The sequence below is a fragment of the Pleurodeles waltl genome, chromosome 4_1, assembly GCF_031143425.1.
Source record: "Pleurodeles waltl isolate 20211129_DDA chromosome 4_1, aPleWal1.hap1.20221129, whole genome shotgun sequence".
Taxonomy (NCBI): domain Eukaryota; kingdom Metazoa; phylum Chordata; class Amphibia; order Caudata; family Salamandridae; genus Pleurodeles; species Pleurodeles waltl.
In genome coordinates this window covers 959,691,387-959,763,475 of record NC_090442.1, presented here as the reverse complement: position 1 = coordinate 959,763,475, position 72,089 = coordinate 959,691,387, and positions in this window count along the sequence as shown.

The following is a 72,089-nucleotide window of genomic DNA, read 5'->3' as shown; positions in this document are numbered from 1 at the left end:
CTAGCCACATGGTCAAACAACAACAAGGAGGAAGGAAAACTAAAAAACAGGTGCAAGCCTATGGCTAAGGGACATTGGCTGAATGAACAAAATGGCCACCAGACACCTGGTCAAACAACTGTGAACAAGGAGACATGGGGAACAAGGAACACATGCAAACCTACGGCAAAGGGACACTGGCTGGATGGACAAAATGGCCACCAGCCATATGGTCATGCAATAACTGAGAACAAGGAGACATGGAGAACAAAGAACACATGGAACCCTATGGATAGAAAATGGTCCCTGGCTACACTGCATGGAGAACAAAGAGAAATAGTGGCCAATGACGGACACACACACACACACACACACACTAATCATGAGGAGGCATGTTGATGACTGACATTAATTTAGCAATACAAAACATGGAAATTGACTGAACCATAAAAAAAAAAAATCACAACATACATCCTCCTCTATCATGAAATATTACCCCAGAACAAATACATTTTTTTGCATTAAGAAAACATGAAATGCAAACAACAGCCAACATTGTTAAATTAATCTAATGCCATTCCTGCCCTAAATAAAGCTTTAAAATCATATACTACTGAAACATTTATTTCATACACTGATGACTACTAGTGCTGGCTACTACTGGCTAGATGGTCCATTGAAAATCTAGGCCCCATACTAAAATAATATTGAAAATGTTACAAACATGTAGAAAAGGTACTGACCAGTACAACAATTTTCCTTTACAAAAGGTGAACAATCAATGAAATGCAAAATAAATAATAACTAGGCCTAAACTAAAACTTAAGACCACCCACCACTATAAAATTAAAAAATCTATTAAAGTACAAATAAATACTGGTAAATGCCCAAGCAAACAAACAACACTCTTATACAATGTTGTTTTTTAACAAAAACAAAGGGCCTCATTATGAGTTTGGCAGTCCTTAAACTGCCATAGAGGCAGTACTTCGACCGCCGTGACGGCAGTCTGACCGCCATAAGGATGGCGGTCGGAATGCTGTGTTATGATAATGATGGCCCATGGAACACAAACCGCTGCAGTTTCATTGTCACTGCCAGGCAGCACAGACCGCTACAGTCACAAGGCTGCACAAACACGCCGGTGAAAACAGTGTTTCCGTCAGACACATTATGACTGCTACCAATGTGACTGTGACAGTCCAACCCCCATGTCTCAGCAGGCGCAAATGGACAGTATAAAGGTAGACACTCACCTGCAGGCAGCCTCACATGTCCGGAACCACCATGGAACCCATTATGCACGTCCTGCTGCTGTTGTTGATCCTCGATGGAGCACAAAATCCACACCGCCATTGGTGCACCCGACTGTAAGTAGACATACCTACCTGTGTAATTAACCTTAACAACAGATTGTTGTGCCGTCGTCCATATCATAAAAAGGCATGCCAATTACATGTGAGGCAATCAGCTGAGGAATTCAGCAGTTTATTAGCACTTGAAAGGATAACCTGAGAATTACATCTAGCTATCAGTGCAGGCAAATCAGTGGCTGGGCAGGATGTGGCTTTGGCTACTTTAAGGCCTGGTTGATTGTGATTTAGGCAGACTCAGGAGTTTGTTGTATATGTGAATTGAGTCATCATGTGAAGAGCGATTTGTAAATGTGTGTGCTGCCAATACAAGTCTGGTGATGCATCTTGAGGCCTTGGTGATTATTGTTGTTGCTCACTGGGTAAACTGTCCTTCCTGTCCTCGATGGTTTCATCTTGGCTTAGCAGTTCAAAATGGTGGCCAATCACATCTCAGAGCTGAGCATGATCTGTATCTTGGTCCATATCAGGTGAGTAAAGATCATTTGGAAGTTAGCAGGCAAAGGATTTTCGACAAGTGACCACTGTTTTGCTATCTAGAGTCACTTTAAGGGTGTGTCTTGGGAGTTGTATTCTGATCATTCACTCTAGTTCCCCAAACTTGGTAAATGTTATCCTCCTAGGAGAGTACACTTCAATTGAGAGTTTGTAAATAGATGGCTTTGGGCAATTGAACATTGTTTTTGTGGTTGGAGTGAGTGACACAAGGCCTATTGGGATTTGCATTCACGGTTACTCTCCCTACTTCTCAACACTTGACACATGTTATCCTCCCAGGTGAGTACACTACAATTTGGTGCTGACATATAAGTGTATTTTGGATAAGTGACCACTGGTCTGGTGTTTGGAGGTATAGTACAGAGCCATGGGAGTTGCAGTCATGTCACTCTCTTACACTCTATACAAATGTTATCCTCCCAGGTGAGTACACATCTTGTGTGATTTAACAAACAAGGGTATTTGGAGGAGGAAACACTGTGCTGGTAGTTGAATTAACTGTAACAGTGCCTTCTGGGAGTTGCAGTCATGTCATGCTCACTACTCCCCAATACTTGACCAATGAAATCCCCCCAGGTGAGTAAACTACATTTGGGAATTAACAAACAGTGGTCTTTGGATAAGTAACAACTGAACTGGTATGTGGAGTTACTGAAACAGGGCCTCCTGGAAGTTGCAGTCTTGTAACTCCCTGTACTACATACACTATACAAATTTTATCCTCCCATGTGAGTCCACTTCACTTGAGAGTTCACAAACAATGGTATTTAGAAAAGAGAACACTGGGCTGACGTTTAACAAACATAGGGCCATCCTTGCCTTGGTAGTCATGTCATTCCCTCTACTTCCCACATTTGACAAATGGTATCCTCCCACCTGAGTAAACTTAAATTGTGATTTGGCAGACATTGGTTTTTAGACAAGTGAACACTGTTCGGATGTTTGGAGGTGCTAAAATAGTGCCTGCTGGGAGTGGTAGTCATGACAGTCCCTGTACTACACAAACTATGAAAATGATATCCTCCATGGTGATTAAACTTCAATTGGGAGTTAACAAACAAGGGTATTTGGTGAAGGACACACTAGGCTGGTGGTTTGGGTAACACTAACAGTGCCTCCTGGGCGGTGTAGTCATGTGACTCCATGTCCTAAACACACTACACACATGTCTCCTCCCTGCCAGATGATTACACTTCAATTGTGAGTTGGCAAACAGGGGTATTTGGACAGGTGAACACTGGGTTGGTGAGTGAAGTGACAGTAAAAGTGGCAAAAGGTCAACTGTGGGCATACATGACATTACATTTTGGTGACAGTTTTAACGTTGTGACTTATCAAACTCCACTCCCCCTGTCATTCCTGTCAAGCCCTCAGGATGCCTAATGTCCAATACCTTTTCCTCCCAGGGAAAGAGATGTATTATGGCACTATGAGGGGCACCATCATTCTTCTTGTTTTGCAGCTGCTGCCTGGAGACCAGGGAATGGGCCTTGCCCCTGAGGTCATTCCGCCTCTTCCTAATGTCCTCCTTTGTGCACAGGCTGGTGCCTACAGCATTGACTCTGTTGACTATCCTGTCCTACATTTCCATCTTCCTACTGAGAGGAGTGTGCCGGACTTGTGCTCAAAACAATTGTGGCACTACCGTAATGATTTCATCCACCATGACTCTCAACTCATCCCCAGAAAAAACATAGATTTTTAGAATGTGACATGTTAAATTTGAGTAAAATAACAAAAGGGTGACAGTGAATTACTGAAGAGGGGAAGGGCAAAAGGGTGTGACTGGAGATAAGGGTGTGAAAAGAGGTGGTGAGGAAAAAGTGGTATCTAGTATAAGTGCTGGATGGTGAAGAATTCTCTCTGACTTCTGTGTTTGGCGTTATTAATGCAAAGGTTTGTGGTGTGTGAAGTGGTGTGTTTCATAGTGTTCTTTGCAGATGTGTCCATTGTGGCTTCCTGTATCAGCTGTGTTGTTTGCAAATCCATCCAATGTGATGTTGTATATTACTTTGGTATCCACAAACTGCCATGGTACGGGCATCATGGTTGTCTACCACTGCGACTTTGGCCTTGTAATACGGTCAGTGGTTGGTCACTGTGTTCTCTGGGATGGTGGTTGGAATGCCGGTTTCTGGGCCTCTGCGATCCTGCCTGTATAACTGGTAATCCAGTGGTCTGCGAGACCGTCATTGTGGTGGTCATTTTGGGGCTACCAACATTGCAGTCTGCCCGTCTGACTGCCAAACTCGTATTGAGGCCCATAGTCCTTACATCTAAAGGTATATCCAGGAGATAAAGAGAAAGATCCTTCCACCTTGAAATTGAAGTGGAAACTGACCAGGAGATGGACAAAGCACAAAGCACTGGGAGGAGCCTGCTGGACAGTGAGAGGAAGTTGTAATTTCTGGTGCACTTCCTGTTTTAGATAAAAAAAGGCTTCTCAATCTGAAAAACACATTGCAGGGTTCAATGCAGAAGAAAATATAGTCAAAAATCTCTTTTTGACTAGATTTATAGTAAAAAAATCTCTTCTTGAATACATTTAGTAGCATCTGGAGTAGAAAATATACTCGAGGAATGAGTTTCTGCTCGCAAGCAGCAGCTTTGGCTGCTGGTACAGCTGGAAGCAGTGCGAGTCAACACAAAGTTTTTTGCATGCAAATGGCCAGGGAGCATCATAGTGCTCTCAAGAGAGCACCAAAACAAAATCTCCGAACAAATTCTGCTCCTCCCTGGAGCGCAGAATTAGGGAACCCCGCGGTATCTGCGCAGCATGAAGCACCCAAATTCCACAAAATCCACAGGTGGAGCGGAGTTCTACACCTGGGCTAGTGTCATCTAGGAGTTGGCAGACAAATTCACTCCACTTGCGGAGTTTGCGAAAGTTGGGTACTCTGCGCTACTCGAAGTGACTTAGAGTTCCCTAAATTCCATCAAATGGTCCATCGACGAGTTTTTATTCTGTTAGCACATGTGAGACCTGTTTTTGCCACCACTGGCAAGCAGCATGATACTCTTAGGCCGCTAGCAAGCACACACTAATTTCCGTGCCCTTTAGCTCAGCTTCAAGCCATGAGAGTCCTGATATAGTGCCACTTGCAACCATGGGTGACCGGCCCTGCACCTTGACAGGATTCTCTAATCGAGAAGCAGCTAAATCTTCTCAAAATTATGCTTTCTATTGAATTTTTTACTCCACTTAAGTGCAAGAAGCCTCTTTTTTTAACAGGAAGGAAATGCCTCAAGACTCCAACTTTCTGTTCTTGTCCAGCAAGCTCCTTTCAGTGCTTTGACCATCTCCTAGTCACTTTTTACTTGGATGTTGAGGTAGAAGGATCACTCTCTTGGTCTGAAGCACACATACCATTGGATTTAATGACTTTGCTTTTGTGAAATCATAAGTAAGTTCAAAAACTATTGTATAAGGGTGTGGCATGCACCAGCATTTCTTTGTACTTTTATTAGATTTTTATATTTCATTGTGGTGGGTGGCTTGGGGTTTCAATATAGGCCTAGTGTTTTTGAATTTCATTTTTCACATTTTGTAAAGAAAAATGTTTCACAGGCTCAGAGGCTGTCCTTATCCAGGGCCAATAGAAGTAGGAGACAGGCCTGGCAAAGGTATTTTCCTGCCCCAGTTGCCCCACCAGGGGTATCTCATGAACCAGCCACAGTAGGAAGGCCCTTCAACACAGGGGAACTACCAATATACAAGTTGCCCCATGTTAAGGAACCTTGGGCTCACTATACAGGAGATCATTCTTCCAGTATATTAGGTGATCTCCAGAGGTGTCATCCGGCTACCTGGGCTTCAGCTTGCTGCCTCAGGCCCTCTAGGGGTGGGAACTCCTTCTGTGCCTTACAGAACACCTCCCTGGTGGGCCCTCATCAACTTGCCATCCAGAAAGGTCAGTCAGGGTACCAAGGGAGGCAATATCCTCCCCTGTAGGCCTTGGGTATCCTCCTCCAGTGCCCCATCCACCTGGGCTGGGGGACAATAAGGAGCTGACTTCCCATGCCCATTGCCCTTCCCCCTCCAGGCAGCTGGCTGGGCCATTCTTCTAGACTACAACCTTTCTTGACTCCCCTCTAGGGCACCCATGGACCTGATGGTCACACAGACCCACTCAGGCAGCCCTTACCTTCCCATGTGTGACCTTAGCTCAACTTATGCCCATACAGTTTCCTCCACATCATTCCCTAACAGACTGTCCATGGGCATAGCAAGGCTCACAACAACCATCAGAAGACCTGAGGACTCCCCCACACACACACAAAGGGAACAAGGTCCACAGGGTAATGGTTCTCCCAGATGTCCACCACCACAACCTGGTAAAATGTATTGGGTATCACCTGTTTTGAGGACACCAGATGATACCTGACAGTGTTTGTACTGGCTCCTGTATCCTTTAAAACCTCCACCTTCTACCTGTTAATGGTGACCCACTGCTTATACTTTAAAGTATTGGAAGACATGTGGGTTTTGAGCACCATTTCTGCATCTCTGAGGAACACTAGGTTTACCTCACTAGTCTCCCCCACACTAATTGGGGCCATCTCGTCCCCAAGCACTATGCTGACTATTCTCTGTGACTGCCTACCACTGGCCGGCAGTGCCCTATTGGAGCACTTGGAATCGCCCTTGATATGCACATTCTCATAGCATTCATAACACTTGGGGACAAACTTTCCAATTATCTTATCTGTGAAGCCTTTCTTCTGGTGACCAGATTGGGTTTGGGAGCTATGTGGAGAAGGTACCGAAGCACACAGAGGATCTATTAGTAGAATGAAGAGACCATGATAAGCGAGACATTCACCAGAAAACAGATGTGTTTACTTCTTAACTTTTATTATTTCAAAGTCTTCAAAACATAATTAACAGGACATTCTTCAAGAGGCAGCCAACACCTGTTTCATCCACCAAACTTTTTCAAGGCTGCGAAGATGTACACATGCAGGATGAATAATATAATGCATGATAAACGGGGAAAGAATCAACCCTGAGAATGTCTGTAACAACACTCCACCTAGAGCAAAGTAAATCCAGAAAATGCTTTGATGAATTCTTCAGATGCACAGCCAGAATTGTTCCAGTGGCGTAGCACCAAAACAAAAGAATTCCCACAAAAAGTACAAAGAACGCCTTGAGCCCCCCACACTCTACAAAAAGTGAAAAAATAAGAAGAATAAGGTGGTGTAATCACCAAGCAAAAGGCAGTAAAAATCACACCACAGATTAAGAAACAGTGGCCAGGTGACTCACTTACATCCTAGACACCATAATTTTAACAAAAGTATAAACAATACCTGTAACAAGGAAAGTGAGCCCAAACATCACACCCAGTAAAAACAAAAATAGCCCCCTAATCGAAGTGGGTATCATGGCCAGACTCCAAATACAATATCCACCACATTTAAGGTATACCAAGCAAACAATGCCTGGTCAAAAGTATAAAAAGCTTACCGCCATTGCAATATTCTCAAGGCATTGGTAATGCAAGCACTACAAAGTGTTAAGGCTCATTAAGGGACAGTGATAAGCCTATGAGGCAAATAAGGGCAACGTTCTAGATGTGAACTACATCCAAATCTCTGTAGGACAAGTGGGAAAGGGAACGTAATAGTGTTCAACTCACCCTGCTCTGGTTGTCACCAAAAAGCCAAGTTGAAACCGCCCCATGCGGGATGCTGGTATTTAAAGCTTCCGGCACCTGATAGAGCTGACAGAGGAAAGAGTACTAAACTAAGTCTCAAATTAAAGACGGGTACAATGAATAAAAGTGTAACAAATAACCGCAAACGCATAGTAATAAATGTGAAGAGTGTCCAAGTAGCAATTATGGTGACATTAACAAAAGAATGTAGACAAAACATAAAAAGCTAATCAGTATAAAAAAGTGTTGCCCACATGCCAACCCACAGAGTACAAGGTATGTGAAACATGGATCAGAAGAGCCAGTAAGTATAAGTGTAAGCAGCATCAAGATATAACCCCAGCACCAAGGATATATTGTGTCAAAAAAAGGTTCAGTATCAATGCTGAGGGCACCCCCATACAAATTAAGGGCTTGGGTGTGTTAGGTATAAACCCAGATAAACAGTCATTATGGCTAAAGTGCCACCCTGCTAACAGCTTCATGATCCTTCATACAGTAAGCAAAAAAAAACACAGTCTGATGAAAATATTACACAGAGAACTGAACAAATGTAAGATGATACAAATAAAAAGCACAATGATTGGTGGTATAGCTGTAAAAAAAATAAAAAATACATACAATCAATAATGTGTATGTTTAAGGCTTAGAGAAGTAAAATAGCCACTGTTGTATGAAAAATCACAACACAACATATGTTTTAAGAAACCACAATGTAAACCACAATTGCTGTAGTAGCGTACATATAGAAATGGGCATGTAAGTGGTAGTTAGAAACCAGAACAAAATGAAATGACAGTAGATACAAAGGCATGGAATGGAGAGATGATCAAGAAATGAAAATCAGTTTGAAGACCAGTCCGCAAACAAAAATGCATGTAAAGGGTACACACTATCGAACAACACAACAAAACACATGTTAGCATACATGGATGTTTAAGATGAAGGTATACATAGTGGGATACTCAAAGTTTAAAAACACATTGCTCAAACCTGTATTAAAGAAATATTTGCATCTCCTTATCAATAGTCTAGCCCATTTCAACAGCCCTATGTTTGATAATTCATCTGCTATCCAGTCAACTAAAAGCCAGAGTCCTATCACCTCCTCTGGGTATATTAATAAGCGTATCAATACCATGAAATGTGGCATCAATAGTCTAATTATCCTTATGTACAATGTTAAAATGTACCACCAGAGGACAACTTAAATTGCTATTTCTTATGGCTATAAGATGCTCCTGTACTCTTTCCTTTAACAGTCTAATGGTACTCTCAATATAGACTACAAACCTAGTGTTACAGTTGATGAACATTCTAATGACATGAACCTGTTTGGTGTTGTACTCAAAGGTTGTGATCTCATCCATGGCAAATCCACACATGTTGCATGTGGAACCCACAAGGTGTGAGAGACAACCGGGTTCTACAAGTACAACGTTCTAAGAAGCTGGGACAGACTGAATGTCTTAGTTTTATGCCCCTTTCATGTGTGAATACAGGTCTGGAATTAATCAAGACCCTCAGTGTGTGGTCTTTTGTCAATAAATGGAAATGTCAGGCCAAAATACTGTAAACTTCAGAGCAGAGTGATATGTACAGTGTAATCAATGCAAACTGCTTATGTGTTTCCTGTGAACTGTTTTGGGGGCCTTGACAGAACCTTCTTATATTGGGAACCCTGACCACCCATTTGGAAGCCCGCCAGACCCCTTTCTTAGACACTCTGGTGCTGACCCAGAGGTCTACCTCCTCAGCAAGCTCACTAGGATCAATAAGCTTACTATCCACCAGGTGTTGGCACAGCTCTAGAAAACAAGTATTGAACATGTGCACCCTCAGCATTAGATTAGACATCTCCCTAAAATGTTCCACTTTGCTGCCCCTCGCCCAGCCCTTCAGTGCCTTCCTGGCTTAGATTTGGGAGCTTGTTGCTGTCCCTGGACCTCTAACGGTACTTCTCAGGGATACGTCCAAACTTAGCAACAAGGATTGCCTTCACAGGGGTGTACCTGGTCTGGTCCTTTGCCTCTAGTTTTTAGAGTGTGTCCCTCCCCATTGTGGGCATGTGTTTCCATAGGCTAACCCCCATTACTCCACTGGGACCTTATGTACCTCGAATGCAATGTTATAAGCAGCTAACCACTAACTTCTTTTATCTCCCACTACAGGATTAAGACCAGCTCCTGGTACTCTTGGTATGCTGCCACAGTCATTGTTTCTAAGCCAAGACCCTGTCAGCCTCAGATTCTTTTGCCTCTTTTTCTATCTTTAGTTTGACCAGCACCAGCCTGAGCTTCCTTTCTTCACTCCTGTCTTACAACTCCTCTGGGGATAGGCCTCTGAAAGACACACTGCTCCCTTCATGGGAGGGAACTTTCAATACTGATAGTAGGTTGCCCTCAACAAGCTGCATTCCTAGATTCTCCTGCTGGTCCTGCTCTGATCTTTCCTCCTCATCCAACTCTTCCTCAACATCATATGTGGGGTCTGGTTGGCGTCTGCCCATTCCTTCAAGGCCTTTTGGAGCTCAGTCTTTTTAGAGATCTTCCAAGGAGGAATCCCCCTCTCCTGAAAAACTACTTGACCTGAGCCATGATGTAACTTTTTAGGTTGGCCAGCTCAAACTACATCTTTGCAGGTCACTGAAACAACAGCCAGGTAGAGAGGGAATAATTTTGGAAAAATCAAAAAAGCCAAGCAGGTAAAATTTACTCAAATTGATTTTAGGTAAGAGATGGTAGAGTACTCTAAAACACTGTAAGGCAATGCACACACATATGTCCTATCCTCTTTGCTTGTCATCAATGTTAGAAATTGGGATGTTGGTTGACTATGGTGTGAGCCCTGATTAAGCAGCAACCAGAATCCTAGTTAGGGTAAGACACAAGCAACCCTAAATTAACTTGTGCTCACTCCTGATAGCTTGGCACAGAGTAGTCAAGCTTAACCTATAAGCAAAGTGTAAAGTATTGTGCAACACTTCAAAAAGTAAAACAGAGAATCACCACACAAAAAGGATCCTACATCAGATTGGAAAAACAGAATTTATTTTAAGACATAAAGCAAGACAATAATGATAAATTTCCAATGAGTAGAACTTGCAGAATATATTTTTAAATATTAAACTGTGAAAAGGTGCTTGTAAGCAAAAGGTGCTGTGGGCGTGGTTAATCGACGAAGATGGCAGACACATTTCTCTGACGCTCCTTTGAATTGCCCTGAAATAACTCTTTCTCTATCACCATCCGTGACCAACAACTTGTAATATCCCCATCACTATGTGAGATGATTCTTTCTACATCCTCCGGAGGCACACCTAATTAAATTGACCTGCTAGAGTAACTGGAAGGTGAGAAAATGATTTCGACCCTGGCACCCTGCTGCAGCGATCAGACTGGCTATATCACTACTTGGTGATCTCCTGACCTTGGTGAGGTGAGGATAGATGATTTGACATGCTGAGGGCCCACTCTCCCCCCTCAGACTAGTTCACACTGGTGTTGACTCATGACGGCCATTAAAGGAGTTGAGTGGATGCAGTCGGTAGTGTACGGGCAGAGAAATAAGCCTTTTGGAAATTGGTCCTGACACCCCGCTGCAGCAGTTAAACTGGTTCCTTGTTAGAGATTGGGTCTCTAGTTTGCAGAGGTATGCACCCTGTAAAGAAGGGACAACAGTCCTAGTCAGGGTAAGTCAGATACACATTTTAAATTAACCTGTGCTCACCGTCTAGTAGCTTGGCACAGAGCAGACAACCTTAACTTAACAGGCAATGTGTAAGACAGAGCAACCCGATGAGAACACCACAACAAAAAGTCTACACAGGATTGGAAAAATAGTGAATATTTATCAAAGCGGAAAAAGACAAAAACAACAAAAATCCAATCAGTAAAATTAAATGTCTTCACTTTTCCCAGATAGCAAATGCAGTGCTTTCACTGGGACTCGTCTTAGAGTCTTTACTCTAATTTAAGTATAGTGTTCGGTATTGCTGTTCAGGAGGAGATTGATGTGCGGAAGTCAATTATAGTCCCACCAGGGGGGGTATTGCAGATATGATTATTCACTGTGGTGAGGAGTGCTGCGTCACAATGTCTGGACCGCTCAGGCCTAATGTTAGAACAAGGAATTGCACTGCTGTGGTCCAGGCCAAATAAAGTACCTGGTTAGATTGGCATTGCCACTGAGAGTGGAGTCAGGCTGGGGTGCGGTAGGCAAAGTGCAGATACATACAGCATGACACAGTTGCCTGGGCAACCAAGTGGGGAATCTCCAGCAGCAGCAGCAGCACCCATGGAATTCAGCGATGACACACCCAGCGAGTTGTAGTAGTTCACTGAGACCTAAAGGTCTTGTCTGCTGCAGGTTGAGGTGAAGCACTGACTCTCCAGAAGAATCCCAGAAGAAGGAATGATCTGCTTCTCACAAAGAATTGTAGAAAAGCTAGCTATGTGCCCCTCTCTGGCTCCAGCCAATCAGTAAGGAAAGCTTTTCCGAAGCAGAGAGTGGGTACCTGATGAACAGTGGGGCAAGTTTGGTTTAGGCCACTCATGACACCTTTGATGTCCCTGAGACCTCAGGAAAGAATAGGTGGCAACCCAGTGAGCCCTTGGAGTCACTCTGAGGTAGCCCCTGGTTCCTTTTGACAGGATAGATGTCAGCAGGCCTGAGGGCAGCCCAGCAAAGCAGGAGAGCAGTTCCTAGGAACAACCAGGCACATCAAGGTGGCACTTCTTTCAGCACAGCAGCCTTTAATCTAACAAAGTTTCCTTCAGGTCCAGAATGTGTATTGATTTCAGGGGGTCAGAGCCCCAGTACTTACACTAAAAAGTGGCTTTAGAGTGGAATTTCTAAAAAAGTGATATTAGGTCTGACCTTCCCAGTACTGAGGATTTATCATTACCATTCCAAATGATATGAAACATGATGCAGCTACTCCATTCTGATCAGAAATTACAACTTAAAAAGTATGTTAAGGAATTCCCAATGCTGGCCTTTGAAAGGAGCAGATCTCACATGAAACACGACTTTGACATTCCATTTACTGGCCCTGGGTATATAGTATACCCATTTACAGGGGACTTCCAAGTAAATTTAATATGCCAATTGGGTATACACCATTGTTATCATGTGAGAGGCACATGCACTTTAGCACTGGAAAGTTCTCAAAGTCCTAAGGCCAACAAAAAGATAGAGCAAAAAACAGAATTTGAAACGCAAAACATCTGAGGTAAGACCACCCTAAGCATGCCAGGTCTAACACTCCACTTCTCCCTCCCGATCTACTGGCCTTGAGCAGACACAAATGAAAGTTGCAGCATACTTAGGGCTCGCACTCCCCATGGACTAGACTAGATCAGTGTTGGCCCATGACAGGAACCAGGGACAGTGAGTGACTGTGGTCTATTGCAGACGAGGCCAACGTTTGAGGACACATTGTATAAAGAGCACATAGGTGGTGTGGACTGCCGGATCTAGCTCACCGACTTGGCTAATGCAGAGCACAACATGAAGCAAGCTGGCCAAGAACCCCCCTTGGTGTGGCAGTTTGGTCCTGGTGTGCACTTCTGGTCCGCTCAAGTAGCAATACGGCCTGGGTGACCAATATGAGAAAACAATACTGGGTATGATCTGGCTGGGCAGGCCTTCACAAATCTTGCCCAGGGTGGTTCCCTGCATTTTCTATGCAACCGCTTACAAATGGACTGTGGTAGTACATGTGCAGTGCAATGTGTCCGCCTCTACTGCAATATTACTGCTACTTAACGTAGGGAATCTCCCCACCTCCAGCTGAGGATTAGTAGACACACTTGGCAATGTTTTGAATGAAGAGCCCTGGTTCAATGCCATGGGAAATCCATGCACTTGACTCTTTGCCAGTAGAGTGCTGCCTGCCTCTATTGCCAGCAACACTGGCTGATTACTAATAGATTTCAATGAACTCTGAGTTCTGCCTTGAGGGTACTGCTACATAAAATGGGCTGCACTAAAACCACCAGACTAAAGCCACTGCCAAGCAGCAACATATTTCAGAACACACAAGTGCAGATCAATGACGCCTTCCACAAGTACTACACTGAGTTGTATGCTGCTTGTCCCTCTCATTCACCTGGCAGCATTGATGCCTTTCTTAATGATTTACCTTTATCTCAGGTATCTGTTATAAATAGGGATAGATTAGAGGCCCTTCTGTTATCTGGAGAAATTGGCCATGCTTTCAGCGAACTGGTGATTCCACAATCAGAGCAACTCTATAACACACCTCTAGAAGTGGGATTCCCTACCAACCACCATAAGGCAATCTTTGGTTACATCCCTACTAAAACCGGCCCACAAAATGAACACCACACCAGTTTAGAAAATTAGGCAACATTTATCTAACTCAAGCAAGACCAAAATGCAAAACACAACACACACAAGTCAAGTTATGAATTTTAAGAGTAAAAAGAGTTTCACTCCATAGAAAACAATGGAAACGTTGTTACACAAAGTACCTGGTTTGCATCAAAAATAAAGCCGCACGGGTGAGCGTGCATTGAAAAGGTCAGTGATGCATTGATTCCTTACTCACAAGTAAGGCCATGCGTTGTGTGTTCTCCGGTGGGGTAGGCGATGTGTCCTTTTTTCTCTAGCAAGAGACCAATGCGTAGATTTCCAGATGGGGCACCTCGGATCCACGCAGCTTCACAATGACTTAACGCCCAGCGACGATGCATGAGAAATCCAGCTGCAAGGTGATGAAAAGCCCTGCTATGTGGGGTTTGCATCCTTTTCAGCAGCCGCAAGCGGGTGTTGCATCGTTTCTCCAGCCACGATGCAGGTGATGTGTTGATTTCCCCACTGCGATGCAGGTGGTGCATCAAAATATTCCCCGCACTGCTCCCTGTGCATGGATTTCAGTCCTTGTTCTACCAGCTTCACCTTTCAAGTGCCCAGGACTGGATACGGTACCACTTGGCAGGGCAGGAGTCTCAGCAGAGAGTCAAGGTGCTGTCCGAGGAAATATTTGATGGCCCTGAGACTTCAAAACAGGAGGCAAGCTCAGTCCAAGCCCTTGGACATTCTTCACAAGCAACAATATACCACAAATTCCAGTCTTTGTCCTCTTTCAGGCAGAAGCAGCAATTTCAGGCCAACCCAGCAAAGCACAGTCACAGGCTAAGGGGCAGTACTCCTCTACCAGCTCTTGAACTCTTTTACTTGACAGAGATTCCTCTTGGTTCCAGATGTAATCTAAAAATTCTGGGTTTTGGGTCCACTACTCATACCCCTTTCTGTCTTTGAAGTAGGCAAACTTCAAAGGAAATTCTCTGCTGTTCACAAGATCCTGCCTTGCGGAGGCTTGGCCCCACACACACCAGGGTGTTGGAGACTGCATTGGGTGAGGGCAGGCACAGCGCATTCAGGAGTAAGTGACCACTCATTCCTCCACTCTAGCCCAGATGACTCATCAGGCTATACAGGCTACACCCCAGCTCCCTTTATATCACTGTCTAGTGGAGATTCACAAACAGCCCAACTGTCAGTGTGACCCAGACAGGGAATAACCAAGCAGGCAGAGGCACAGAATGGTTTAAGCAATAAAGTGCCCACTTTCTAAAAGTGGCATTTTCAAACTGACAATTTAAAAAACAACTTTAACAAAAATATGTATTTTAAAATTGTGAGTTCAGAAACACCAAACTCCAAATTTCTATCTGCTCCCAAAAGGTAACTGCACTTAAAAAATATTTAAAGGCAGCTCCCATGTTAACCTATAAGAGAGATAGGCCTTGCAAAAGTGAGAACTGAATTTGGTAGTATTTCATTGTTAGGACATGTAAAACACATCAGTACATGTCCCTCCTTTAACATACACTGCACCCTGCCCATGGATCTTCCTAGGGCCTACCTTAGGGGTGCCTTACATGTTTAAAAAGGGATGGTTTGGGCCTGGCAAGTTGGGACACTTGCCAGATCGAAATGGCAGGTTAAAACTGCTCACAGAGATACTGCAGTGCCAGGTCTAAGCCACGTTTACAGGGCTACTCATATGGGGTGGCCAATCAGTGCTGCAGGCCCACTAGTAGCATTTGATTTACAGGCCCTGGGCACCTCTAGTGCACTTCACTATGGACTTACCAGTAAATCAAATATGCCAATCATGGAAAAGCCAATAAGACATACAATTTACACAGGAGCAATTGCACTTTAGCACTGGTCAGCAGTTGTAAAGTGCCCAGAGTTTTAAAACCAGCAAAAACAGAGTCCAGCACACAGTCAAAACATGGGAAGCAGAGGCAAAAAAGATGGGGAGACATGGCAGGGATTCCAGGTCTAACAAGGTGGCCATTTCAATTGCAAATCCTCTGAAGGTCCTTACTTCATCGGGCCACTGAAGGAGTATGTCAGTGATGCCCATCAGTAAGTAAGGGGGACAGACCTCCAGTTTCAGTTTGGGGGTGAGGATGCCCTGTTGAAAGGGTAACAGAGTGCCTTCTCCCCCAAACTTTAAATCAGCCCCAGAGTCTGAATTGTTGACATTGTCACTGTAAATCATGGTGCATATTCATATTCCAATTTTAATATACATTTCCAATGTTAATATTTAAATATAGCTCAAAATCATATCAAGTTCCATCATATATTAACAACTAAAAATAAAACATAAAAAATGTTATTTTATAAACAATGTACAGCAACAGTTTTGAGAAAAAGAACAAGCTGGAGTATGTCTAGCATAGGTAAGTGCACAAGCGAGAGACCAACAGGGCAAAGCAGACTTGCATGGGGAGAAGCAAGTGACAGAGAGAGCAAACTGGATCACAGGTGGGCCAAGCAAAAGAGAGGGAAAGGAACATGCCATGCAGGAGAGTGTTTTTGAAGTGGGAAACACAGAGGGAGAAAGCTACATATCATAGAGTACACAAGAGAGAGAACAAGACAGAGGACCGGGGAGTGTTTTGCAAGGAGAACACAGAAGGGTGAGAGCAAGGCAGAGCAAGGCAGGCGTTTTGCAGGGAAGAAGCATAACATGGAGAGACTCACGGCAGGGCTGAGTTTGCAGGGAGGAGAGGCACTCAAGTGATACAGCTGGAAAAACAAATACTCTAATGGAGTGCTTAGGAGACAAAGAGTAGTTCACTGAAAAGGAGCAGAGGAAGAATACAAGCCAGTCCATCAAAGTGATGCCCTTCTGCTCTCGGGTAGGCGAGACCTCAAAACTAAGTCATTAGTTGTTTAGACAGTTTTTAAATAGAGATTTGTTTAACCACCATTTGGTAGAACACCTTTGCCATGTTAGTGAGTGCTTCAAGATCTAGAAGTGTATGGTTAACTTTACTTTATGCAGCATACCTGTTCAGAGATGGGTTGTTATGAGAATCACTCGGCAGAAACTCTATCATTTACACATCTAATTAAGAACCTCTATTTGCTTTGTGTTAGGAAAACCACATTTATTAAAGCTCCGTTTTGCTGCAGCAAATAATTGAAAATCTATGGGGAGAGGAGTAGAAAGTTGTGATACAATGCGCTGTCTGAGTAAGAAAATGAATCTACCAACTGTTCCACAAATGAGAAACAAATGGCCAAGTTAGCACGGCCTGCCTAATTAAGAAATAATAAGCTTCCTCTGTAAGCTATCAATAATATAAACGACCTAGTTAAACATGTACTCCGGATGCTCTTGCGAAATTTATGTAAACTGTATTTAGTGTAGTGCAGATTTGACATTGACAGTCAGCTTTGGCCTTTAAACATTTTTTTAAATAATGTTTGAGATTTTTCGTTCAAGCATATTTTTGGGCACTTTGTTATGATGAATCATTCTGCATTATAATCAAGCGACTAATGCAACAATTGGTATACAATGTTCCATGGCAGACTGGACAGAAAATTATATGCGAATGAGGGACATTTGATTTACCTGTCTACTCTGTAATTAAATATATTTTAATTTGTCTGCATGCAATTATCATATCAGAGTAGGACAGTTGATTTTTCTTGGTATTCAATATCTTAATGTTAAACGCTTCTCGTCTCATGACTTCATGTTAATGATGAATATTCAGTTTCGTTATAAATTTGAATGTTTGGATTCCATTTTAATGTAAATAGTGATGGAATAATGATTTACTTGTTAATATCATGCGTTTCTATTATCTGCCATTTCAGTGTTTGTTTCTTTGCATGGACATAAATATTTTCACATTTTTACTTTTATTTTTTTCACAGAAAAGATACCGTCCTCCGGATAACCCACAGAGGAGGTAGTAGTTTCCATTCTCATTTACCGTCCAGGTAGGACTTGTTTTATCTCCTGATAGACAGATGTAGGACATCCCTTATCTAACTTGTCATTGTATTTCATTTTTCGTTTTTCCGAAATCGAATCTACTTAGATCAGATCAAAGGTGCAGATATTGGTGTTTGCAGTATTCGACATTTTTCTGAAAAATATTTCTTTGATATCTCATATATTATTTACATCCTTGGCAATTTAGAATGCCTGCCCCTTCTCTGAAGAGTAAAGTTATTCTCCCCTACTCCTCCACTCCCATGGGATCACTAGATTTCTCATCACTTTGCATCCATGTTTTATTAACGTAGACTTAGAAAATATCCCACAAAACGGAGCACAGTTAAAACATAAAGAAAATGAGAACCATGACCCCTCTCTCCACTCCCAACTCCCCTTAATTTCCACTGACTAACATAGTCTTTGTGCACTCACGTGGCAGGGACGACCTCCAATCAATATTTGTGCAAACCCTATAGCAGTCCAAACGTTGAGAGAGGGTGGGTTCTGTTAACATACATGACTCTTACACTTCACATGCATCATATAAATATGCATATAAGTATGTATATAACTAATAACTGTGGCGCCCTTTGATGAATCTTCACCAAATGTTCAAAACTTGTTTGCTACTCACTCAGCTGCTGTCTGAAACATTTTGAGGTGATTCCTCAAGAGAAAGTTGATAAAAAGGTGAGGCCCAAAATGCATTTTCCTCATGCAGTTTCCCTTGGGGATTTCAGAAATGACTACAGCCCAAACAGGATTACACCAGATTTGACGGAAAGCTAGATTTGGTTTAAATCTGTTGAGTAGCTTTTGGATTATTAAAGAAAAAAGGTTTATGTACATAGAGAGAAGCAAATCCGTGTGCATACAGCAACGCTGTGATTGGCTGCCTCCACTACAACAAGAAAGTAGTGGGAGCCATCTTGGGACTCGGCGAGTCCGTAGAAAAAACATGAAAAAAACAAGGGGGTGGGGCAGGAATACCCTGACCCCATAGGCCTGGTGGTGGAGTCCCACAGGAACCGAACCTGGTTCCCGAAAAGTTTTTTTTAAAGTTTGTAGCAAATTTGCAGAGGCTCCACAGCCTTTTTTTTAAACGTGGCCTCCTGTGCCTTGCCCCTTCCCCCTAGTCAACTTAGGCCTTGGGATCCCATCCTCAGGGCTTGGCCTATTGTGAAAAGGAGGAGGGGTGCCATGCCGCCATCGTCCCTGGGCAGTTTATACCCCAGGGACCCTATCTCCGGGGCACAGCCACACTTTCCAAAGGGAGAGGGTCCATGATCTCCCCTACTGGAGCCATTAATGGTCCTGGAGTCCCCACCCTCAAGGCTGACTCCCTCTGTGCCCCAGAGTACCCACCCCCAGAACATACCAGTTTCTCTGCCCATATAGGAGCAGGCAGGAAAACCTGTGTTTGTGCTCATTTAGTGGGAGCAATTTCAAAACTGCTGCCAAGTGGAAGCAAACACTAAGGCCCATATTTTGGGGCTTTTTGGCACTGGGCAGTGCAGCAAGTGACCTTTCTGTGCTGCCTTGTGTCAAAGGGAAAGGGCAGAAATGCACCATATTTATCCAAAACCATGCATTTCTGTCCTTTCCCGCTGTGCTGGTGCCCTTTTGGCAGCCTAGTGTCAATGCAGGCAGCCATGCACCATGGTGCAAGGTCGCCTGCATTGTATGGAGGATTGTTTTTGTGCAGGAAGGAGAACCTTCCTGCCAAAAACAATCCTGAGAGGTTTTTCCACATAGAAAGCGGAAAAAACTAGGAGAAATAAATATATCTCCTTGTTGTGCCTCTCCTGGGAAGGAGCATCCTTTTGGCACATTCCCAGATTTTCTGGGAATGTGTCAAAATTCATGGATGTTATATGGGAACACCCAAGCGCAATAGCTATGGAAATGCCTCCCTGGTGCAGAGCATGGAAACACAACAATTTGCGCTGCATTGTATCACTCAAGCTGTATGAATCCACACAGGGTCACACAAGGTGCCCCTGCAAGACTTCATAAATCTCACTTCAGGTTTGCAGCACTCTTCTACCATCTTTCAATGGTGCAAGAGCAATGCAAACCAAGTCATAAATAGGACCCTACGTCTGCTACCAGCAGGTGGGAACATGACTTTTCATTGTTTTCCCTGCCCACACGGAAGAAGTCAGGAAATCAAATGAAAATATTGCTCTTGCCCACTGGGAGCAGAATTTGTAGCTCCTCTCAGGTTGTGTGATATAATGCTAGCTCGCGCTAGAGGCAAGGAGCCGGCTGGGGCCACAGCAACCATGGGGATCTCCCTGTAGCCCCTAACCATAGTGCAGTAAATGCCCTGGATTGGCACCAGGGCACCCATGCTTTGTTGGCCAGGCTTTGGGGGAATATGGTCCCCGGAGCCAAAATCAGCCCAGGAGGATGGCCTCATGACCCCCCCTCCCCTTTTGACATTGGCAGACCCTTGGGGAATGGGGTCCTCATGATTGATATTGGCCTGAGGAGGAGGGCTGCCTTCCCCCTTAGCCATATTGCAATATGGCTGGGCCCTGGGGCATGGGGTCCCCTGGGGCAAATTGGCCCATGGAGGGAGCATGTGAGCACCTACCCCACTAAATGTGTCAGGCCCCAGGAAATGGGGTCCCCAGGACCAAAATCAGACTTAGTAAGGGACGAATTGTGCCCTTATCACCGTGAAATATGTTGCCAGGCCCTAGAAGATGGGTTTCTTAGGGCCAAAAAAAGAGGTCCAGGGAGGGGGGATCATGTGCCAGATGTAGCAAAACGCCAATTTGCGAGGTGCAAAGTGCGAGTCCATGCGACTCGCAATTTGCACCTCGCAAATTGGTATGCAGTACGTTGTCTCAGACACCGACTGCAACTCGCTATGGGGTCGCAATGACCCACCTCATGAATATTCATGAGGTGGGTCGCAAATTGCGGCCCCATAGCGAGTATAGGCACTCGCAAACATGGAGGCCTGCTGTAGTCAGCAGACCTCCATGTTTGTGACTGCTTTTAAATAAAGCAGTTTTTTTTTTCTCTTAGCAGCCCGTTTTCCTTAAAGGAAAACGAGCTGCAAATAGTAAAAAATACCGAAACCTTTTGTTTCGGTTTTTTTCAGAGTAGGCAGTGGTCCATAGGACCACTGCCTGCTCTGAAAAAATAATTTTGTGAGCATTCACAAAGGGGAAGGGGTCCCGTGGGGACCCCTTCCCCTTTGCGAATGAGTTACCATCCACTTCAAGTGGATGGTAACTGCGAGTTGATTTGCGACCGCTTTCGCGGTCACAAATCAACTTAAATCACGGTGCGAGTCGCAAATAGGAAGGGAACACCCCTTCCTATTTGCGAGTCGGAAACACATTTTGCGAGTCGGTTCTGACTCGCAAAATGTGTTTCTGCATCGCTTGAGGGCTTTTGCACCTCGCAAACGGCGTTTTTCGCCATTTGCGAGGTGCAAAAGCCTACCTACATCTGGCCCCATGTCCCTTCCCACTACAAAATGCAACAGAGGTGAGGTTCTTGGGACCAAAATCAGCTTAGGGAGGGTGCCCATGGGTTGGTTGCCTTTTGTGATGTGTGCAGAGGAGTTTAGATGTTCTGTGTGGATTGGTTGGAAATTAAATATTACTTTTCATTAAAAAACATAGAAATTATGGAAAAATAAAGGTGTATAGGGATGTTGTAGTTAGAAACTGAATTTTAAAAAATCAGAAATTCACTAAAAACTAAATGTTACTGGGCTTTAAAGTTAGGTTAAGATATTGCACACACAAAACTGTAGAAATTCAGCAGTTATAGCTATACTTATTTGAAGAAGCTATAACAGATGCCCATGCCCTGCCAATTACCCCACATATTACATCAGTCATGACATCTCCTAGTACATCAATGACAAATATCCCTGCAATATTTGCAATCAAATTATTGAAAAATTATAGAGAAAGCTGAGCATGACAGCTGAGCAAGTTATAGTTACCGTAGAGCAAAAGAGTAAAATCTGAAGCTAACTACGTCTGTTACCTTTGTTTTATTTTATGAATTACTAAGGTTGTTTGTAAAGTAATACATAAATGCCATATGTTAATCCAACCACCACAACAAATAGCCTTTGGCTGCTGGGGGATGGCTGTAGGGTAATAGTGGCGGTTGGAGTTGCAACCCATTGGGTAGTTACAATTTGGCCAGAGTTCACATCCAAAATGCCTTTATTGCTTTGCTGATAACTTGTGTGCAGTTTTAGGAATCTCCAAGAAACCTTTCAACAAGGTTGTCGTTTTTGCCCAGTTAGTGCATGCAGTGTTTGGGGCTGATCCATCAAGCAGGAGCCAAGTAAAATAGGGGCTCCCCATATGCTAAATCCCCATGCATTTTCCATAGACTTTTTTGAACAACACTTCCGCAAAAACCTCTGAACGGAATTACATCAATTTTGGAAGGAAGATGTTGGCTTAGAAACTGTGCGGTAGTTTTTAACATAGTAAGTTAAAAAATACATTTTCATATATGGATGGGTGGGTTAAAAGGACTCTTGCGAGAGTCCTCGAACCCAATGAAAAAAAAAAAAAAAATCCTCTGCAGATTTTTCAATCAATGGAGTATCTATGAATCCAATTAAAAATAAAGGCACAGATTTGGACTAGGGAACTAATTATCCCACATTCGCAAATTCAGCTACAGACCTGTGAATTTGGTGTGGTGAAAAAGTTTCCATTGTCTGACATGGTGCACCGAGCACGTGATGGGAAAAAGAAAAAGTGCCTAAGAGAACCTCCCTAGTACTTTGTGGAGGGACCGAAAGGCACTCCATGAATTAAATAAGCCTTTTTTTTTACAGAATTTGTATTTTCTAAATTAGATTTGTAAATATTAAGCTATCCCTGGTTCCTGAGGACCCTCTGGGGCACACTTTTCACAAATCCAGGATTTGCGAATATTGGGGTGGAGACTGGCTGCAGAACAAGATGGTTGCCTGAGTCTTGGGCTCCCCTGTACCAGGAGGCCTTTAAGCACCATTCACCACTGTGAACTAGCAGAAGAGTCGCAACGGCATCCTGTGTGCCCTGGGAGCTCAAGCCCTAAGACTTGCTGGGGACTGAGACTGAGACATTAGCCTCTGATGGCTCATGGACCTCAACTGTGGTCACAGCTGTGCTGCAGTGTACCGGGTGTGGCGAGCATGCCCCGTTACCAGGCTCTCACTGCCTAGGCAGTGCCCCGATCACCCGCCCTTCTCTGGTCTCCCCTTCCCCGCATGAATTGGAATGGGAGGCAGAGCAAGGCCTTATGGAGGAGGGCATGTGTGGCATGATAGCAGCAGATACATGCCTTGATCCCGTATCGGTCAGGTTGACCCAGAAGTGGGCAATGAGGGCGTGGACAGTAAGTCCCCCCTCCCCAATGTTTCTGATGCCCTGTGAAGGGCCTGGGGGCAGTATTGGGCCACAATGCACCCTAGTGCAAGTTTGAACTCAGCCCTAACTGTGGGCTGTCAGCCCCTTCTTCCTCGTCTTTCCGCTCTCTGGACTTAGTACCTTGGCCCTCGCATCATACTTCACAAGGCCATGAGGGGTGTGGTGCACTCTCTCTGAAGAAACACCAGGGGCTTGGACAGTGGCCTGAGAGAGTTGCCTTGGGCCCGCCTCACCACCACCAACCAGCTGGCCCCTGTCCTGGGTGGTCTGCTGCAGCATAAGACAAAGTCGGTCATTATGAACATGGCGGTAAACTCCGCCGACCGCCGTGGCGTCGGTGCACAGAAGACCGCCGTTGGGGGTGAATACAAACCCGCCAAATAATGAACTAAAATCCCTACCCTGCCAAATATCACCAGACCACCAGTCACCGCCAGGACCTTGTCAGCAGAAATGCTGGACCTTCCACCCCGCCACCGCCGAGCACACCCACATCCCGCCCTCCAAATAATGATGCACAAATCACCTTGGTGGTCAGTGGAAGCCGAACAACCATTGGCGGTGCCGACCGCCATGAGCGGCAAGTGGACTCAACAGCAAGAAGTGCACACATTGGATAAGCCTGAAACCCACACACCTGACACACATCCATAACCCCATAAAACACTCACAGACACACCCCACAATCCTTTGCAACCAAACTAGGCCAAAGAAGACGGAGAACACCAGAAGAAGACACCGAACTCCACTATACACGAGACACACACCGACCCACAGAAGAGCACCTCACTGCATTTCCATCCCCAGCACCATTCTCCACAATCACCATGTCACCCCCCCAAACATCCACACTTCACAGAAACGGAGCTAAGGACCATGGTGGATGAGATCCTGAAGGTGGAGCCACAAATATTTGGGGCTCAGGTGCAGCACACACCCCTCCCAAGGAAGATGGAGCTATGGCAGACCATTGTCAACAGGGTCAATGCAGGGTCAATGCAGTGGGGCACCATCCACGCACCAGGGAGGACATCCGCAAGAGATGGAACGACCTGTGGGGAAAGTCAGGGCCATGGCATCCAGGCACCACATTGCAGTCCAGAAGACTGGGGGAGGACCGCCACCAACACCACCCGAATACACTGACTGTGAGGAAAAAGTACTGGCCATCTTGCACTCTGAGGAACTCACTGGACTCACTGGAGGAATGGATTTGGGTAAGTTGTCTACATTTACCACATATACATCATACCTGTAAAGCATGCACCATCCCACCCCACCCAGACCCACCAGGACCAATACCCCATCCAGGCCACAGCCACTGAACCTACCCCCCCTGCATAACCACAAACCCACTAACAGGTCTACATCCCTCCCCCTGTGCACAGCCGCCTACCCCTGCAAGGATTCACAATGTCACTACACCACCCACAATGCAGCTCCACACCCTAAGCAAAATGCAGTGAAAATCTCACAAAGGCACCCTGGATGGGCCCAAAAAGTTACACGAGCACAAAACAGCCCAACCCTGTGCACCCCATCCATTCATGCATTTGCAACAGACATGTCCATTTCCCCCAACAGGCACCACATCCCATGCCACCCTCACGGATGGAACAAGGAGTGCCAGTGCCCCCCCATGGAGACAGAGGTCCCTCACAGGACACTGGGGAAGGATCCCTGGACAATGATGAGCAGGCAGGCCCCTCACACAGTCCTGGACTGTCACCATGCAGCAGCCCCACCCAGGATACCAATGATACCTCTACTACCCAGGCAAGAACAGCAGCCCAGGGCAACCGTCCAAACACCAGTGTATCCATGCCACAGACTGGTGGAACACAGGTACAGAGGCCACAGCCTCCCTCTATCAACAGGCAAGTAGACGAGGGCACCAGTAAAAGTGGTATCGCCAGACTTGTGCAGAGGAAACAGGTACAGGGGGCTTGGGCAAGTGCTAGGGCCTCAGTGGGCCAGCGGGGAGGCCACAGGATGGATGCAGCAGCCCAGGATGTGATATCTGAGGTAATGGGGGCCTACCAGCATACCCATGACAGGTTGGCACAGATAGTATCCACCCTGGAGCACAGTCAGAGGATGCAGCAGGAACACCACCAAGAGGCCATGGAGCAGTGGAAGCAGCACACCGCCACAATGGCCAGCATAGCAGGAGCACTGCTGCAGCTGGTACAAACCCAGTCTGAGACCCACACAGGACAGGAGGCCCTCACTACAGCACAGGACACAGACTGGACAATGAGACCATCAGCAGCAACATCCTAGGAACTACCCTCAGAGGAAAAACAAGGGCCAACCATGTCATCCCCTCAAGGTCAACAGCAGGTGCCCAAACGGTCCCTCAGGCCAAGATATGAGACTGGAACCACAGCCAAAACCAAGGCCTCCTTCAAGAAGTAACTCTGCAACAATCTGCACAGCAACCATCCCACACAATTAGCCACCACACAGTGCTAACAAGCAATATGAACTAATGTAAGCATTGATGGACCCATCAATACTACCAACAAGGCTGCCACCATGTTGGCATTGAGGACAACCACCCATGACCAACTGTCATCAATGTAAATTGCACTATTTACTCCCTGCCACCAATAAAACACATATCACACCTATAACACTGTCCCCTGTCATAATATGTGAATGAAGTGAAGTATGGATTCAACTGGCTGACAACCACTTCATTGGCAATGCTTTGCATGAAAGGACTCCTGTGTGCCTAAATGTGGCTCCAAAAAATGCACTCAATTGTATTAGCTACCATGCAGACCTGGACTCAGTTGCAAATAGAAGATCCTAACCCCCCCTAATGGACAAACCACACTGACAGTATGTGTCACAAGCCCCAATGTCAGCCCTTAGTCCCACATAATTACTGGAAGTAGAGTTGTATCAGTTGGGTCTTGGAATTGACATATTCCCCTTCCCCATCATCATCACTCTTCTCCCCTCCCTGAGGAAGCTGGTCAGGATATACAGCTCCATCCACCTCCAAGAAGGGGATAGAATTTCTCACTGCCACGTTGTGCAGCATGCAGCAGGCCACCACTATTCTACATACCTTTTCAGGCCCATAGGCCAGGAAACCCCCAGAGATATGTAGACAACGAAATCTAGCCTTCAGGAGACCTATTGTGCACTCTATCACCCTCCTAGTACATCTATGAGCCTCATTGTAATTCCTCTCTGCATCCGTCCCAGGATCCCTCACTGGTGTCAGGAGCCAACGCAAGTTGGGATAGCCAGAATCACCTAGAAAAAGGTGCAATACCGTGTAGTCATTGTCAAGCCTCTGAATCAGACAGTCTGGCTGTCTGCTAGGTGGCAGTTAGTGACAGGAACACTTACCTATGATCCACCCTCTGCCTTCTTGTGGTTGTTCCATCTTCTGTGGCACACTACTGTTCCTCAGCACAAAGGAATCATGGACTGAACTTGGGAACATGGCATTCACATGTGAGATGTACTGGTCTGCAGTACATACCAATTGGATGTTCATAGAATGAAAGTTCTTTCTGTTTCTGTACACCTGTTCACTGACTCTTGGGGATATGATCTGTATGTGGGTGCCATCCATGGCACCAATCACATGGGGAATGTTTGCAAATGCATAAAAGTCCGACTTGATGGCAGGGAGGTCAGTACTTTGGGGAAACCTCACATAGGACTGCAGGGGTCGTACAAATGCATTTAGAAATCTTGTCAGTACCATGCTGTACATTGGCTGTGAAAATCCAGCACCCATGCCCACTGTCACTTGAAAGGAGCCCATGCCCAGGAAATGGAGTGCGGAGAGCACCTGCACTTCAGTAGGAATGGCATGCTAATGACAATTTCCTGGAGTTAGTGCAGGATTCAGTAATGCACAAAGTTCAAGAATAGTTGCACTGGTGAGTCTGTAATTGATTATGATCTGACGCTCCACCATGGTCCGCATATCCACAAGTGGTCTGTACACCGATGGTGCCCTTCCTCGCCACAAGGGTCGGTACCTAGGAGGGATTTCAAACATGTGTGAGGAACACACATACATACTCGACTCGACCTCTCGGCTGCCTTCGACACCGTCTGTCACCGCACCCTAATCACCCGCCTCCGCTCTACCGGGATCCAAGGCCAGGCCCTGGACTGGATCGCCTCCTTCCTCTCAAACCGTTCCCAAAGAGTTTACCTCCCTCCGTTTCGCTCAGACCCCACCGAGATCATCTGCAGCGTACCTCAAGGCTCATCGCTCAGCCCGACACTCTTCAATGTCTACATGAGCCCCCTCGCCAACATCGTACGCAAGCACGACATCATCATCACCTCCTACGCCGTCGACACCCAACTTATACTCTCCCTCACCAAGGACCCCACCAGCGCCAAGACCAACCTACAAGAGGGTATGAAGGACGTCGCAGATTGGATGAGGCTCAGCCACCTAAAGCTGAACTCTGAAAAAACGGAAGTCCTCATCCTCGGCAACACACCGTCCGTCTGGGACGACTCCTGGTGGCCCACGGCCCTCGGCACGCACCGACCCCCATAAACCACACCTGCAACCTCGGCTTCATCTTGGACCCTCTTCTCACCATGACCAAGCAAGTCAATGCCGTGTCCTCCGCCTGCTTCCTCACCCTCCGCATGCTCCGCAAGATCTTCCGCTGGATCCCCGCCGACACTAGAAAAACCGTGACCCACGCCCTCATCACGAGCCGCCTGGACTACGGCAACACCCTCTACGCTGGGACCACAGCCAAACTCCCAAATCGCCTGCAATGCATCCAAAACGCCTTGGCACGCCTCATCCTCGACGTACCCCGCAACAGCCACATCTCCGCACACCTGAGACACATGCATTGGCTCCCAGTCAGCAAAAGGATCACCTTTCGACTTCTCACCCACGCACACAAAGCCCTCCACAACAAGGGACCGGAATACCTCAACCAACGCCTCAGCTTCTACGTCCCCACCCGCCTCCTCCGTTCCTCTGGCCTCGCGCTCGCTGCCGTCCCTCGCATCTGCCGCTCCACGGCGGGTGGGAGATCTTTCTCCTTCCTGGCGGCCAAGACCTGGAACTCCCTCCCCACCAGCCTCAGGACCACCCAGGACCACTCCGCATTCTGGAGACTCCTAAAAACCTGGCTTTTTGAGCAGCAATACCCCCCCCCCCTTTCCCCTAGCGCCTTGAGACCCGCACGGGTGAGTAGCGCGCTTTATAAATGTTAATGATTTGATTTGATTTGATTTGATTTGATTTGATTTAGGCACACATTGTCGTTAAATGTGCACTGCATACTGGATTGTAGGGACTCATAAGTTAGATGTGCTTGACAGAACTTCCTCTACACCTTAATGAAGGAAAAGTGTTTGTCATGTGCGGTTTTTGTAATGGTCACATGAATAGGTGCTTTATGTGAAGAATATGGCCTGCATTGTGCACATTTCTTTTTTATAGATGCGTAGTTAATGCCAAAATGTCTGCCCCCTGTAATCCAGAACTGTTGTTGTGGAAGTGACCTCATACCGCATAACAGTGTAAGGCAGTGCCTACCACCGTTCCCACCATCATTGGTTAACATTGATGCCAATGGGGAATCCTGGCGTATCATGATTGCCGCCGGCGGTAACGGTGCACACCGCCACGGTACGTATGCGAATTCGTCAGCCCAACTTCACTTGACTCCCTGATCTCATGCAAACAGGTACTCCACTGTGTGTACTGCTGTGTCCTGTCTCTGGTCATGGAAGTGGCTCGTGTTGCAGGGGAAAGGGCCCCGGCCTTCACCCAGGGGAAACTGGAGAGACTAGTGGACGGGGTCCTGCCCCTGTACGCCAAGCTCTAGGGACGGCCAAAGGTACAGGTGAGTCGGGGTTTGGGGGGCACTGTTTGGGTGGAATAGATGGTGTTTTAAGGACATATGTGTGCACCTCTGAGCCTGCATGGGCCATGGTTAATGGCAGTCTGCATGCGTATGTTCTGTAAGTGTGACAGTACTGTCAGTCCCATACTGGACGTATAGCCAGCTGTAACAATTTTGCAAGTGCCTGACCTCTGTGTTCCATTTCTGTGTCACCCTTTTATGTCAGGGCCCACCAGAAGAGGGCACTTTGGCATGCCATCGCCAAGGACATGCGGACCCTGGGGGTCTACAACCGGCAGTGCACCCACTTCAGGAAGAGCACCTGCGGCGCTGGGCGTGAAAGATCTGTGAAGCCCAGCTGGAGAAGTCCTCCCAACGTGGAAGGGGTGCCCGTCGGGCACTGACCCCACTCATGCTCATGATACGCATCCTGGCGGTGTCTTACCCAGACCTAGATGGGCGCTTGAAGGCTGCACAGCACTCACAAGGGGGTGAGTACCCATTTCACAATCTTAACCCTTGATGGATGTCTGTGTGTGCATTAGGGTTCATGCTGCTTAGTTGCAGGGACTCTGACTATTGTCCATCTACATGACGGCACCCGTAGGGTGTAGGGGTGTCTTGGTCGGGTCTCCTAGATGTTGGGTCCTTAGTTAGTTTAGGGGATGGGTGTAGAGCAGGGTTCTGATAAGTAGTCAGGGGCATGGCCATGGGCATAGTGAACGGGGCTGCCTACTCAATATTCAGCAGCTTCTCCTTGTGCAGTGATGCCACATGTAGTTCCACAGATGGCAGCTGCCGGGAATTTTATGTCCACTTCTCCAAACATTGTGTGTGGCCACCTCAAACCCACCAGCACCACCGTCAAGGGCAGAGGAGACGACACACACATCAGAGGAAGAAGATGTGGAACAGATCATCTTTATCCATAGGAATACCCGGTAGCACCAGCCCATGCCACATGGAAAGTGATTTCCCTGTCTCCTGTGCTTGACAACATTCCAGTGTTGCTACAGTTGGTGACATGCACTTTTCACCGACACACTGCTAACCTTTCCACTATGGACTGTAATTGTCTCTCACTACTCCATTGGTAATTCATGTTCCCCTGCACTGAACGACACTTCATCTCAGCATATCCAATGACACGTCCCTCAACCTTCTACTTGTTTTGCGTCACAATAGAATGGTTTACACTAATGGGGTCACAGACCTGGACTATGTAAATATTGCACTACAGCACTTTCAAATAAATAGCACCTACACAACCACTTTGTCTCTGTGTAATGTGACACATCTACTTTGCTGGTGATTTCTGATGCATGTAACATGTCTATGGTCACAGAGTGTCAATGCAAGAGTGCAGAAATAATGTGGGCAGATATCTGTGCACAAGGTATCTACATAATGAACGTCTATGCTGGCCACATCCACTACAAGCAAGTCACTGTGTATGTGACATTTGCTTTAAAACATACATGCCTCACCCACTATACAGCAGGAATGGCTGTGTAAGAGTGCTCGGCCAATAACGTTAGCTGGGAGTACAAGTAAAACAAATTGGCGTGAAATTTTTACATTTGGCCTCATCTGAAATTGGCACTACTCAGTTTAGCAGTGTTGACATGAACTTCAGGCTGCAGGCAGACGTCCCACAGTGCCCAACATCACGACACAGGATCCAAACAATTACAGCTTAAAAAACACATCTTCCAGTCCAATACATGGGAACCATAGTCACGCTGAGTGGTGGGTACAATGGATGGCAGATGCATTGAGATTTAGATTTATTGTAGCTGCCAATGTGACAGTTCATTTGGACGTGGGAATTAACATTCAAGAGAGGGATGGAATTCAAAGACCAACAGACAATTGGCACTGTACACTCATGCAAAAACCCTGAGCCTCAAGCATATGACACATGCAGTAAGGGAGTACCTACATTTTATTATCTATGTATGGAACGGAAGTTAAAACTATGTAACACACCTATACTAAACTAATCTATCCTAACTATACATTACCCACAACTGGCCCTAAGTACCCCGTGCTAAGCTTACTTACCACATTTAAGAACACACTAATTTCCCCCCTACGTCCCTTACATGACGAGACACATGCTGTCTCTTTGTGGCCAATGCGGGCTCCACTTGGCTGAAAGTCCACCATTCCCCTGTGGCTCGCTCTCTTTGATAGCGTTGTGCCATCTTGCGGTACCCAGACTCAACATCCAAGATGTAGCGATTTTGCACTGCCCGCTTTTGGAAAGCCCTGATTTCCGCAACATCCATGTTGGCAGCTGTAAAAATGAGACAGGCAACCATCAGTGTCATCATTGTGTGTTGCATGTACAGATGATAATCTAACACTCTGACTCAATTTGCCTATGCAGTCTGAATCACAGTCCAGATAATACAATGTCCCTGATTAATGTAATGGCAACGCTGTCTACCCATCACGTCATTTACACCACAGCAAAACACACCAATAGTTGGACCACATAAAGTGATCTGTACATTGATTTAGTGCAATGTGTCACAATGCAAAGGTAGCAACTACTTCAAATGGGCCAGGCCTACTAATCCTTATCATGTGAGTCAACTTCAAAGCACAAAAGACCAGTGACTGGTAGATGTAATTGTCAGGATGGTATGCAGTTGATAATCATAAGGGGTCATTGTTGTTTGGGACACATGCATGCTTGAATGAGATGACTGTCATCTACACTGTGACCATCACATCTACCTACATATATGTTGTTCCCCTACCCCTGTGCCTCATGGGTGATGGGCATGCAAGACATCAGCACAACTGTCAAGGACAACCATGATGGCATGTTCACTTGTACATGGATTTGGTGAGTGGAACACATGTGAGGAGGGCTGCCACCTAGGAGTAAGGTATCCATAGGTCATTCACATCTACATTCACGTGTCCAGTTGTGGACAACCATCAACACCTTATCTGCCAACACAATTCCCAAAAAACCCACATTGATACCAGCACTCGTCTGGCCTTGTTCTGCATGCATGCTGGGGGACAGTTACCCATACAGTCTTACATGTAGATTACAATACAGGGATGAACAATTTTGTGTGGAAACCTGATGCATCACTGTGTTTTGAGAATGAGGGTATGACCCAGTGCCAATATACTGACACTGGAGCACTTCCAAGGCACATGTGGACCTAAATTTGGCTACTAATTACCTTGTTCACACGCTGCTGCCTATTGTGCAGCAAAAGACTACCAAGATATGGCTCTCTGCTTGTGAATGGGTAGCCTCTGCACGGAACACTATGTCACCATCCAGCCCTGTAAGATATCAGATCACGTGCCAGCTCATCATATCTTGCAATGAGTGCAACACATAAGAGTCACTCACACAACAGCCACAATCACACAAGGGACAGACATTATCACACTAACTGGATACGTCTGGGTCCTGAAATCTTGCCACTTCCCAAATGGTATAGGGGGCATGTCTACCTGTAAGATAAGAAAGGAATGTTTGCTCAATGTCAGATCACTGTACATACGTGTGGACAACATATCACATTGTGTAACATTTTACATGAGTGAGCTAGTGATGCTGCATGTAGACAGTACAACAGGCATACCACTGCAAACTCACATTGACACTGACACTCCAGTGAGTGATAGCCACACATCTGCACACATGCACTGGACCTAACAATCATGTGATGCTGAACCTTACTACCACCATATGTGGCTAATCCATTTCAGATGGTACTCCATGGCATGAATTGTATTTGGGTGAAAATCTCAATGGCACTTCCCTGGTGCACTGCAATACAAATGACTCAGGTATTGTGAGTTGTGCATCAAGGGACACTGAGATACAGGGTGGTGGACATGTGGCTCAATTTTTAGTCTGCAATTATCATGCGTTCAGACATCAATGACAGATGTGGCACAGTTGTATGTAGGCAACAAATGCCCCATTGGCAGTGTCCCCTAAGCCGTTTATGCCCTCTTTGCCAACATAATGGCAGGGATCATGTGGGTGTAATGCCGACAATGTAGCGTTAAACATGGATTGCCCACTTTGTTGTCTGGATACAGTGTGTCTTACTTGATCATCATTGACAGAATGCATGGGCACAGGTGTTTCCCATAGCACCTGAAATGTGTGACTGAGGGCTGCATGTACGAAGATCAGGTTTTGTGAGTCGCACATTGCGAGACTTAGCAACTCGCAATTTGAGAGTAGGATAATCTGATGTACAACACTGTCAATGACACTGTTTGCAATTCATAGATGGGGAAGCAAATGACCGACCTCATGAATATTCAAGAGGTAGGTCTCATTTTGCAAACCCCTTGTGAATGGCAGCACTCAAGGGGATGCTGGCCTGCTGGACTCTGCAGACCACCATGTCTGCGACTGCTTTCAAATAAACCTGTATTTTCTATTTTCCAATGCAGCCTTATTTCATTAAGGGTAAACAGAAAGCATGTAAAAAACTAATATTATAACTTTTATTTGTATTTTTTTAAATCAGACAGTGGTCTGTGGGACCACTGCCTGCTCTGAAACAATGTTTTTGCCTGCATTCACAAAGGGGAAGGGATCCAATGGGGACCCCTTCCCTTTTGCGAAAGGGTTAGCACTGAATGAAACTGCTGGTGACTGCAATTCGCGGTCACCAAACAATCATACATAGGAAGGTGACTTGCAAATAGGAAGGGAAATCCCCTTCCTAAATGCCACTAGCAAACCCTGTTTCGTGATTCGGCAATGGGATTACAGAATGGCAAAATTGGGTATGTGCATTGGAATTCACATTTTTTCTTGACGTAAACACACAAATTCCGAAAACTAGGCTGTTTCTGACAATACAAAATAGCTTCATACATGTGGCCCCAAATGATAGTTGTACATGACTCAACAAACCTCAGGCCTGCATTGTTCACATGTATAGACATGTGGACTCCATCTCAGTACTGGGACACTACCACTTAGTTCTGCTTGCATTCAACTTGGCCACAGACATTGCATGCATCATGTCAACACATCTTCTACTGACACTCAGGAGTATTCTACTGTACACATTTGTCAGTGTGATATTCACCAACAGGGCCACTGATCCCCACACCCAGGTGGTCCAGTAGATCCTGCTCTTTGGCCCCCAGGTCAGCCCAGCGATGTTTTAGCTGGTGCTCATTCCTACTCGTGTGATAGACCCTCTTGAGGTGGTAGAGCACCTTACCCCACCACAACCACCTCGCCAGTGTGTGATACCCCTATATCACCTGCCCACCCACCTCCAGCATCAAAGGTAGAAAGTGGCACACCAGCCACACAAAGCCCCCAAGCTCTTACTCCCCCATGCGTGCCAGCCTCACCCTTCCCGACATAGCTCTAAACAACAAATCCAAACAGTAAATGTAGAAAAAAAGAAAAAAATGGGAATAAAAGAAACTTACAGCCCAAACCTAAGAACCCCCATCTAACCCAACTAATCTAACCCCCATACAGACATTCAACAGTACAAATATAATATGAAAGACACTAAACTACACAAAATCACATACATAGGTATAATAAACAAACAGAATTCACAGAAGACACAACAAGAGAGACACCACAAGATACAATAAACACAATTGAGACACCAGCAACACCGAGACACAACCACACAGTCAAGAAATATCACAGACTTTAAAGTGAAAGTGGAAGTACACCCCCTGTACCATGCTTGTAAACAAGATTTCCTATTACATCACTTCCTGTCCCCTTTGCGGCCTGTTTTCCGTCATACGCGTATTTTTTTGACACATGCAATGTTTGCGTGAATATTTTCGACACATCATCTACATGGGCGGCAACATACCATGCATTACCTGTATACTTTGATTCCCATGGATATCCGCATGCGTGTGGTGTGCAGGTGGAATTCATGCTAAGGGCCCATGTTTGGCTAGTTTGCGGTTGCGGGTTTTTCAAAGCGTTTTCGTCAACATTTTTTACTCTATGTGTAATTGCGTGATTTTCTAATATTTAACATGGATGCACACTGTATCAACATGAAGATAGGATGGTATGGCCTGCAGTGTGTATTATAGTGTTTGGCCACATGTGGTAGAGCATACAACTTTGTGTTTTGGGTGTGAATGATCGATAACAATGATGTGTGTGTTTCTGAAGGAATGACATGCAATACTTTGGGCATCATGCAAATGTTTAAAAGTGTTCCAAACGTGTGTCTACATCTGATGGCAATCAGTGATCTACAACAGTCATGGTATGTGTTTGCAACATTTGTTTACTCATGTGATATGTGTAGTTGTTTGACTTAAGGCACATTACATTTCACATGACAAACAAAACTCAGGTATCATTGAGGATGGCTGATGAGTGCTATGTAGGATATGTTACCCCTCATATGTCATTAATTGTTGGTTAGGACTTCATGGTGACTTGTGTGTGGACTACACAAATGTCTGACATGTGTACATGTTTGGTACGTACTTTGTTTGAGACACTGTGCCTTAATTCCACCCGTAAAATGTTTGATGCACGTCAGTTTGACTCATTACAACTACCTATGTTACTTGTGTTGCTGTGGTGAACCTGATGTCCTGGCTGCATGTGTTCACATATTTTCAGATGTGCATTCCACAAAAGTGTCCAGTTTAAGTGTGTGGGCATGTGTACCCTGTGTCAGGATTGGGCTCCATGGTGTCACGGTTTTGGGTGGATCTAGTCAGGACTCTGTTAGGGGAATCCCTTCAGTTCACAGAGTATCTCCCAAGGAGGTAGTATACCAAAGCAGAAGAGCAGCTAAAGGCATACAAGGGGAAAGGACAGCTTTGGTAAGGCAGAGAAAACAGACAAGGGAAGGCAGAGCAACCTTGGTGTGAACAAATATGGAACGGGTCAGTAATGGACAAACACGCTGGGGTTATCACCAAGTTTGTACACAGGATAGGGCTCAGAACTTCCCACAGCAACAGGTAACATCAAAGCCTCTGTGCAGATTACTCTTACAGATAGCCTCCATCCAAGCCCCATAGAAAGGAGGCAGCAGAAGTGATTCTGTCTCTGGGCCCTAAGGGCACAAACAAGGCTTGTACTTACATACACGAGACTAGCCCTTGTGGGTCCAGCTGGAGACAATGTCAATTCCTGGAAAACAGCCCTAGTACACTGTCACTTTTAGACACTAAAGACTACATGCAACACTAGACAAAGGATGGGGTCTGGATTTGCGTCCTGGAAACCAGGTGCTAACCCAAGTACAAAGGAAAACACTTCAACACAGATGAGGACTGATAGCACACTTACCAGACGGATAACCCAAGAGGAAACAGAAATAGAAGTAACAAACTAGGAGGCAAAGCCAGGAACAGGGAACAGGCTCAGGCTGATGCAAAGCAGGAACTGGGCTCGTAAACAGAAAGCAGGCTCTGGCTGCAACCAACAGGAACAAGGCTGAGAAACAAGGAGCAGACTCTGACTGGAACAAGCAGGAACAGGACTGGGAAAACAGAGAGCAGGTTCAGGCTGAATCAGGGCTGTAACACAATCCAACAAGCGGTCTGGAACACAAAGGAATCATACTCCAATGCACGACAAGGAATTTCATGGAATGGCAGCTTATAAGCAGTTCCAGGCAGCAGCAAGGCCAGGGCAGAGTCACATGACTGGGCTGCATAAGAGAGGTCACAGGTGGGTGCAGTTTCAGTCTTTCACTAGTCCTGGAGGAGAGAATCCAGTATAAAGGAAAAACTGGACTTTTCCCATAGGAAGCAATGGACAGAAGATTACAGGCTTACCAACTATCAGGCAGTGCATCATTGGACCTGAAGTCCATGGAAGCTAATGTAGTTTTTCTATAGCATTCCATGTGGAACGGGAAGCAAACATGAGCCAGAAAGGGACTTTGAGTGAATGTTAATGATGAATCCCAGGGTACAGATAGTCAGTTTACAGCGCAGCCTAGAGATGGAGGGCAGAGACATAACATATGGCAGTGGGCAGGACTGATTTCCACGGATGGACTGCGCAGGGCATGTGTTGTGAACATTGCTTGACATACCTGGGACACTCATGCTATCCATTTTCACAAATGATGCCCCCCTTGTCACACAAGCTCCTTGCAGAGATTGCAAGTGTCAGACTTCCTAATGTCAGGGGTCTGTTCATACATCCACTGCCTCATGTATGGGATGCTTATTTACCTTATGATTGGAGATAACATAGTTGTGTGCCATGTGCTACTATAGACCATGTTAGTAACGTGGATGTGAGTCACTTGCTGTGGTCCATTGATTTTGTCCTTCATATGTGAAATTCAACAGGTGAGTATTTTTTATATGTGTGTGATGTTTGCTGTAAAATCCTGTGCATCACATATGATGTTGCATCATAAGTAGTCAGATTTGTCTTTGTAACATGTTCACTGAGGTAATACTCACATTCCTAAGGAACATGTGATGGAGAATGAAGAAACAAGAGTAGGATTGTGTGATCAAGTAAGGTAATTATCTACATATCATAACAAGGTGTGTAGAGTGACTATTAAGTGAAACAGTTGTGTACAAATTGCTGTCTGTGACACATTCCTGCAGCTGTGTTTTGCTGTCCCCCCTCATTTTCCCTGCCACCATCCTCCTCCTCTTCCTACTCAGGCAGTTCTTGGTCTGACTCATATAATGGGATGTTCCTCCTCACACTAATGTTGTGCAGGACAGCACAGGTCAGTATAATTTTACACACAATGTGTGGGGCATAAAGGAGGCTGCCTCCTGTGATGTCCAAGCACCTGAATATGGACTTCAGGATGCCAGAGGTCCTTTCCACAATGGTGTGTGTCCTCTGATGTTGCTCATTATAGGTATGCTCTGTTGCTGTGCTTGAGTTGGGGAATGGGGTCATGATCCATGGCTAGTTCCCGTAACCCTGATCCTCTGAAAAAAATAATAGGAGTGAGTAGTTTGCTAGTGCTTGCAACAGGAATGTCATGTAGCATGGCAGTTGATATCTTGTATCGTCTGTGACTCATATGTGTTTGTGGTATTGTGTGAGATCCTGGGCTTCTGTGAGGTTTTATCTGCACTGGGTTATTTGACATGACAACTTGTGCTTGGCTCATTGACCTGGGATCTATGATTTTTTTTCCAAACTGTTGGTCAGTATGTATGTACCATGCGCTGTGTAGTGTTCAACATGTTTTAGTGCGCATTCACTGGAGGGGACATAATACATCCACACACACACAATGGATTCAGATGTGGTGGTAACATGGTTGCACTACATGGCCTGGAAATCCCATCCATTTCGACATATGTCATTGCAGATGAAATGCGTCACTGACACCCTTTGATTTGGGTAGGTGACAATGCACAACACATCTCCAAAGGTTGGCAGCACTGAGCTGTTCAGTATTGACAATTCACAATTGTCCCATGTGTGACTTGTTTCTAGGCAAACCTTTGTTGTTCCCTCTGCCAGTAACTCATGTGCAAGCATGCACCTACACTACCGAACTTGTTTCAGGGAACCTGGCTAACTGCCTTGTGGAGGTGGATGTATCTGTTCAGGAAGGGCCATCTCCCTGTACATGTGCTATTTTGATGGACAATTGGCTCTTTCAGTGTGTGGAGCAGTGTGCAGTTTGTATTAGTGCCACATCAATATGTGTTCATAGCACAGTCCACTGCCTTATTGCAACCTGGAAATGGCACCCCAGGAGTATTGTATGATGTTGGGACTGCCTCAGTATTTCCGTGTCACCAACATCTGAGTCACCATCATCATGCTATGTGTCTCATGGTGTTAGACCTGCTCCAACACACATTTCACACCCCTTCCACGCTACATGCTGTTTGGGATGGTGGCTGATTGACTAAGTGGCCTAATTTAATTTTAAAAGGTTCCTCTTCCAAGTTGTACTTCCAGTGAAGGCCATGTCTTTGTCACTGTGGGCTTTGACATTGATCCCTTGTTGCTCTAGAGTGGCAGCTAATGTTTGTGGCAGCCGTCATTTGTCCCAAGGTGTGTATCCCATTGTGTCAGGGTGTACAACATAACTACCAGTGTCACACCTCAGTGTCAACCTGCCCAGGTGTCAATGTAGTGGTGTATGTTTTGTGTGTCCTGCGGTGTTGTTGTGCTGTGTGTATATTGCTAGGTTTATTGACTTACGACAAGAAGGCCATTGCCATATTGTCCGTCCTGGAAGTGCTGTGGCGGAATATGAAAGAATCATGGACAATCCCAGGATACTTGGCCAAGATGTTGGTGAACAATCCCTGGTGGTCAACTATAGCCTGCACATTGATGGAAGGTGTGTGTTTTCTGTTCCTGAATAGGTTTTCTGTTGCTGCAGGTGGGACGATCTGGACATGGGTGCAGTCAATTGCACCGAGCACTTGCGGGAAGCCATGGATTTGATAGAAGCCCTGTTTTATCTCCTGCTGTTTCTGCTGGGTGTTGAGGAATCTGATGTGGCGGGGTGTGATGGAGATTATGGAATCCAACACCTTGGGAAGGAAGGCTGAGAATGAGGGATGTGATACCCCAGCGACCAGGGCACCCATTGTCTGGAAGGAGCCACTTGCCAACATACGCAGGACAGCTAGCAGCTTGGTCACCACTGGTATGTTGTGTGGTGTCTGCAGGTTAGCTGTTAGTTGTGGCTCCATATGGCACAGCAGCTGATGTATGGCTTGCCAGTTGAGTTGATACCTCAGGATGAAGTCCTGTTCCCTGAGGCCATGGAGGGTTGTTCTGTTCCTGAAAAGTCTCTCCTGCCTTCCGCGTTGCCTTTGTGGGCCACATTGGGGTGGTGGTGGCTGCTGCCGTTGGTCCTGTGTTCTGCGTTATCGAGCATGCTGCATCAGTAGCACCTCCATGTTGTCCTGTTGGTCTATAATGTTGATTAGTTGTGCTTTCCTTAAGTAGTGGTGTGTTTGCCTCATTTTAACGTTGCCCTGACCCAGGCGTTAAAATTTGACGCAAATCAGGTTTAGCGTCATTTTTCCGGGCCTCCTCCAACCCATGCGTAATTTTTCCCCGGGTGGATAAATATGGTGCTAGGGTGTTTGAGTCATTTTTTGGGACGGGAACGCCTACCTTGCATCTCATTGACGCAAGGCGGTTTCACGCACCCTTAAAATGACGTTAACTCCATATTTTTTATGCTAGACAAGTCTAACATCAAAATATAAATATGTAGTTAAGTTTGCACTGGATTTGCGTAAATAAAATGACGCACACCTGGTGCAAACAGAATATAAATATGGGCCTCAATATTGTAGTTAATGATGTAGACTTAAAATTAATATTTTTCATTGCTAAAAACACATTCTGTCTGTGGTAGGTAACATTTGCTGAAGCTGTTCTCTGGAAGGTGCAACTAACATCAAAGACTAATTAGATTTAGGGTGTTAAGGTTTTGTTTACATTTCATGAACAGATTGTTCATTAAATAATAGACAAATGTAAATAGCTGATGTGTGGTTTGGGGATGTCACTATAATGATAGGGAGTCATGAAATATCATCTATGTTTCACAGTGACCTGTGAATTGTTTTACATTTTTTACAGTTCCATGTGCATTACGGGATTTTATACTACTTAATTTTGTGCAATTAAGCCTTCCAAACAAGTAATACATATGGAATAACATAACTCCTGCTGTACAATATACGGCTGTATAAGACAAAGAGGAGATCCATTATCAAATAGAGGAAGAAGGCAAAAGTCAAAGGGTCTACAATATACAGCAAGGAGTATGGCATTCATTATTTTATATGAACACACCATCACCTTTTTCACAAAATCTTAAATAAATGTTTTGCTCTTTCATATGAATGAGATCCTATGGTTACAGACACTAAGAATAGGGCATATTCTGTGTGAAATTAAACACATCAAAAAGCATTTAGTAATATGCTGCAAAAATAAAGGTATTGGTAAAGTGAGTTTGGTGTCAGGTATAACTCAGATTAAAAGATTTTGTAGGTCAGAGTATACAGAAACACCCAGAGAGAATATTGGGGGTCATTACAACACTGGCAGAAGGTGGAGAACTGGCGGTAAGACCGCCAACAGGCTGGCGGTCTCCCTTCATGGAATTATGACCATGGCGGTTATCGCCATGGTCATCCGCCGGTTCTCCGTTCCACCCGCCAGGGCGGAGATGACCGCCGGGCTGGAGACCTGGGTCTCCAGCCCGGCGGCCGTCACTATACCGCCGGCGGTATTTTGACCCGGCTTACCGCTGTGGATTTCCTGCAGTTTGAACCGCCATGAAATCCATGGTGGTAAGCACTATCAGTGCCAGGGAATTCCTTCCCTGGCACTGATAGGGGTCTCCCCCACTCCGACACCCTCCCCTACCCCCCTACCACCCCTGCCACCCCCCAAAGGTGGCAGGGCCCCCCTCCCCACCCCGACCCCCAACATCACATCACCCGTTCCCACACAACACGCACGCAGGCACCACCTACTCACTCACACGCACACACGCCAACATACATGCCTATATACACACACACAGGCAGACACGCACACCCACATTCAAACATTCACGCACACATCCATACTGACATACCCACAGACATACACGCACTCATTCCCATACACACAACACCCCCGCAAGCATACACGCACTCACACACCCCTTCACATACGCACACCCCCATGCACCCACACAACACCCAACACCCCCCGCCCCCCTCCCTCACGGACGATCGACTTACCTGGTCCGAAGATCCTCCGGGAGGGGACGGGAGCCATGGGGGCAGCTCTGCCGACACCACACCGACAACAGAACACCACCACGCGAATCACAGGACGTGATTCGCTGGGCAGTGTTCTGTTGGTGTGGCGGTGGTGGTGGAGCAACCTCCACTTCCCCACCTCCCGCCAGTATGGCTGTTGGCGGCTCTCCGTCCGAAAAAGGACAGAGAGCTGCCAACGGTCATAATAGGCAGAGCAGAAAACCACCACCACTGGACCGCCGAGGTCAAAATGACCCCCATTGTGTTACTGTAATTCAATTCACTGATCATTTCAGAAAAAAACATATCAGAAGAATGAAAAGCCAGTTCTCAATCCCATTGTTTAAACTGCAGCTTTAATTACTCTTTGTGACCGTCCTTTCACTCGCTCAGGCTGCAGGCATTATGGTGTATAGATAACTAAAGGCGCAATAACTTGACAGTAATAAGACAGTGCATTTATACAGTGATTACAAGGTTCTGCATGTTGTTAATGGCATAAACCAAGCATACAGATTCAAACATGTCATAGATAGAATATGTGCAAATTTGTAGAGTGTAATACATCGTTTATTTACACTGTGGGGGTATTAGGGTGTATTATTGCTTCTTCTGTCATGGGTCATGGCCCATGCTATCTGCATGTGAGGGTGGCGTTTGTATTTCTCAACTTGCGATTTGACTGTGGCCCTAGTATTTATTTGGCATCGGTTATAAAGAGCAATGTATAAACTTCATAAACACAACAGTTTGGCTAAGGGCGATTGAAAGAAAACATGGCCACTCCTATACATGATTTGGTTACCTGTGAGTCCTCTTGCATTGACATATGTTTTTAGGCTCTGTCTCGCAAACATCAAAGCTTCCAAGAATCAAAATTGCAGATCACTTGTGAGCACCTAGCTCTTTTCACAGAAGCTGTTTAATCATGTATTGGTAAAGACTGGTAACAATGGATATCAGAGCTGTGTAACTTGCCACAACCAAAGCCTGGAATTCCCAGCCTCTCATCAATTTCCTTGTAACCAGCCTCATTGGTTTTTGGGAGTAATTACCCTGAGTATCCCATGACATGAAGCCTTTGCATAGGTATGCATTATAAACAGATAACATAGCATCAAGATGTCTTGAAAAGCTATTGCGAAATTGATCCCATGAAAAAATAATTCATCGTTAGAGGTTTCTTCAGATAAACATAATATTTTGTACACTAAACACATTGAAAAATACACAAACAGTAAAAGATGATATCACGCCCAAAAGCAGACAGTAGATCCCGTACTGTCCAGATATTTAGGAACATACCGTGAAATTAATCTGCGCAATATTAAAGCTATTTCCATAAATTGAGTTACAACATCATCATAGGAGGTGACAGAGTCAAAACATTATTGCAGAGGGAAAGTTGATCGATTCTAAAACCAAAACGTACAAGCGGGTGAAGTTAAATGAGGAGGAAGATTTGCATGCTTTTCTATTAAATAAAATGTATTGTTTTTTGATGACAAATAAGATAGGTAATAAGATGGTATGGTTTCCAAGCAGAAAACAATTAGAAGCAAAGCTACTGAATATTTACTATTTTGTTTGAGAGATGTCAATGCAACACATGCGTCAGATATGATATAAATAGAAATGGCAGGGCTCCATGAAACCGGGAATTGTGTTATAAAGTATAATATTGTAATAAAATATAACTCATGAAGTTAAAAATAACATTTATTTTAAACACATTCATTTGTATACATTATATTTTCATACATTTTGTACCTGTAGTTGCTGAAAACAAGCTTCATACATTTAACACGTTTTGCGTAAAGTTAGTTGGAAATAAATTTCAAATGTTAAAAGGAATATGAGTGCCTAGTTTGATGATGGCTATTCCCCAAAAGGTAGCAGAATGCTTGCGTTTCTTTAGTTTCCCACATCGCATATAAGTAGGCTGTCGTGTTCGTGCAAACGACTGATGTTTAAATCGGAGCACGTTCAGTATTTCGATTGATACAGATTCTTAAGCATTAGGCATGGTATGCACTTTCCCGTTTGCAAAATACTGGTCATAATTTGCAACCAGTATTTTTGAGACCACAAATTAATTTTGCGATGCAACCTATGTACAAATAGGTTGGTGCACAAAATTCAAATTTGGAACAGATTACAATCCAACCTACCTCATTAATATTCATGAGGAAAATTGCAAATTGCGACTCACTTTTTATAGGAGGCCATCACTGGGATGGTGGGCTGCAGAGATCAGCAGTATATCTGCACTTTTCCGTAAATTAAGCTTTTTTCACTGAAGACCGTTTTTGTTAAAGTAAATGGGACTATGTTTAATAAGAAAAGTTTACTTCTTCCTAAATGTTTACTTGAGAGTGTTAGAAATTGGGGGCCATATTTACAAGGAGCTTGCACCATCGCTGCATCATTTCTTTTGACGCAGCAACAGCGTATTCACTGCTCCATATTTACAAAGGGACGCCTTCAGTGAAATGCATCACTTTTTCTTGTCCTGCACCATTTTTTACTTGCTCCGCTACATGCGGAGTCAGGTATTGTTAACCATATTCAACGTAGGTGTTCCCACTCAAAAACCCACACAGATCTGATGCATCTATATGGACAAGATTTTGGGAAAGTGGTGCTTCACTGGCAAATGATGGGCCGATTCTACAATGCATCAAAAATCCTGCGCAATGGCAACCCAGATGTGAAAATGATGCATTGGCACCAGTACATGAGCAGTACATGCCCAAATCACTATGCCATGGAACTACTCCTACTCCTGCTTGGAGCACTAAGGAGAAGACATTCTCCACCCCCACAGAGGCAGCGCTGGAGAAGGGAGTGGATGTACTGCTAGAGGAATACCTTCATTGACCTCAGGGAGGAGAAGGTCATCACCTACTATAGGGTCAGGAGGGAATCCATTGTCCAGCTCCTACAAGAGATTGCACCAAGGCGGCAGGCAATACCACAGAGGTCCACCAACATCCATCTGCAGGCTAAGCTGACGGCTGTATTACACATGCTGGTATCTGGCTCATTCCAAACCACCACAGCCAGAGTGGCAGGAAAATCAAAGCCAACATTTTCTGTATTCCTCTTCGCCATCCTTGATGCCATCATCAGCCTAACACCACAATACGTCATGTTCCCCAACATACAATCAGAAACAACTGGAAAACAAGGAGGGCTTCTATGCCATTGCTGGCTTTCCACATGTGTTGGGGGCAAGGAACTACACCCATGTGCAACTAGTGCCTCCTGCTGTTACGTCACACCTGTTTAGAAACTGGAAGCACACATAATCAATCAATGTGTAGGCAATAGTGGACCATCTGGGTATGTTCATCAATGTGCTGGCAAAGTACACTGGAAGTGCTCATGATTCAAACATCTTCAGACTTTCCATTATCAACGAGCGCTTCCAGAACAGGAGATATGGGAATGGCCTACTGGTTCGTAAGTACATCTTATGCACATGGATCACTCAGTACAGTAAATCATGTGGCTCAATGTAGCTATATTTGGATTATGTGAGAGAGATAGCTTATATTTAGCTGGTGTGCCTCATACTTGCAAAATAACACATGGTGCATGTGCAATATAACTCTACAGCACACACATGACAAGAACTGTAAAACCACTGTGAACCTCATGTACAAGAAGCCTGTACTGCTGGGGAATATATTTCCATGACACTCTTCTAAGGCAGATATCCCAATCATACATTTGAGACTATGGAAATTCATCCTGTTTGACTACGCAGGACTTCATAAATATGGACAAAGGCAAGGCAGTGCAAAGTGCTGCACCACCTCACTCTGCATCAAGGATGTGTCACATGGGCCTCATGTTGATTTTATCCATGCAACACCTAACGCATTTGATACATTTCCAAATGTACAAGGGGTTGGTGAACTGCACTTTTTCCATATATGTATTCCTCCCTAGGGAGGTGTAAGAAAGACAACATAACTTCATTCTTGCTGCTAGTTACAATTCATATGTGTGTTGCATTCTGCAGCATACATACAAAATGTCATAAGCCTACCTTGTTAGTCCATATTCCGGAAGGTTCCCCTTACAGTATAAAAACAAGTGAGTCTAAAATGCAGACAATCCTGCACCATGGTGCAAGGTGGCATGCGTTGCCAGCATTCACCAGTCTGTGATTTGCGTATGCATGAGAAAGTCAAATGTGCTATACGTCATTAATCTGACACATTCTTGCCCTTTACATTTAATGGAGGACAGTACAGCTAAGTGACTCCCTGTTCTGCCCTGTGACAACAACCTGGAAATGAGTCCCTGTAGGTGCCTCATATTGGTGGAAAGATTCACAGCAATGCAACAACATGTAAAGTGCTGTGTTACAATACTGTGTTCAAGGAAAGGCCTCCTCAAGGCATACAAGCATTCACCATTTTCATATTGTGTTTGTCTTGGTGCAATGCTGTCTATTGTCTGCAGGTGGCAAACCCACCACAATGCATCACGTAGAACAATGTTTCTAACGCTGTCCTCAATAAGTGAGGCAGGCTAGTTTTGAGAGTTTGACAGTTGCACTGTATACCATTAAACTCTAAAACATCTTCAAAGATATGTACAGTCAACTCCTTGGAAAGAGTGTACTTCCATGTGCAGGCTATCATGTAGCACAGTGATATGAACTTATAATCTCTCCATGACTGTAGCTAATGAACAACAGTGACTATTACTGTCACAGACAAATGTGTTTGAATGAATGGGACAACATCATTAGCACTTGCCAAATTTTTAACCTTTCAACACATATGAGGTTAGAAATGGCAACATAAGTCTGAAAAGGAAACAATTCAGAAGTGTGATTTAAGTGTCAGCTAAATTGCTAACTGACTATCCATATGACTTGCTATGGTCATGGCATTCACACTGACAAGTTAGACAAATAGTAAGTGTAACACCAAGGCCAGTACACTTGTATGTGTAGTACTGTGTCAGGTATTACAAAAATTGAAGTGCGTGTATATGAATCATTGTCAGTATACCTCCTATGCTGTGTGAAAAATGATTGAGTCAATCATGACATAAAACAGAATGTAATGAATGTGGTCACAACAACCATTATAAACATTCTTGTACTGTCTTCACAGCTGACCAAGGATATGGTCTGCAGCGATGGGTTATGACCCAATATGCACATCCCCAGACAGAGACACAACACAACTATAATAATGCCCTCAGCAGGACCCTGTCCATTGTCGAGTGGTCTTTGGGATTTTGAAATCATGCGTTAATTGTCTTGATTTGTCTGGAGTGAGATTGCTCTGCCCACTCCCCCCATGGTATGTGAAATCATCCTGGTCTGCTGCCTTCTGCAAAATGTTTGTGTGCAAACAAAAGTCCCATGGAATGCAGAAAATGTGGAGCAGGAAGGCCCAGCGGAGGATGATGAGGATGCTCAAACACATTGGAGAGAGCAAATTGAAAATATTTTTTTTTCAGAGCCATAAGACAATTCAAGCCACCAATAAATGCATAGTGCACCTGACAAAAGGAAAAAAAAAAATTGTTGTACCTCTTACAATGTGTGAGCATTCTTTATTCCAAATTATGGCAACTCACTAAAATATCTATTCATATCTGCTAGTCATTGGCACACAAAAAAGGAATGTAGCAATGTGTAACAAACATGGCTGGACAACATCTTGCAATCTAGAAATATTGTCCATGCCAATGACCTGCAGCAAATGCATGTCTGCTGGGAATACAGATCACAGACACCTATTGTAATGTGGCAATGTTTGTACAGCTTATTATAATGTGTTATGTTGCCAATAGCAAATGAATCCCTCATTTGAATAAAGCAGACCCCTTGTTGGATAGCCAAGCTGTCCTTATCATTACAAAATGATAAGAATGCTATTAGTAAAAGAAAATTATATAATGGCACTGTGACCATGCAACACATATCCTTCTAGACTCAAGTTCATACATCAGATGTGTGTGTGTGTGTGTAACATGACATGATATGGTGGCTTTCCAGCATGATTCTCTGGTACCTGTTGGTATGCACATATCAGAATGACCCTCAGGTGGCATAAGCATCTCAGCTATATCCATGAGGGTATGCTAAATCATCCATTGTGGCTCATCCTGGCCTCATAGCTATCAAAAGTAAATTGTAGAATTATAACATAGAGTAGCTGAATAGGCATTTGCCTTCATCCATTCTGATATCCGCTTCCATCAAAAGCACCTATGTAACTTTATGTAAATGACCCATACATGGTGTTGTTTGGCATGTACTATGTGTGCTGCAAGTTGCAGCACACATGGTAAATTGCAAGGCAAGCATGGTTAATGAAGGTTCACCTTGCTGCACCTCTTCTGGGGATTTTTAAAGGTTTTGCCTTGCAACTGGTTCATGTGAGCCTAAGAACCTGGGTCAGTGTCAAACTCCATTATTTTTGGTGAACAGCAACTGCAACGCACATGCAACACCTCCTTTATACCAACTCAAGCTATGCTGTGCTCAACACTTGCTTGTCTTAACCAATGATCATGAGGTCACACACAGCTATGAGTGCTGGCTTTTCATTGCACAAACAGTAAAAGTGAGAGTCCAATGCACCACAACATTCAAGAAAATATGTTCTCTGTGGGGCATGATACTTCTATAGGAATAGTAAGATGTCAAAAAATGTAAAACATTCATAAATAAATCACCTTCCATTTTCTGTCAACATTACACCACTGTTGATACGCATCCATTATTCAAAAGGTCGCAACTCAATCCAAAACCAAGTAAGGAGCACATCTTGTGTGTGCCTAAAATCAATGTATACAATCTGCGTCCAGTGATGCAAGGCATCATATCTTATTCAGGAATGCATTCCATTTAGGGAACATTGTTGTTATCATGCATTCACCCATGGATTTCAGGCAATAACTGATTACACAATTGGCCATATTTACCAAGCCCCTTACTCCATCGTAATATCAATTTTATTGATGGTGCAGCTGCACACAGTTCAGGGCTATATTTGCAAGACTACGTAAAGCCACCCTGTGTGGCTTTTCATGGCCTTGTAAACAAGAACAGAGACAATGCAGCACAAATTGCTTTGTTGACTCACCCTGTGACAAGGAGGCATGCCATGGGCATTATGGTGGGTGTTCCCACGTAACACCCATGGCATTTAACATATTCCCAAATTTACAAGACTTTGCAAATCTGGCATAATGGAGGCACAACAAGGAGAAACACCTTTGTTTCTCCTCACATTTACTCATTCTTTGTGTGTTGCATTCTGGAGCATACATAGAAAGAGGAAAATGCCTCTCATGTTTGTTTTTGTGCAGGCAGGTGCCCTTTCTTGCATAAAACAAACATACCCACAATGTAGACACCCCAGCACCATGGTGCAAGGGTGCCTGTGTTGGCGCTAGGGAGCCCACTGTGGCCAGCACAGAGGAAAAGGACAGCAATGCCCTGTAACTCATAGGTACAGCATTTTCCTGCTCATTTATTTTGATGCAGAGCAGCGCCACAAGAAGGTCTGCAGTGCTGCCCTGCATCAAAAGATTTTAAATATGCCCCAATGTATTTGACCCAGGGATTGAAACTTAACCAACGCATCACAGAGCATGGAGTTACCATGAGAGAAATATGTATTTGGTGTTGACATTGACTATTTCCATTTGTGCAGTATTATATAGCACATAAGGTAAATGGAAACTACTCGATTTGTCATCTTTTGTGCAGGAAGGTATCCCTTCCACTAAATAAACAAGCATCCCTACGATGCAGACACCCTTGCTCCATGGTGTAAGGGTGCCTGCATTAGTGCATGGCAGCCCATTGTGCGCCAGCGCAGGTGAAAAGGATAGGAATGCGCTGTATCTTATAGTTAAGGCACATTCTTTTGACACAGGAAAGACCAGAAAGAAGGCTTGTGGCACTGCCCTGCACCAAATACTTGTAAATATTTCCCCAAGCATGTCCTCTCCACTAGTCCTATCCGATACACTAATATATGTACTTGTTAACATGCATTTCGCACAGAAAACACTGAACAAAATACATTTGCACCAATGCATTTAAAAAAGACACATTTGCCTAATAAATGATTTTTTGCAGCCATCGCGTCAGGGGGATGTGTTGCATGCTAGCCGATAAATATCAGAATTTTCGTATGGTCCCTTGTCAGGCCATGTATGAAATTCACACATTGGCTATGTATCCATTTGAAGCATCAAAAAAAAGATGCATTAGCTGAAAATGTGACACATCTGTCCAAGAAAATATGCAATGGCTCTGGAATACGGTAAACCAGGAACTCTAAAGTTACTTTCACTTTCCCTCACAGTCTTTCTGTGCTTGGCGGAGTGTGTGTTTTGACTATGCTGGAGAGTAACTTGGTGCCTTTTTGCAATTGTCGTTGTGTCGCCTAGATTCTCATTATCCTAATGAGGCTACTGGATTCGGGCGGCAGAATCACCTGGACTGCGGGGGACTGAGTCTGAACCAGCACCATGTGACACCTGTAGGCCTAATTGTTTTTGTTCTTGCATTCTGACAGTGCCTTGTCTCCCCCCAAGAGCAGGGATGATTGGGCAACCGAGCACATGACATAAATGACTCCTCCAGGTTATCATGGACACTCAGATCTCAAGGACAATAAGAGGCAGAGTAAGGTTCAATAAGGTTTTATTGAAGTAACTGCATCTTAGATAATAAAGCACGTATTGCAATAACTAGGACGATGAAGCACAATAAGATTGAGATTGTGACAAGGAGAGTAAAACACAAAAATAATGCTACCATATTGTCAACAAGATTTTTAAGGATAGTTCCTACCTAGGCTATGTTAGAGCCTTATCAAGGGAACAGGGACTCCATTCAGGTAACAAGCCAAGTTTGCTGCCGGAGTGTTACATGTCCCGGTCAAGGGCAGCCATTTACAAACCATTGAATGGCTGACAGAAGTCTTGCATTCGCTACCACTAAGAAAGACCTCTTTCATGCCACTGAGACATTTGTACGAGAAGGGTAGCTCCCACACCTCGTGTATGTAACTATCTCCTAGCCTTTCATATCTGCCCACTGGAATGTGTTTTAAGCAGGATGTAATTTGAAGTGTTGAAATAGGCAGATTAATGACCCCCTGTATTATCTATTCAGCAGATGTTATTTCACCCACAGTAAAAGACAACTTTTCTAATTTTTCAATATTTAACATGACATAAGTTGCTTCTTTTTTGCCATTAGTTGTTGTTGTCCTGTTAAATTAAATGTGGTAAATATGTCCCTCGCGCTGACGTGTTGCCAGGGAACGCGACCTGCCTTCGGTGTTTGTAGGGTCCAACCTAACTTCATAATGGATCTTAGTAGACTTTGTCCATGGTGTAAAGAGGACATGTCGCATTGTACTTTATCTATTGCAGGATAAACTATTTGGTTTAAGGTGTACATTCGGTCAGACAGGGTATTAATCCCATTATCTACAACAGCTAATGCCTTCTTTAAATTTTCCTGATCTATTTGCCTCAACCAGGTAGCAGCAACTTGTTGAGAAAGCTTCCAAGTTTCATTATAGACAGGATATAAGAAGCGCTTTCTGCGTTGGTTCTGGGGCCTAACAGGAAACCTTGTAAGTCAATATTATTAGAGGAGCCTGAGATGTTCTCTAACAGCATCTAGTGAGGAACTCTTCAAACATAGCTAGGATAATTTCCCTACACTGTATGTTGTTACTATACCCACGTGTTCAGATGACACATAGCGAGGGTCAGGCCTACTTGTTCTAAAACTCCCTGTGGGGTTTACAAAACGTTTATGACACCCTATGGTATCTATTGCCCATAATAACCACTCACCAGGATGCGAAAGTGAAACATTGAACGCACGATTTTGGACCCATTCATCGAGCTGATCTTCAGTTACATTTAGATACTTTTGCCATTTGTAAAACTTTGCAGGGGAAGGAATACTGGGCACATCCAACTCCTCAATTTTTGCTAAGCCTAAGCAACTTGTCTGTTGTACAGTTTCATTTAAAAATATCATTTTAACAGCTATCTTGCATGCTCTAAATAAAGCTTCCTTTCCCCTTATTTGCCAATTTTATGTTCCCCACTCACCTTTTAAGTCAATAGACTTCAACCAAAATTCATAGGCTTCTGCAGCCAACCAGGAAACAAAGGAATCCGAATAAATGAGTTTTGTATCTGTCAATAATGTATGTATATTTTCCATAAATGGCAATCTGAAGTAATATAACTCAGCATTTTTAACATTGTGCCTGAAAAATATGCACATTTTTCAGAATATGTTTTAGAACTCACTTTTGGTGGAGTTGGACAATGTACCCATTGTGTGTAATTAAAATTAGTCTTTGGGGTACTTGCTCTGAGAATGAAATGGTTTCCATAGTAATTATAACAGAACATGTCACCACTTTGCATAGATAAACATCCTCACATTTGAATAAAGTGAAATACTGCAACTCAGTCATCATAGAATCAACTGTTTTCACATCCCTGTCATCAGAAACAACTCTGGGTATTATTACATCGTTCATAGAAAGTTTAAACACATATGGTATTTGAATGACCTCTGTCGGGCCACATATATCAAATGTGACTTTTTCCCAAAGAATCCCATCAGAAATTGTTAGAGCGGAAATGTTCATGAAAGACAAGTCTCTGCGGATTTTGTGAGAAGAAATTTGTGGTTTTAGGACCTCATCCATCAGTTCAACTGTTGATTGTTTAGGAATGTAATAACCATGTATTAATAGAAAGAAGGTAATAACAAAGCCAATCCAAAGGAGGAAAGCTAATGTAGTCAAGAGAAGCCACAGATAGTCCCATGGGAAAATAAAGTGATTTGTTTTAAGCCAATTTATCAGCTTACATGTTTTTGGTAGGTGTCAGTGAAGTCAGCAAAGTATTCAGAAGCAGTCCATGCAAAACCTGGAGCTGTATTTGAAGAAGGAGAACTGGTAGGTGTCTCCTGCGGTGGTTTACAGTAAATGACACCATCGGTTTGTGTAGAAGTCTGATCAAATCGGTCAGCAATTTCCATGTTGCTTGTTGCAATAGATGTTAGTGGAACTAATGTGAGATCATTTTCGACCATCCTCAATCCCGGTTGCTGCTCAAAACTTGTAGAGAAACATCTTGACCAGTAGTGAGAGGGATTCAGGTACTACTGGGTGTTCCTCTTGGTCTGTTGTGCAGGATTGGCCACATGGTGTAATTTGACATTGTCGATGGAGACAAAGCAGTTTTCTTTAAAACCAGGCAGCAGTGGTAGAATAATAGTTCTTGTACCGTGTATTCCCAGGACTGGAACTGGTGCATGATAGGAAGGACCGAACTCCTTTTGCACAGCAACTTTTTCACGTATTAGATCCTCCACCTTTGGAATCCAGCTGGCAGATCTTATTGGTACATCCTTAGTTCCTAAAGAGGCATCACTGGCAGAAGTGTTGTCGTCACAGAACTGTTGTAATTCCTGCAAGAAAGTGACACATTAATTTAGGTCAAAAGGTGTTTCTGCTGCCTTCATGCCAGGACACTCAAGATCTGGACCATACATTTGAGTTCCAAATGGGCACTCGTATGAAGTACGACCCTCCAGGGACCTTCTAGGCAGATTATTAAGTGCTCTCTGGACCTCATGAAGGTGATTAAGCCAACTACGACCTGTACCTAGTACTCTGTTAAGGAGTGCTCAAAATGTCAGTTCTGTCGCTCCACAACACTATTTCCCTTGGGATGAAATGGAGACGAATAATGGAGTTGGACCCCTAAAGAAGCCATGGCGTCCCTGAATGCACTTAAGAGGCGGAAGTAGGGCCCTGGTCTGAGTGGAAATCGGCAACTGCATAGGGGCCAATAAAGACTTGCAAATCTTTATTAACAGTCTGAGCGTCAGCCGAGCGTTGTGGCCACACCCATAGAAATCTGGAGCAGGAGTCAACAGTGACTAATATGTGTTTGTATGCACTGTCCGGTGTAAGGGGACCGCAATGGTTCAAGTACACACACTGTAGTGGTTTCTTAGAAATTAGGAGGGGTGTCTGCGGTGGGCGTTTGATGGTGGACCAATTAATTTGTTGGCGGATATCGCAACAAAGGACATACTGCTTGGTCTGTTTGTATAGACCTGCCCACCAATAATGAGCTTGCAATAATTATATTGTAGCACCACACCAGCATGGGCAGAGGCAACTCACTCATGCGCTGCTTGGATCAACTCTGGTCTTAGGTCTTTATTGGGAATTACTTGAACTCCAATGCCTGGTATTTTTACTTCTGCGTCAAGGAAGCCTCCCATCCGATAGGAATATTTAATGGGATACCCTTTAGGTAAATGTGTGCCGTTAGCCGAGGCTTCCACAGCAGCCAGTAATTCATTGTCCGGTTTCGTTCTAGAACGAGTTACTGCAGCAACAGAAGCCATAGCTACTGCTGATTTGGCTGCTTCATCAGCATGTGTATTCCAAGCAACGTGTATTCCAAAGTGCTAGTGTCCAAATGTGTTCACAACTTGGACATTTGGTGGCGTTTCCTTCAGATCCACTACTTTGCCCCACAGAAGTCTGTGTTTGATAATGTTACCTTTGGAATCTCTGAACCCATTCTGGTGCTAACAATGCAGATATTCATTAAAGTACTGGACACAATAGTACGAATCACAGACAATCAGCGTTAGCTTGTCAGGATCCGTGTGCTCCAGTGCCATCACCAAAGCCATTAGCTTTGCTAGTTGTGCAGTGCTATCCCTAGGGTGCGTAAAGGTATGTTGTAGGTAGAATTGACTACCCTCCACATAGCCGCTTATGACTGCGCTAGCAGCGGAGTATTGATGCTTAGTGCCTATTGCGGGTTGTGCTGAGCCATCAGTGTACATGACTCTTTGATATTGATTAATAGGCAATGTATTTGCCGGAACTGGGTATTCTAGTTCAAATTGCAAAAAACATCAGTGGCTGATAGAGATGTTTCCCATTGGATCCAACCTGGATGTAAATCTTTAGCGTTTGGAATGCTGCCATTGGTAACAGCCTCAAGGGCTTGGATTGGAGATATGACAATAATGCGTTTCCCCTGGGTCAGTGGTCTTTGTTTAATGACAGCCATCTGAAGAGCAGTGAGAATTTTCTCACTGGGGACAAAATGTTTTTCTGCTGTTGAATACAAATGTGATTTATATACAGTCGGGACTGTCTCACCCTTATTGAAGGTTACATAGGTGAAACCAATGGCACCAGCAATTACTCTGATGACAGATATTTTTTTATTGCCTCTTGTTTGTCAGTGTTGTGCTGCAGGCATGTCTTGTAGCAATGCTCTGAGAATGTGTGTGTGTTCAACTGTCCTGAATTTACAGAAAAATTCAGGACATATTAAGTCATAAGGGTTTATGCATGTTTTGTATTCTGGAATGTATGTTCTGCCAAAATGTAGATGACCTAATAGTGATTGGAGCTTTTTTAATGGTATTTGGAGGTTGTAACTGTGCACATTTTTCTAAGAATAGTGGTGCGTGGCTCTTTCCTTCACTTGATAATTTGTATCCCAGAAACAGGATACTAAGGAAGGCTTTTTTTTTTAAGTTGAATTTATAGCCGAATTTGCCAAACCCTACAACAATGTGGGCTACCTGTCTTAGATATTGCAGTAATTCATAATCTGTAAGATAGATATCATCTACATAGGACAATGCCTCACGGTCAATGTCATGCAATATTGAAGTCACACGAGCCGCAAACAGTCCTGGACTATTCTTGTACGCCTGTGGTAAACGACAGGTTTTTTTCTGGGAGCCTAGTGCGCTGAAACTTGTTTGGTCTCTACTCTCAGGAACAATATTTTGGAAGAAGAAGCCATTGGAAATATCCAATGTTGTTTTATATTTTTTGCGCACTATGTTGTTTATAAGTGCCATGCTATGAGAGTTTTGTATAGCATATGTGCTTGTATGACTGTTTAAGACTCTGTAGTCTAAGACTATTCTGTATGAATGGTCCAGTTTAGCTACAGGGAATAACAGATTATTCATTGGTGAGACACGGGGTTCGAGTACACCCTGGTTTGCTAGTTGTGTGAGGATTTCCCTCACAGGTGCTTTTGCATCCAGTTTAATTGGGTGCTTGGGTTGAAGATGGGGTTGATTTTTAATTGGAACTACATGGTAGGGGGAATCTTTATCCCATCCTACGTGGTTGCGATATAACAAGGGTAACTGTGCTAATGCCCAATCAATGGGATAGTATTCTGCGAGTTCATCGGGAACAAGAGGCAAGAAAGAAGGTTTGATAACGTCTTCCCTGTCCAAAGGACTCACCTGTCTGCTTTCTGTGGACTGCTGCCTTACTGTTTCCCTGCTGCCTTGCTACTCTCTGGCTGTGGTAAAGAAGTGCTCTCCAGGGGCTTGGATAGAGCTTGCCTCCTGTTCCCTGAAGTCTCACAACCAAAAACACTTCATCTCTACAACAAGGACTCCTTGTGCGGCGTCATTTGATGCACAGCCTGCCAGAAATGATGCACAGCCTGCAACACGGTGCAAGTTTCACCACACGCCGAACCGGAGCGATTGAGCCCAACTTTGCATCGAGAAGATTGATGCAGCGTCATTGTAGCAACCGGAAATTCGACACACGGCCCACTAGATCGATGCACATCTGAGCCGGAATGATGCAGCCCGAATTCCAGAGAGGAATCGATGCAGTGCCTGCCATGTGGTAGAAAATTTGATGCAACGCCCACCAAATTGATGCAGCTCCTGTAACTTTGTCCTGCCAGTGCAGGATATCAAGCATCGTCCTTGGGGCATCTGAAACCCCTGCAACCCAAAGAGGATCCACGACCGAGTGCCAGAAATTAACGCACAGACGTCCCTGTGTGAAAACTAAATGACGCATCGCCGTGTGCGGCCCGAGAAATCGACACACACCCCTTTGTTTCCACGCATCTCCTCCTAGCTGCGGTTCTTTGTGGAGATTTTGCACGCAAACCAGGTACTTTGAGCTTGAAAGAAACTTTGTTTGATTCTAAAAGACTTAAGACACTTTATATCACTTTTACAGTGATATCTGAACATATACTTATTGCATTTTAATCGTTTTGACCTGCATCTTATCAGATAAATATATTTTATATTTTTCTAAACACTGTGTGGTTATTTTTGTGGTGCTGCAAGGTGTTATTGCATGATTTATTGCACAAATACTATACACATTGCCTTCTAAGTTAAGCCTGACTGCTCAGTGCCAAGCTACCAGAGGGTGGCACAGGATAATTTAGATTGTGTGTGACTTACTATTTCGAACACTTTTGTTCAGATATAAGCACATCAAATGGGGATTATCCTTTTAGAGATCAAGCTTGAACAACCTACAGTGTTAGTTAGGTAATCCCCACTTAGATGAGGAAGAAAATCCTCAATACCACAGATGTCTCCGTAAGTAGTACTGAGGTGTCTTTGCATGTAGTGAGATAGAGATACTCAGGAGCACCCGAAAATGAGTGCCTAACCAAACGTTGGCGGTGCCATGCAGCGTAGGTTCTCATTATCCTAATGAGACTACTGGATTCGGGCGGCAGATTCACCTGAACTGCAGGGGACTGAGTCTGAACCCCCACCACGTTACACCTGTAGGCCTAATCCAGGTTTGGTCCAGCTAACTAGCAGTCCCAGGTCTCCACCCAAAAGCAGGGATGATTGGGAAACCGGGCGCATGACATAAATGACTCCTCAGGGGAATCGTGGTCACTCAGATCTCATCACTTTCTCTCAGTTGCATTAGTCTCACGTATGCAAATAGAATCAGAGGCAGAGCAAGGTTCAATAAGGTTTTATAAAAGTAACTGCATCTTAGATAATTAAGCATGTATTGCAATAACTAGGACAATGAAGCACAATAAGCTTAAGATTGTGACATGGAGAATATAACACAAAATAACGCTACCATAGTGTAACTAAGATTGTTAAGGATAGTTCCTACCTAGGCTATGTGAATGACATTATCCCCAAAAGATCATCAGGAATGCCCGAAAGTGGGCTTGCAATAATAATAGAGAGGCATTGCTGTCAACAGTACCCAAAGAGACTGACAAACGCCTCACCTGTTTCTCTACATATACTCCTCTCTCCAATACCTTTAAAAAACTGATCAATAGTCAACAGGCGATCCTTTGTAGTGGTGCTGTCTCTGTACCCGAACCCTTGTTCGCCTTTAAAAGATCTACTAATATTAAGGAATTAATAGTTCATACACATCCGATTACAGTTTCTCATGAATCACAACAAACTACATTGTGGCAACTTCCACCAGTAGTCGGCCATCATCCTTGTTGCAATTGTAATATATGGAGATTCACCAAAAATGTTGATGCCTTAGACTTGGACCCCATTGGTACTTGGCAGCTCCTGAAACATACGAACTGCAATACCCGGAACTGTGATTTACGGTATATTGGAATGACAACAAGGCCTGTAGAGGTTAGGATTATGGACATCATAGTAACATCAGATGTAAATGTCTAACCACCAAATTAAGTACCCACTATATAGATGTAAATCACACCCCTGATGACATAGGGTGGGTTGTCCTTGACACTCCCAACTGTTCCTCTAAATCCCTCGTGGAAATAGAGCAACGCTGGGTTTTTAAATTGGGAACGCATGTTTATGGTTTAAATGATGATATACCATGGTTGACCCTTTCCTCTACCCGGTGAGTGCCTCACATACCTTTGGCAACAGCAGTCTCTCTTTTTTCCACCGGAGAGTCTTTTCCTGACCCCTTTTTTTGACATTTTTAATTTGTGCTGATACTTCTTTTGTCAATTGTACACTTGCTTTGGACTGAATACATGACTATCCTTTTTTGTTCCCTCCTTATTTTTGGGACCCCATTGAGGGATGTCTGTTTTCCTTTATTTTTGTTGGATTAAAATAAACCGTATTAGAGATCTTAATTTTTTCTTTTTCTTTTACTAGTGCTCATTTCCTAAGACCTGACTTAGTGGACGATGTCCGCATTGTAGACGCTATTTATTTTTGAACACTTGGCCTCAGTATTCATCTTGTTGTCAATAATGTAACAACGATAGTCCGTCGTTAGTGTCTACTATTCTGTCCAACTAGGAAGACTGAGTCCTTCTACTACTTTTACTCCCCCCTGATGAGCTAAGTCTCGTTTTTCAGAGGATCGCCTCTGATTGGGCACCCTTCACACTGCTCTCCTCAATTAACTGGGAGCCACGTCTGATCTTACTTTCTACAGGATAGCAGGCCCGGGTAGGTTCCTGAGCGGACTAACGTTTGGAAACGTGAGTACGATGATCACTCTAGCATCTATGTTTTGCATTTTCTCGAACCTTCAGAAAATATTACAGTCCTGTCAGCTTAGCCTCTCTTGTGTACGACAGACATTTATTTGTCATTCCACTTCACTGACGTCACTTTATGACATTATTGATCATACCGCCACAGCATTCATGACCTCACGGTCTTCTGTGATTATAGTGTCTAGCCACTTTGGTCTAGTGGCTCACCCTGTCCCATGGAGCTGTGACCATAATTTAGTATTAGGTAAGCAGTGCCTTTTTCCCTATCCATGTGTTTGTTTATTGCTTAAAAAGGTAATTGATTGGTCTGTTATTCACAGTTTCAATACTTTCACAAGGTTACTTTTGTGTCGGTTAAGCTATCACTTAATATGGTGGCTATGTTTTGTATTTGTTCATCTACAGGCTCTCGTAGATCACATCTATTTGATGTGTAACTTACGTGAGTAAGTCAAATCATTGTTTTTCTTTTGATTTTCCAAAATTTGGTACAACCTGCACAGAATTCATATTTAAGTTCAGGGGAAGTTATTGTTGGTTTTGGGTCCTGAAGAAGCGCCATATGATCTGATTGGACAACAGTGAGGCACGAAACATGTTGACCTTGTTTGTGGAACTGGGTACATTATCTCCTGTTTACTCTACTCAGTTTTGTTTTAATCTTGTCCAGGATTCTGCCATAATCAATAAAACCTGGGTTTGGAGGCTCCTGAGACAATTTCATCTTTTCCTGTCTCTTCTCTCCTGTTTTTTTCTTGATCTTTGCCTGTAGGTTTGAGTCTATTCCTATGTGCTTTTCACTGTGGCTTACAGTATTAGTTAAGATCTCCAGCAAAGAGCCCCCTTGTGGGGCGCGTCAGATATTGCAGAGCCAGTCTGACGAGGAGCTGCCCTATGATGAAGCATAACATCTAATAAGATGTGTGAGGGTTTTTAGCTCCTCTATATAGGAGTGCCTGGCGATGTTTCCTCCTATATGTCTTTTGGAAAAGTGTATCTTTGTTGAATATGTTAAAGCACAGCCTTTTAAGTGCTAATTCTGCCCTTTAGGTTCCCCCTTGAAAAACATCATCTCTCATACATGAGCAAGAGGCCTGTAGTATACGGAAGCAGCTGTAGCGAAGTAATCAGCAATCAGCATACAGTCGTTGTCATCTGGCTGGAATCTCCCTCAAACATACATGGGTCAAAGTAGTGTTTTTATAATAAAACAGTTGATGTTCCAGGAAAGGATCCCCACGTAAGAGTGTGTATGTCTCTGTGAGTATTGGAGACAAAGCGTACCACTTTTGACGGCAACCTATCTTACTGCAGGTTTGAGAAAAGCACAGAGTGAAAGAAATGTCTTGTTTAAGAATGCAGTGCTGACCTAGGGGTAGAACAGATAGAGAAAATAAAACAAGACCGCAAATGTGGCTAATGTTAAAATAATATAACAAAGCTGAAACAAAACATATCTAGGTTAAATGCGGCAGGCACTTGTTTGCTAAAATAACGTGTATAAAACTATAGCTAAAATGGATTCACAACAATAGTGTGTGTTGTCCCTGCAGTGTTCCTTAAATGTTATTTTCACTTTGTATTTGTTTATTGTATTGTTTTGTGCTGTGTATTGTTGGTTACTGTCTTCTGGGATTTTACCTTTTTAGGGATAGTTGTAGGATTTTTGGGTAGTTTAGGATTGTTGTTGGTCAGATTGTTGTTGGTGAGGGACATGTCTGGGAAGTGAAGAAAATGTAATATATGAATTTCGAGGAGTTTGGAGACTCCCTGTGGCTTATCTGTCCAACATGGTAGCTAGTGGTGGATCAGTGATCCCAGGGTACCCAATGCAGGAGCAGAAGGCCAGGTGGGAAAGGTGTGGCAATATATGATTCACCTCTACAATATTGATCGTACACACCACCAACTGAAATATTGCTGGGCAGATGTGGTCAGCCATGAGGGTGACCTCCTGAGCTACACTGGAGTGCTAGTTAGTGGAGATGTTGTAAGTACACAAATTATGTCAGTTCCTCTCTGTGTCTCATTTTCCTGTAGATGATCTGTGTTCATAGCTTCTGAGGCTCACTTGTGTGTGTGTGTGTGTGTGTGAATGTTCACAGAACTGTCTTGCCCCCCAAAGATTATATTTTAAAGATGAACATGCAACAGTGGCATTAACATACTGGACTGGCATTAGCTCACACTGACGAGTGGCCCTATTATATATACAGTACACTAACTCAGCTTGCACCATGGTGCACATGAAAACAGGTGTGCTGCATGCAAGCAAATACAATATGCATCTTTAATGTAATGGCCTGCACTCAGGGTAGCTGCACACTTGCGCTGCCCAGGAGACAGCGCTGTTACATGAAAAATAGAAAGTGTTTAAAGCAGCAGCTATTTGTATCAGTGTGCATGCATCAAGCCAACTACATTTTTAAGTGTGCTTAGGGATCCCTTTTAAGTGAGTGCAGAGAGTGACTTTACCTGCCAGCAAGTAAATGTCTGGGGGAAACAGATTAGCCCCTTGCAAACCTCCTGAGGTCGACCATCAAGGGCCACATTGACAGAGAGCACCCTTTTAGATGAAAAACTGTCAGTGAGCCTCCTGACAACTTATTTGCCTCCGTGCCCAAGTCTAATATACAGCACAAACATAGAGGCAAAGGGATTCCCACATTTGCATGTGTCCATGCCCCCATGAAAATTAAGGAACATACTGTGGTGATAGGGCTGGTGCTCTATGTGCCTCAGTGCTGTCTGGAGTGGACGAACACACAGGGTCTGTGGCCCTTTTGGTAATAAGAAAATGCTCCAGAGAAGCATAAGTTAGGCACACATGCCCCATTGCTCCCTTGGGACACTTCTCTGATACCAAAACAGGTAGTGCAGGGCAACTCCAGATGTGCTCCTTGCACCACAAGCACTTGGCAGGTACTGTTGTAACGGGGAACTACAAAACATAAGTGACTCACAAAGGTGTCATAAAAACTCTGTGTGAGTACGATTGACAAAATATTGTGCAGGGCAGTTTAACAAGGCTTCCGGATGTGCTGGCAAGCATCAAATTGAAAGTGCATATTTTGTTTTGATGTCATGAAATAAGGGACATGTGCTTCATTTGCCCACAGTGTATGTGTTTTACATTCATAGTGCAATGTATCATGTTATATCCTATATGCTGACCTTCAGACAGTATTGCATCTAATGGTCTTCAAAATGTATTCCAAACAGGATCCCACTTTGGACAGCAATTTCTATTTACATCACAAGATACCTGGGCAGATGAGATTTAGAACATGCATCCACAAACCCATCAAATGGATGTGCTGATGTGCAGTAAGATGACATTAATATCTGACAAGTAGGGACAGACACTAGGCTGTGTAGAGGGACATATGCTAATACACTGGCTACAGGTAATGAGCTGTGGCATGGACCACCATGGAGTTATATCAGTCCACATAGGAGATGTATCATATGTGTGATGTGAGTTAGCTATCCACCCTTCATTCTTAGTCCTAATACCTTCCACATGTTATGTCTAGGTAGAATGTATCCATATCAGATACACGATGTTGTGACACAATGCATATACTTTGCAGACATTACACATCTTATTTGGGCTAATGCCAATGGAATCAAGCACATTGCAGGATGCAGAAGGACACTAATGATCAGTAATTATGACGTGTAGCATAACATGGGGTACATACCAACATTGTTCCTAAGCGTATTCTGTACTCATATGGTCATACTTAGATGTGCCAGGGTGATATAATTGCATTGGCCAACATGTGGTAGGGCTTGGTGCTCTGACCATAGTAAATATGGAGATGACAAATATTAGGTAGATGTATACTCACTTTAACCTTAGATATGATATTTTTGGTTTAGTAAATGCCACATGTGATGTAGGCAACTTAAATTGCTTATCATGATGACTGAACTAGTTCTTGGCTACCCTTTGACAGTTTTCTGCTTAAACAGACAGCAAAACCCCAGAGCAGAAAATGGTGCACTACATCTGCCTTGAGCACTACCATCACATCTGGCTCAAGGTCAAAGTCTATGAGGCAATGGGGAAGCAATTTTCTGTGGAGAAGGCATCAGGAAAATGGAGGCTCTCACCACAAAGACCATCAAATACACAGTGGCAGACCTGGAGTACAAAATGGATACTGTTATTTGGCTCCCCCAGGAACTGAAGCAGGTTGTGGAAAAACCTTCCCCCAATGAGCCACAGGGACACTTTGTGCCCTTCCCCATGTATACAGTTTATTTTAGGAAATAATATTTGCATAGCTTAGTTTAGAGTTACTTAGGGCCATATTTATACTTTTTGACGCAAAGCTGCGCTGGCGCAGCTTTGCGCCAAAAATGTTAACGCCTGCTAACGCCATTTCGATGCGCCGTGCGGGCGTCAAATTTATACTTTGACGCACGGCGGCGCAACCAACAGGTGGGAGTCATTATTTCGTGATGCACACAGCGGCGTCAAGTCGTAAAGGAAACCAACGTTAACGCGACGCAAATGACTGTGGGTCGATTTACGACAGCGCCACCCGGAAAGCGCCGTTTTTTTTGACGCAATAGCGTCAAATTCACCCGCGAACACTGCCCTTTCAGCAGAGGAGAGCCAAAATGGATCCCAGATGCCACAACAGACCCCAGAAAGATGACAGCAGACCAGGAACCAGCCAGGAATATCCATACAGGAACCAGGACATTTATCGAAAAAAAAGAAAGTGTAGCTTCAGTGCAGAGGAACAGGAAATCCTGGTTAAAGAGGTGACGGAACACCAGCACCAACTGTTCATCACCTTTAAGTTGCCAATCAGTAGGAGAGAGGCCATATGGCAAAAAATTGTGGACAAGATCAACAGTGTGGCTGAAGAACGCAGAACAGTCACTGAGTGTAAGAAACGCTGGCATGACTGCAAACGTAGGACAAAAGAAAAAATGGCCAGGAACAGGAAGGCAGCACTGCAGACTGGAGGGGGGAGTCCAGCACACCAAGAGGCCCTGGACCACATGGAGGAGATGGTCGCAGCTGTCATCCCTGAGGAGATCGTCACAGGGATTCAGGGACAGGACAGCACAGACTACCACGACACAACGCACATGCAGGGTAAGTCGCATGGGGAATTATAATACAATAATGATAACTGCAACCGGGGGGGGGGGAATACCTACTACACAATGCATGTAAGTCAGCATATATATGAAGAGGCATGGGTAAAGGGGCACGGCAGGGGGGCATGGCCAGCACAGACAGAAGCTGGGGCACGACAAAATACAGCACAAACAACAGTCCCATGGGGCCATCCTGTAATGACAACAATGGTGCCAAGGGAAAGCAGCGACAGGTGGGAAGGCCACTACGTCAAACTTACATCCAGGCACTCGTCAGTCAAAATGTATCCTACATTAACTAGGTCCCTATCAGTAATCCAGTAGCCAAAACAACAACTGCAATGTAACTGCGACAACAGTTGACAATAACACCTCTGATCTCTGTGCAGCTACAGTAGCCAATGGCAGGAACCTCCCCATGGAACATACATACCTAAATTAGGGGGTGAGGATGACATCTGCATCTATTTCTAGAAATAAGACAAAGGCACCAGTACACTCAAAGGCCAATGCCCATAGTTGACACATACATCAGCCAAAGTAAACAGCAATAGGAGCCACACAGCACTAAGGACACACACATGCTGCATACGTCAGGGTCCCTCACGTGCCTGGCTAACAAGGCAACATCACTAATGTCATACTGCTCAGACAACAACATTGAGGAGGGGACACATGCAACTGGTCACTGAAACACACCTGCACAGTCTGAGAACCAAATAGGACTTTGATACGATAAACAGGGCAATCCAATTAAACACACATTACCCAACATCATGTAGAAACATCAACATTGTTTACATCCATACCACATCCTAACATTGGCATGCATAGGATATGCCACATAACATTTACATTTAGGTCAATGTGAATAAAAAGTGTTTGGGGCAGGTCCTGAGAGGCAAGTGTGCTGCCAGGGCAATCACAACACCCACAGCCAGTGAAAGTGTAGTGTGGTAAGTTTTACGTATACTTTGCACATTTGCTTCAGGCTTTAGGCCTTTGTGCACTTTGCCCTGAATGTACTTTTATTCATTTGCTAACAGCTTAGAGCCTCTGTGCACTTTGCACTAAATGCTTTTTATTAGGCTTCGTATCAGTTATTTTGCAAATAGCCATTTCTACGGTGTTGTTTTTTATTCATTTCACACTGTTTTGCCTACTTCAGCACTGGAGTTCTCCATGACATATTCACTCTGTGCTCCAGTCAAGGATACAGTCTGGTACATTGCCGATAGACGTGATAGGAGTTTAGATTTGGCATTCCTGCGTAGGGACATTTTGTGATCACGATGACATGTTAGTTAAAAAATCACTTCCTTGTCCCAATACACGCAAGAGGGAGTTTCCGAACAGAGAACCACAACTAGACGCTGCCTGCCTTGTTGCAGATGCTGAACCAGATCACAGGCCATTGCTCAGGTATGAGGGCTGATGTCTCCCCAGTGATTCAGACAGGCAAGCTAGAAGCTTAACATGCTGTGCTCTAAATAGAACAAGCAGAGGGAGAGTAGAAACAGTTAGGCACCATGATAGCTTTGTTCGAATGTTTTACTCTCCTGGTGACTATTTCAATTCTACCATGTTGTATTGTTTGGGTTATTGCGGCTCACACCTAATTATCTAAAAGTCAGTTGTTTTATGAAATCATCATATAAAACAAATACTGTCTTTGTCATTTGTACATGAGATAATACTGGAAAAGAGAGAATTGGTTTGGATCTGAGTGACCACGACTTCCCTGAGAAGTTCCAAAGATGTCATGCGCTCAGCTGACTAATCATTTCTTTGCCGTGGGAGACATGAGGCACTGCTAGTTAGACAGAGCAAAAAGAAAGAATTAGGGTGACAGAGTTATTTACAAGTGGGTCAGACTCAGTCCCCCACCCCATTAGCTATCCTGCTGCCTAGAAATCCAGTAGTCTCATTTAGGATAATGAGAGCCCACGCGACAAAATGTCTCTCCATAAGAATAGATATACACGGAGAGATGAGTAGGACAAAAAGATGGCTATTCCCAAATTGGTACAAAGCAACACCTAGAGGCGATAAGGCAGACAAGTCTGATAACTCAATATCATACATGTGACACACAGGTGGGCCATAGGCCTATAACAATGCCCATATGAAGGACAGCAGATACCAATACCGAACCAGAGCACAAAGTTAAGTCATCAAAAGGCTTGCATGTTATGGCAAAATTGTCACAACACAGACACACTAATTGTAACCTGTGTCATTGCAGAGGAACATGGATCTCCTGCCGATATGCCTGTCCCTGATTTCCCTGATGACATGGATGACGAGCCCATAAATATTTCCCAGGAGACCATCCAAAAGGTCCTTGAAACCCTCCAGACCCCACCTTCAGTCACAAGGAGGAGCACAGAACAAGCAGCCATCACAGAAGAACCACCCACCACCCCAATTGTAAGACCTGCCAGCTCCAACACAGCTGAGGACTCTGACGACACTGGCACCAGCTTTGAAAGAACTGTAGTTGGTGTACAGCGGGAGCTGGCCAAGGAGGTGCGGGTGGGGATGCAAAACATGGCAGCCAGCCTTGAGGGGGTGCGTTCGTGCATGACGTCATTTGCAGATCAGGCAGCTGCTATGCAAGCCCTAACATCTCTCTTGCAGGAACTTGCGAAAACACAGAAGGAAATCAGCACAGCTGTAATCCAGTTGACACAACACCTACAACTGCAATCCAGTCAACGTGTGCACGAATGCAACATTGAACCCCTCAGGGCCGACCAGGCTGCCTACCATCGTGATGTGGCTGCTATTCTCAAAAACCAGCAGGCCCTCCTTGCAGCAGTACTGCCCTTAATAACTTCACAGGGAGCAGCCCCCGGGATGTCTGCCTCCACGTCTTCTAACACTGAGGTGTGTGTTGCCTCTTCACAACCAACAACAACAAGGACAAACCAGGCACCACACACATCAGAAGAAGAAGACATGGAACAGATCACATTCTCACGGAAGAGTACCCGGAAGCACTAGTCCCTACACCATGGCCTACTTTGACCAAGGTCCTACGTTTTGTCAAATGCCAGTCTCACTACAACTACACTCAATGACTGTTCTGCAATCCATTGTATGACTTGTCACCATTGCCAGTGAATGTCTCTCTCCTACTATTTGCCAATTCCTGTCCCTCTGCACTGTCTGTGACATCACCCCAGCATGTCAGGAGCATCATCCACACCCCTTCTGTAGGATCACCATGTAAGAATGCACCAGAACGGACTCAGCAAACATGGACAATGGACATTTTGCACTACAGCACCTATCAATAAATAGCACTTGCACCTAATATGCCTCTGTGTTATTTCACACATCAACTGTGCAGTACATAACTCTAAAGTGCCTGTGTGGCAACCATGTAGCTTGTCAATACAACTGTCCTGACATCATGTAGTCTGATACATCTGCGCAGTGGCCAGGATTGCATCATAGCCTTACCATCCTGAGGAGAATAACTGATGAAGGGACAAACCACATACAATCATGCTGTATTAGACAGAATAATGCTCCATCTATAGCAATTCTAGTCAACTAATGGTGGTTGAGAAATGTAGGCACCATGCAATACTAAAACATGAAATTATGCAGCAAAATCTAAGCAAACAAAAAAAGAAAACACTGCATCAATCACCCTTTCTGAGTATACTTCCATGAAGGAAAGTCATGCTGAATTATTACACACATGATCTAGGTCAGCAATGAAGGCAACAAGACAAGAGTGTTAACAACACCTCATCTACAAAGATCTCCCTGAACATCACACTGCAGTCCGACCTATTAAATTACCCACAATAACAAGTCTGGAAGCACACTTTGTGAAGTAGAATACCTACTCATCAACACAAAACCTTGGTGATCGATGCAAACTACCAATGGTGGGTCTCCCAAATGGTGGATACTTACCAAGTTAGCACATGGGTAGCTGGCATGTTAAACCTCAATTTTCTGTGGTGAGTAGCATAGGACACTAATGTCCTAGAAAAACATTCACCTACACTGATGTCAAGGCCATGATAAAGTAGCACCTAACGCATCATGCAAAGGGTTAACTATATATTTATTACTATTTATTCACACAAGAGGCAACTAAGGGAAAAGTAATACCTACACTAATCTAACCTGACTACTACTAACCCACAACTGTCCCTAACTAACCTAAGCTAAACTTACTCTACACATATAACGAAACGATCTAAACATCAACCCCCCACCCACCATTATGAGACAGGACACCTGCAGGACAACACATACTAACCTACACACATACTATACTATCCTAAACAATCATATATTTTTTTTTTTTTTTTTTTTTTATTATTCATTTTAAACAAACAGGAATCCCAACATTCACCCCTACCCACCCACCCACACAAAAAAGAAAAATAGAAAGAATAAGGACCCCCCACCCTCTTCCCTAACACTAACTAAGCTAACAACCTATACTAACCTAATACTAATCCCCAAAACCCAACTATCAGTACAAAATAGGAAAGAGGAGAGAGGGGAGGGGTAAAAGTAAAACATGGCAAAAGTCCTAGAGGTTGGCCCTCCGTAGGGTCCGCCTGATGGACCGAACCCTGTTCTTGATATATGCCACATCCTGGCTTAGCTTGTCCACCTTTGTAAAAACTTTGTCCAATTTACGGCTTAATGCCAGGAATGCGGTTGGGTCCACAGGAGGGCTGCTGCAGTCTGTGTGCTGGCCGAGGTGGACCTTGTGCCAGTAGTTGAATGCCCACTGGACTGTCCTGGGTGTTGAAAATGGCTGGGTCCAGGTCTTGATGATGAGGCAGGGTCAACTGTCCCTGCCGTTGCTGGGGCCACTTGGGGAGACCTGGTGGATGTGGTGGTGGTGGCTGTTGTGGGCAATGTAGGGACACCCTGTGGTGAGGCCCACCATGCCCCGGAGGCCCGATCTGCTTGGTATTTGCAGGCCATCCTCCTGTACCCCGACTGCACCTGCAGGATGTGCCGGTATCGCATGGCACGCCTCTCAAACTGGTGTCTATCTGCGGCACTCATGTTTGCAGCTGTGAAGAGATATGGCAAATATTTGCCATGGGAAATGCATTGGGTGGAATAGCACAATGGGTCATTTGCACATTACTTGTACTATATTTGTTACAGCAATTGTCACAACATAGTTCATTGAAAGTCTCAGAGGAAGTACATGTGAAGCCTGCATACATAAGGCCATCTCACACCTAGCATATCCATGTCTCTACATGATGGGTGACATCAGCCTAAACTTCTCATCCAAATCATGCCTAATGCAGCTGACATTATGGCTGAACCTCTTCCGCATACTGACTTCACTACATATGTCACTCTATGTGATAACTATCACAACCCTCACTCAATGCCATTTGTAAATTGTTGTTTGCAAATATTGAACCCATGGGCCATAACCGAATGTGTACACTAGGTTCTAAACAAAGTTGCAAAAGGTCACAAGTATGTGTAACATACTGGTTGCTACAGTCCTAGGTACCCTATTCCCAATCACATGGCACTCTTTGAGGGTGGGGTGGGAAGAACAACCAACAATCCCAGATTCAATGCACACCCAGGAGTGTATAGAAAGGTCAACAAGTATTTGGCTCCACACACAACACCAATGAAGGGCTAGCAACACTTTGGAGTCAGCCAAACATTGTCCTATCCAAGGTCCACACATGTCAAAATGCACTGACTCAGGCCAACATCACATACTACCAGTGAGGCATGTTTTACCACACACACAGAGGAGCAAGAACACCCAGAGTAAAAAAATATTATATGAAAAATAATTGTAATTTGCTGGCAAATATGAGAACCACATATGAAAATTATATTTAACTCTGCATTCTGTGCACTCCTGTACGTCAAAAAATGATGACGCCCATGCTGTATGCGTGTAAATATGACGCTTCATAGACAATATGGTGGACATGTAATGTAGCTTATTATTTTATTATTTTTCATATAATATTTTTTGACTCTGCATTCTGTGCACTCCTGTACGTCAAAAAATTATGACGCCCATGCTGTATGCGTGGAAATATGACGCTTCATAGACAATATGGTGGACATGTAATGTAGCTTATTATTTTATTATTTTTCATATAATATTTTTTGACTCTGCATTCTGTGCACTCCTGTACGTCAAAAAATTATGACGCCCATGCTGTATGCGTGGAAATATGACGCTTCATAGACAATATGGTGGACATGTAATGTAGCTTATTATTTTATTATTTTTCATATAATATTTTTTGACTCTGCATTCTGTGCACTCCTGTACGTCAAAAAATGATGACGCCCATGCTGTATGCTTGGAAATATGACGCATTTTGACAAAAATGTCTTCATTTTTTCAAGTTGTGAAAGGAACTTTGTCATGACCAAACGGTGCTATGTGATACACATTTGTGGTTAGCTATTACACATGTCCCTTATTGGATGTATAGAAGGCATTCACACTGTAATATTTATGATTGCTCAAAATGTTTATTAACCATATTTGTACACATATTTTGGGTAATTGCTGATGGCTATTTTGAAATGATGAATGGGATACCAGGATGTATTCCTTCTCAAAAATGTGTCCACATTTATCACGGTAATGCATTTATCTGTAGTCCAAACAGGGAGTGCAATAGTCACTTACACTTTTTATGGGGCTAACCATGTCCTAATAATTATTTTGTGTATCTGATTTGTGTTTGACTTTTGACATGTAGGCCACACATGCGCCTTATGCATGTGTTTACTTCCCATGTACATAATTCTTGTATATTTGGGGGGCGGTAGAGGTGGACTTAGGCCCCCAGCACCCTAGGGTTTGCCCTTCCAGATTTGCTAATTTATCCATGGATTTCATTTATTCTGTTATGCTAAACCTGCAGCAGCAGGCTAATGGAAGGCCATAGGGTATGAATCACTGTTAGCCATTCAATCATCCCATTAGCCCATTTGACGTTTGCCCTATTGATTATTTGTAGCAATCTGACATACCATTTTGCACTGACTATGTTTGCTAAATCTCGGCGTTCCTCATGTGCTGATGACAAATAGGTTGTTGATGTATGTGGCCCTTTATGCATTACCTGGTTTAGTGGCATGTTACATTCTTCCTGCTAGGTTCGAACTGGGACACTACTGTGATCGGCTGCTTGCAAATATTTGGTTGATTGGATGACATATGTTTATATGTGTGGGCGAATGTGGATCCACTATCAACTGTCTGGGTGTATGTTGTCACTGTAACTTCAAGGTCTCCTCATGAGTTAGTGGCAGCTAATCTTGTTCCAATTGGGTATTGTTTATATCAAAAATGTATACAAGCCATTGAGGACATGGTCACGTACACATGGATGGTCCCACCCTGTCACTGAACACGTGTAATGAGACTTTCAAATGAGCCACATTTTTGTGCTGAGTGAGAGACTGTCTCAGGTGTCTGGATCAGGCATGTGTCATTGCCACATTTGTACTCCTGTTGGCCTCTGTGGATGGTAATGTATCATGAAACATCATAGCCTCTGTGCAGACATTTGTGGTGTATATTTTTTGTGTGATGAGTGTTATGTCAGTATTGCACAATGAGACGACATTCTTTTTCAGCAAATTCAAACTAAAGGTGGACAGAAATGAATAGGCCAAAGCATGATATGGTGTTTGTTATCTGTGTTTATTTACAATTGTGCAATAAGTGTTGATATAAGAAATTATGAAAATAAATTATTTACAAGCTGTTGGCGCCTACGCACTCCAGCAGC